Raw genomic sequence first — 72,089 nt, forward strand, 5'->3', positions numbered from 1 at the left:
AAGAAATCATTATTTTAATTGTGATAAGAACGTGGTAGAAATTAAATAACAAATGAATCATGTGTGAGTGCGCGCGCACTAAAAATGTTTAGAAAACTTCTTCGCTTGGAAGATGATTCCACCAGCGGCTGTGCCCTCACATTTGTTAGGGGGAAAAAAATGTTGGTTGAGGATACCTTAGCCCAACTTGTGGAAGTTATAGGGTTGAAATAATTTTCGATTTTTAATATGTTGTCCCGTTTCCGCTGCGAGACATGACTAGGTCTTCTTCTAAGGCTTATAAACCCAAGCCATTGTTAATGGTGAAGGTCTATTCCTTGGATTTTTCTTGTTTAGAGACTCTGATTTTTATAAGACCTAGAGACCTGTCAAGGATCCCATCCCGATCTTGGTATGGGCGGGTTGGGGATCTCACAAGTGGTATCAGAGCGTATGTTAATTAAAGTCTTGGACCTAGAGTAAAGTTTAAGGTATTAGGTTGAAATAAGTGATCTCTGACAAATTCAAATTAAAGACACATTTAATTGAAAAGAGGGAGAGAAAGAAAGAGAGAGAATTATCCCCATCTTTGTAGGAAGATTTCCATCAGGCCTACTACAAATCCATGGATTTTAACACTAGGTTTATGAGAGCTTGACTATCCGGACACTATTCAAGGCGAAAAAGAGTGATGAAATGGTTAGATAAGAGATTTTCTCCTTCCACTTGGAGGATCAACTGGTTAGGATCCGGTGGAATTTTCTTCATCGATGCGGGAGAGTTAGAAGGTTTAGAACTAAATATAAATAGAGTCAAATGGGCCGAAGATCTTCAAGTGATTGAAGTCTTTTTCATTGGAACGGAGAATCCAGAGGAAACCCTTGTGATAGGTGATGTCCAAGTATCACGAAATCAGTGGGTGTTTGATCAAGTGTCTAAAGTAATCTACCCAAGTAGAATTAGACCCATAGGTATAGGCCCTAGTTTTAATGGACCAAAAGATGTTGTATATTTTGATCCTATATCTGATCCACCCAAAGTCCACAAGATTCTAGTATAGGGTTGTCGTCACCCTTGTACATAGTAGGAAGAGCAAGAGGAGCAAGAGCTTATGCAATCATGGGAAAACCAACCTTATGAATGAGGAAGATAAAAGAGCCACCCGCTTGGCCATAGTTAGCAATCCTAGAGCTTTGTAAACCACTAAAAATCAATAATGAAAAACATTGAGTTACTTATATATTATAATGGTATACATGATTTTCTTTTCTAAAATTACTTAAGGGATCTAAAGTTAAGTTAGTATTCAATCAAGAAATTAAGGATTGATCTAGCAAATGAGACAGAAGTTCCCGATAGTATGAAAAGAATTTGAATTTTGAGAATGAGATAGTTATCCAGAAACCCACTCACATTCTTTGTGCACACGATAGCCGTCCTTGGAAAATGACCTAGATATGAAAATATTAAGGTACGAGACTAATAGGAAGCCAAAAAGAACTCTTGGTATGATACTTCTTAAAACCCTTTACATATTGTTGGTCACCCATGTTAGAGCACAGAGGGGGTACCTCTGGTGCAATGGTGGAAGCTTGTGCCGAACGCAGATTGCTCAGAATGACAAGAACACGCCGAGTGCGTTCAGATTGGCAAAGCTGAAATACATGATACTTGTCGAACGCTGATTGCTCTGAATAGTTAGTTAGACTGAGCGCGTTCATGTTGACAAGGTGGATATATGGATCTTCTATGGAATTGATTTAACTTGGTTTTTGAGATGATACAAATGGTTTGTAAAGGTTTTTAAGATGGGCTCAACACAGAGTTTCTTGAGGAAAAATTGACTAGCAGGTAACTCCAACCGGAAACTAGAAAGAACTCTTAGAGTAATTAATAACATTTGGTAAAGTGAAAAGGTTATCCCTCCGAAGATACCACTTGGGAGGATGAATTTCTCTTCTCAAAGATTTTTCCAATTTCGGTTGAGATGAGGACATCTCAAATTCTTATGTTGGGGTTGTTGGGGTATAGGCGCCTGTGCCTTGCCCGGCCGCCCAGAGTCTGGGCGCCCAGTGACTTGTATACCTTATACATAGCATAAGTGTATAGGGGGCTGCTCACTCTTTGAGTCTCCCCACCCATATCTATCTGTCGTGTGTCTCCTTCTCTCTCTCACTCTCCGTCTGTGGTGCTCTCCGATCCCCTTCAATTGGTATCAGAGAGACAAGTTTGAGAGCATAGATGGACGGCTTCGCGATGAACTCGTCGGCTATGGCGGAGAGGTCACAGATCTGAGCAAAGAAATAGAGGAGGCTTGTGGACAGCCATACAGAGGCTTGCAAGAGAGCTCTCAGGAGCTTCCTAGTGCTCACAGATCAGTCCACAGTTCATCTACAGATCCGCCCACTGTGTACATCATTTTCCCTTTTCTCTGCAAGCTTTGCAACGGCTACATCGGCGACAGATTGGAGCTTGGAGCTTTCATAGACATGGAAGCATTGTGAGATTGATACATTCGGCTCACGCATCGAGGTGGGAAATGAGTTTGAGCCTTTCTATGAGCTCAAAGAAGCACAGAAGAAAGTCGTTCAATTTTTGACAGTATGACAGTAGTCTACTGCTTTGCTCATAACTTGGGCTACAAAGCTCAGATTCCAAAACTTTTTTTTTCAAAACGGAGCTGGCTTCAAGGTCTACGACTTTGTAGAAGGAATCATTTTCTGATTCGGAGTGCAGGTGGGTCTGAAATTAAAAACACAGAGACTATTTTTTAGGACAGTTTTGAGCTCTGTTGTTTTCTTTGCTGCAGACAGCTTACCCGTGCACACTGCAGGTAGCATGCACATATAAGGTGTTACAAGATCAGGTTTGACTCCAAGGTACAGGTTGAGTCTAGTACTCCCACATGTGTTGTCAGCTGCAGTTGAGTGGTTCTTCTACAGTGTTGTGGCTTGCATACATGGTCTTTGAGTGGGTAATGCTCTATGTATGCTTATGTGGTGAGCAGTAGATCTTGTGAGCAAGTGCAGAGGTTGGTTGTGGATGACATGTATGGTCACCTGTGGTACTCTTTGTGAGCATTTGTTGGACACAGGTTTGCAAAGCTTATGCATGTATGTTGAGTGTAGTTTGATGCGCATTGATTGCTCATTGTATTGAGCTTGAAGGACAATGGTTATTTTGTGTTGATAGCCATTGTGCGTCGAAACTCTGGCGAAATTTTCCCAACAGTTTTATGCGCATCATTATGCGATCTAGGTAGAGATTGCGGGTTGCACTCAGCATTTGCGTGCGGTGTTCTCTGCAGGTGGGAGATTTGTGCGTGTGTATGCATCGATACCGCACAGTGTGGGCTTGGTGATTAGCTCATGGTTTGACAGGCGTATAGTTATCTTGGCACACTCACAGGAGTGAATATTGTGATGTATGCTTGTGTGGCTACGAGCTAGGTAGCCGGATTCTAGTCATATTGACTTGTGATTTTGTGCAAGGTTTTGCACGGTTATTGGTGCAATTTTGCATCAGGTTTTGAGCCATATTTGCAGACTTTTGTTGATGCGATTCGAGCCAGTTTAGGGCTGATTTGGTTGACATTTGCTACTTATTGTTGGTTGCTCTTTTGCGAGCATTATGGCTGATTTTTCATTTGACTTCTAGCGTTATGGTCTGACACAGTTTGATGGTGTAGATTTTGGTGCTTGGAAGGAGCATATGCTTGTTGCATTGGCGGATTTGGGGCAGGATAAACCCTTGCATGGTTTATCGGCGAAGCCCAAGTCTATGCGTGATGATGATTGGCAAGATCTTGATGAGTTAGCCATGTCTACGATTCATTTGCATCTGGTTGAGTCTGTTTACTGGCAGGTCTCGAGGGAGACTACAACTCATGCTTTATGGCAGAGTTTACATGCTATGTACGCGACATCCATGTCTATAGGGGAGTCTAGTCCCACTTCTATGTCCATGGGAGAGATTGGTCCCACACGCAAGTCTTGACGGCATAGAGACTTGACATGTTGGCATTGTGGACATAGAGGTCACATTAGGCGTTGATGTTTCAGGTGTTTGCGACAAATGCGTGATGCAGATTTGAGCATGACAGATTCTAGTGAGATCAGTGCGGTGGTTACTGAGTATGCTTGTGACGGCGATGTCACTTTTACATCTAGCTTGTCTTCAGACGATCTTATGTCTACGGATTGCATATCCGATTGCACATTGTCTTCACATTGGTTACTAGATTCAGATGCTACTTTCCGTGTCACGTCGCATCGTGAGTGGTTTAGCACGTTTTCTAGTGGGAGACTTGGTTGTGTGCACATGGCTGATGGTGTTGTGTATGACATTGAGGGTGCAGGAGACGTATGTTTTTCCTTGCCCAGTGGTATGAGATTTACCCTGCGTCATGTGCGTCATGTGCCAGATTTGATGATAGTGGATGTCGGTTATCGCTGCTTGAGCAATCTTTTGCGTTGCATTTGGGTTCGCTAGTGATTGCGAGAGGTGCTAAAGGTGACACATGGTACCCATTGCACGTAGTAATGGTGCGAGATGGTCGAGTCTCAATCTTGTTGCAGCCATGCAGAGAGCGAGAGACCCGGACAATTTCTTTTGCTCATGGGTTGCAGGGTGCTTTGCATGGAGTGCAGAGTAGTGAGCTCGTTGTGTACACAGTTGGGGCACGACTTGAGCAGTCACACAGAGAGGTGACAGAGTCAGACATGCATGCTTTGCTAGTGACTGAGCAAAGCAGAGAGTCAGTTGTGCGAGATACTTCTATGCAGGATAAATAGGTAGAGCGGTCTTGCTCTAGTGAGTCACGACAGGAGGACGTTGTGCAAGAGTCTATGCATAAGGAGTTAGAGCATGAGAGCTCTAGTGAGTCACAACACATTAAGTGGTCATGTTTGCAGTGGATGATTGCAGAGGAGGCTGAGATGTCAACGATTATGCAGTCATTCCTTTCTATGATCGAAAGTGAGCATGGGGATATAGTTGTGCAGGATATGTCTTCCAGCAGACACATAGAGCAGCTGGTTTGCTCTGAGGTTGCACGACAACTTGATGCCTCTTTTGCAGACAGTGAGGAGATGCATGTGGCTGACACGCCTTGTCAGTCAGAGATGCCTATTGCCAGGGATATATATGTTGATGCATGCTCCGTAGAGCTAGCAGGGCCCGCTAGCATTGCATCGGCATTCGGTGGTCTCATGTATGAGATGCTGATCTTGAGATCGGATATCACAGCTGCAGTGGGAGCATTTGCAGTTGGGGTTGTCAGTTGTTTGTTGACTGATGATGGCATAGTGCACGAGGGAGATATGCAGGTATTGCGTACATACTTGCAGTATGTGTGCGGTACGTCTGGTGGTAAATGGATTTACACGAGAGCAGGACAGCCGGATGTACACGATCACAACCAGCCAGTGGGCATCGGTTGAGAGCAATTTTCTCTCGCCTTTTGTAGTCTTTAGACTAGGTTCCCTTACTTAAAGGCACAGTCGCCTTTAAGTGGGAGGTTGTTGGGGTATAGGCGCCTGTGCCTTGCCCGGCCGCCCAGAGTCTGGACTCCCACTAACTCGTATACCTTATACATAGCATAAGTGTATAGGGGTCTGCTCACTCTTTGAGTCTCCCCACCCATATCTATGTGTCGTGTGTCTTCTTCTCTCTCTCACTCTCCGTCTTTGGTGCTCTCCGATCCCCTTTAGGGATGATTGTAAGGTTTCCAGTTTCTGAAACTTTAAAGATTGTATATAGCTTAATCAAACTAATATGATTATTGAAAAAGCAATGTAGAATTGTCTGACCGTGGAAAATATTGGTATTTTTGGAATCTTAAGCACAACAAACCTCAGGCTAGAAATTTTCAGAATCAAATTCCGATAAAATCTGAAAAAATTACGGGCCCTGAAAGATTACACTAAGAATTCAATTAGGTAAGTAAAATTGAATGGTTTTAGTAACTATTATTAACAAAGACTTTCTTATCCTAAGGTTCTAGAATTTACTGATATTTCCAATTTTCATCATTAAAAATCAGTGAAAATAGTCAAAATCGATTCTGGAAGTTGAGGGGACAGTGTGGAGCTATGATGAACCTGCCCGGGACAGATTTAGCAGCAAGGGGCACCATCTTGAGCCTGGGGGCTGCTTGAACTGCAAGCAGCTGCCTTTTACAGCCTGTGAGAGCTTGTGAGTGCCAGAAACCTATAAATAGGACCCCTTGCTTCACAATTTCACACAGACTCGGAGCCTTGGCACATTCTCCCTCATCTAGAGAGATCTCTATGCACAAATCACTAGTGATCAAACTCTGGTTGGTTAATTAAACGATAATTAGCGTAATCTTTCTTAATTAGCAAAGCTAAGTTAACCTATTTTCTTAATAAATTGAAGATTAATCCTATGTATACTAAAAAATCCACTCTTAACTAAATATTCTCTATTGATTATTGTAATTAAGCTTAGGGATATTAAGCTAATTTGTAATCATATCATATTAGGACTGAAATTATCCATTTTAATCATAATTTAATGGAAATTATACTAATTAAGTTTAGATTAAGTTGAGATAATTATCAGAGATGTGTTAGACTATCATTACGCTAGGAAAATTATCTTATAAGTTTTTGAGGAATTTTCATAATTAATTAAGCAGAATTACACTAGTTTTGAGAGAAAAATAAAGGAGAAGATGATGAAATTGATTTAAAATGCTTTAAGATAGTTATCAGAGGTTAATCACATCTTGGGGGACCCGTGATAATTATGTTAACCTCAGATAATTAGTTTACCTAATTATCTTAGCAGAATTACTCTGTTTTTAGGACAAATTACAAGGGGGAAAATAGCAAATTGATTCAAAATGCTGTGAGTTATTTATTAGAGGTTAATCACATGTTAGCAAACCCGTGGTAATTATTTTAATCTCAGATATTTAGTTTACCTAATTATCTTAGCAAAATTACTATGTTTTTAGGACAAATTAGAAGGGGGAAAACAGAAAATTGATTCAAAACGCTGTGAGTTATTTATCAGAGGTTAATCACATGTTAGAAAACCCGTGATAATTATGTTAATCTCAAATAATTAGTTTAGTTGATTCTCTTAGCAGAATTACTCTGTTTTTAAGACAAATTAAAAGAGGGAAAATAAAAAATTGATTCAAAATATTATGAGTTATTTATTAGAGAAAAATCACATGTTAGGAAATCCGTGATAATTATGTTAACCTCAGATAATTAGTTTATCTAATTATCTTAGCAGAATTACACTGCCTTTAGGACAAATTAAAAGGGGGAAAGTAGCAAATTGATTCAAAAAGCTTTGAGTGATTTATCAGAGGTTAATCACATTTTAGGAAACCTATGATAATTATGTTAATATCAGATAATTAGTTTACTTAATTATCTTAGCAAAATTACTCTATTTTTAGGACAAATTAAAAGGGGGAAATTAGCAAATTCATTCAAAATGCTTTGAGTTATTTATCAGAGGCTAATCACATTATAGAAAATTCATGATAATTGTTTTCACCACAAATAATTACTTTACTTAATTATCTTTGCAGAATTACACTAGTTTTAGTAGAAATTAAAAGGGAAAAAATAGAAAATTGATTCAAAATGCTTTGAAATAATTATCAAAGGTATATCATACCTTTTGAGACCTGTGATAGTTATCTTACGTTCGGATAATTAGTTTAACTAATTATCTCTAAAACATTACATTAATTTTAGGAGAAAGTAAAAGGGGAAAAATAGTAAATTAATCCAAAAACCTTTGAGATAATTACCAAAGGTAGAATACACTTTGAGGAATCCATGATAAATATCCTAACCTCAGATAAATAGTTTAAATACTTATCTTCATTAAAAGTAACCGATTTTGTGTATAAAATAGAGAAAGAAAATTATTAAATGAATTTATATAATTACCAAACAAATATCTTAGGTCTAAAATCACTATTGAAGGTTGGGAAAATTAACTCATCATAAATGGTTGGTATAACAAATTATTATCAACAAAATTTTGCTTAAATTAGACCAAAAGTATATGAGGAAAAAGTTATAAATAAAATTTATGAAAATTTCTAAAGATAGAACATATCAAATTACATTTAGGATGAGTAATCCATTAGCAGATAGGAATTATAAATTACTAAGGTTAAATAGAAAATATTCATGAAATATAGACTAAAGAGAAACCCAGTTAAATAGCTTCCCTAATTAAATGGTAATTGTGGGAAATTACTAATCGTACAAGGAAGTTAGAGGAGAAATATCTCATCCAATTAACTATCAAGGATACCTACTTATTCTAAAAATCCTTATTTTTGGGCAAAAAGGAAGAAAAGAGATTATTCAATTAAACCTCTAATCGATTAAGTCTTTTTATAACGCTGTCGATATGGCTCCAAAGAGAACCAGAGGAAATCCTCTTACCGAGGAAGAGGATATTAGCAACAAAAGAAATAAAGCCGCTAATGACCATGAGGCTGGGCCTAGTCATAGGCCGACGGAAGAAAGTCTGCAGACTCCAGCGCAGCAGCATATGGACGAGCACTCCTAAGTGGCTTTCCCATTATTCAATTAAGTCTTTAAATAGTTTAAGTTTTAACATTGCATACGTAAGGAGTGAGTAAGAATCAGAAAAGGAATAGTTAGTCAAAAGGTAACTTCCAAGAAACCAACGTGCATTTTTTTATAAAGTAGGAAAAAATTATTTGGGTTAAAACTGGTTGAATTAGGAAAGATATGATTGATCATCCTTAAGATAGCTTGTCTCAAGACACCTCCAACTCCTTGGTATATTCTGATGAATAATGATGGCTTTCCAGCCACGGATATGTCGGTTACCCCCATGAATGTTGAGTTTCTACTCCGTGTCATGTCTTGATGTTTCTACATAAGTTAGGATACCGTTTTTATCCTAGGGGAGCCGCCCAATTGTATGGGCAACTGGTTTGTGTATGGGCGCCCGGAAGCTTGGGTGGGGTTTATCCACTCCGGATTGTGAACAAGGAATGGGTGCCATTTTTCACCCTTAGGTGGTCTTGAGACAAGAAGAGTACTGGTCATGGTTATTATGGATAATGTTTTGATTGATAGTACCCTATCTTAAGTTTAAAGATGTCTGTTTGCAAAAAGAATGTTTTCAATGCTGTTTTCAAGGGCTGTTTTTAATGGAATCTGGTTATGAAAGATAAAAGAAATCATTATTTTAATTGTGATAAGAACGTGGTAGAAATTAAATAACAAATGAATCATGTGTGAGTGCGGGGTGGTAAGTGGGGATTGACTAAGGTTGTCAATCAAGGACGGGTGGACCTGATTAGTCAGGTAACTATCCATCCCCGCGCACTAAAAACGTTTAGAAAACTTCTTCGCTAGGAAGAGGATTCCACCAGCGGCTGTGCCCTCACATTTGTTAGGGGGAAAAAAGCGTTGGTTGAGGATACCTTAGCCCAACTTGTGGAAGTTATAGGGTCGAAATAATTTTGGACTTTTAATATGTTGTCCCGTTTCCGCTGCGAGAGAGAGAGAGAGAGAGAGAGAGAGAGAGAGAGAGAGAGAGAGAGAGAGAGAGAGAGAGAGAGAGAGTTGTGAGCAAACACTTGATATTAAGATTAAACTAGTCAAAAACATTACATTTTGTTGAAGCCATTCCGGCTAGATTACATGGGCACGATTTGAATACGGCCAGAAAGATCTCCACACAGAAAATGCTTCTCCCTTCGTTGCGTTACTCTTCGTTCGCCCAACAAGAAATAAAAGTTTACGGAGTCAATGTCAGCAGCCTCCTCCACTATGTCATGTCGAAGTTGCAAAAGATTGCATTGATGCCTTGTTGTAATTACCGTCATAAAATTTAGGTCTTTGTCCACCACTTCCACGTCTATGATAGCATTGTTTGCCAAACTTGCTGCCTCTTGATCCATACACACATAGCAACCTTCAACAAGGTGAGAACGCTTGTACCAAAAGGAGATTATGAATGTCTGTGTCGCAAGCATATACTTGACAATGAAAGTGTCAAGAGAAATCTCGCAACATATGCCATCTGTTTCTTTCACATACCACCCTCGATCAAGAAGCTTATCACACAAGAGGGAATCAAATGATTTGCAGAGCAGCATAGCTTTAGCAACATGTACATTGCAGGTATGAAATAACTCAACAAAGAGACCAACATGTTAGAAATTTGCAAGTTTCACCATGTGGGTATAGAGTTTCGAAGAGACCTCTGAACATCCCTATAGAGCCTGCTCCTCAATGCCTCATTCATTGTTGTGTCGGGAACGGGCTAATCCATGGAGTTCTAGTTGGTTGGTAGTGAAACCTTCACAAACACTCCTCTCTAATTCCTTTGATTGAGTTGGTAGAAATGGTCATAGAAGAAAATACCCTCGTCTGCAAGGCTTTTGCTAGTTATGTCCGCATGTTGCAAGACCCCAATATGAGCATGGGTCACAGAGATGAGACCTATAATGCACTCTAGTGGCTCCCATTCCTCATATGTGGAAGGATAATCATCTGTGAATGCAAAATAATAGAAATAAATACAAACATCTGTATAACCTAATGAAATATCTGTAATAAGAGAAGAAAAAAACAGATTGATGTAGGATAACATTTATAGAGGAGTGCTAAATAATTAACTCACAGTTGCACCGTGGATTATGCACCATGGAGACATCGTTGCCATTAGCAATCACATCAGAGTGAGTGAAAACATGTTGAACAAAGACCTCTTTCACAGTCTTCTTACCAACCTCGACTTTGAAATCCCGGACTCTTGCTTTCCATGCAGAACGAAACATATTTGTTGCCTTCGAGCTTTTTCTCCTTTTTGACTGCATACGAACCCAAGAACCTTTGCTTATCCTCTGCTCTTGCCACCTATTATGTGTAGTGAGAGAGTTTGAGATTGAGATAGTGCTTATGCTACTACATGGTCTTCTCGGCACACAACCTCTAGAACTTCTTGGGCGGAAAGAAGACGAAGCCATAGCTATAATGGAGGGAGAATGAGTTTTGAAATCCTTTCATAAAGGGAGTGGATATCTTTTAATGAAGGGAGAGAGTTAGCTATCAATCAGTAGTCCGGTCTCAGCAACTTGACGACTACTAGCAGTGGGCCCTACTTTGTGAGACGAGGAAGTTACCTTACAAAAATGGGACAAATCTCAATATTTTCAAATGTTTTCTTTCATTTTTGTGATATTTTCCATGCGTTTCTACGTTACGTAAGGTTGCTGCTCATTGGTTGCGCCTTCTTTTCTCTCTCTTCAATAAGGCCCTCCAAATGACCTCCCAAATTTCCTAATGGGGTCCAACAAGCACTTTAGGTGACTGGCTACAATTCTCAGGTTTGTTAGAGGAGCTTCAAAGCATCCAACTACAGGGCATGAGAGGGGTGCAAAGCATGTTTCAGGACATCACAGAGGTAGTGCCAGCTGAGTGGCTTACATCTCTCGAGTTAGCAACACCCAGATGGATGGGGGCCTTCAGGCGACTGGAGGTCCTCATCGCAGTTTGGGCTTGCTCAGAGACTGTACCCTTCATGTTTTTTGAGCTACATGGAGAGCATCGATTGCATAAAGTCTCAGTAGAGACCCCACAGGTTGCAAAGTGTTGTTTTCAGAGGATCCAAGTTGTGCGCAGTTGTGGGAAGACTTGTGTCATAGATCCTAACCCAGTAGCTCTTGAGACATGCCACTGGAGGCTGTGGGCTTGGGAGAGCTATCCACTGGAACGAGTGCACTAGGATCCTGGAGAGTGGTTTTGGAGGGACCCTTTCTCCTCAGCCAACCATCCACGTGTCCCTTTCTTTCAGTACACTGTTCAATTGGGACGTCACATACTGGCAACACAGAGAGAGGCTCGTCCGGCTGCCGCACCTCATTGGCAAGAGGAGGGTCTCACAACTGAGTTCTTGTCAGTTTTTGGGCGAGGTTGTGGGATGCTAGACAGCCGGTGGCGAGTCACGTTGTTCCAGTGGCTCGTTGCACATAGAGCTACATTAGTGGGAAGCTGGCTTGTGCATAGTGGCCTCTCGACATCATGTGCAACTTGTGATCACCCTTTGGAGAGTCAGCGTCACTATCTTTGGGACTGACCTATGGCACAACAGGTTTGGTTTCGGGTCGTTCGAGTGATGCCAACTCTTTCTATATCGCGACAATACACTTGGGGGACAGCTGCTTGGTCCACTCTCACGGGCCCTGCATTACAGTTTGAGCTATCCTCCACCAGCAGGATGATAGTGATGCAGGGGGGTCGACCTACACTTTAGCCTGCTACAAAGCTTACTCCACAAGAGTGGTGCAATGTGAGAGAGGTGTGTTGGGAGCTCGTTTGTAGCCTGACACTCTGGTTCATCTGGTGGGCCCACTGCTTTTGCATCTTTGAGGCTTGCCTTGTGCCACCAACGAAGACTGTTCGAGATTTTTGGCTAGAGCTGATCCATACTCTCAGGGGATAGTTCGAGAGACTCCAAGGCAGCTTCGATCATATGCGGGAGCGTAGAGAGGCGTTTCTTCGACTTTGGTGCCCTGGGCCTTTCTTCACCATGGTCCAGGGTGTGCTCAGATGGCACTAATGTCCACCTGTATGGCTTTTCCCTTCTCCCAGTTCTTGATTTAGCCTCATTGTACATATGCTGTTTTTTCATTGGGAGAGTCTCCCGTTATGATTGTTGTAGCCCTCTCTAGTAGCGGTGGTTGTAGCCCTATGGGTAGTTTCATTAACTAATAGAAGGATCTCTTTCTCGGAAAAAAAAACGTGTGCTGTTTTTTATTATTTTCCATAAAATTGGCCATAGACCACCCTAGAATGCCTCTAACTGGTTTTTAGGGTGTTGCATAATTAGTCTTTGCCATTCTAAAGGTTTTCTTATGTTTCTCAAGCATGACAAGCATACATATTCAAAGTTATTGCCTAATTATGAAAAATTTGCCATGCACATTTAGGGAGAAATTTTACACTTTCACGATTTTAATTGTTTATGTTTATGCTATACAAAGGTACTTTTGATTGTGCATATAGTTTCAAAGCTATGTAAGGCTTCTTTCACGAGTTTGGGGAACCTAATATCCCAACTTGCTAAAAATACAAAATTCGAAAGAAAATTTTGCTTTACAAAAATCACACTCATTATCTTCAATATTGGTCATTACATTCAATGAACATTGCCAACTTCTAGCTTAGGTCAATATCTAAGCATACAAACCCAATTTGGGTATAAGTAGACATTTTTCAAGGAGGTTAGGATGGCCACAATGTGAAAACCAGATTTTTCATTCTCGCAGTTTTTGTGTTTTGTGGTTGTGTTTAGAATGATCATAATAAGACATGTTTGCATGTCGTTAATAGTTTTAGGGGTGTCAATACGAGGGTGAAGTACCAAGCTATATCAATAGATAGGTTATGGGCGTGGACAAACAAACACGAAGAATAGATCATCAAAATGCAAAAAAGTCACTTTTTTGTCTCTAATCTACAAAAATTTTCATGGCTATAGCAACTATGTACGAAGACTAAGAACCCATTAAAGTTCATGGTAAAAATAGGTTTGTAGCATGAATAATTTTATTTATGGTGTAGCACGGGGGTAACTGTGAAAGTATGCACTACCTTGGCTTTGGAAATTTGTCATGACTAAACTCGAAATTGGAGGAGTACAGCTCTGTTTGTGGACGATTAGCGAGTTCAGTAGGTTTAGGCTGCATGCTGATCTCATGGATGCAGAGGCATACCGCTCTTCGGGGAAAACAAGCTCATAGTCAGCCATGGCAGTACTCCAGGATCATGCTCTCACAACGGCTCTCAAATCTTGCGCCTCTGAAAAGAACCTGTGCAGAGGTCGCAAATTGCATGCTGATATTCTTCAACGGGGTGTACTCGATGAGAACATCTTTATTGGGAATGCCTTGATCAGCATGTACTCCAAATGTGGTGCGCTGGCGAAGGCATGTAATGTTTTCGATCAGCTTACCTGTAGGGACGCTGTCTCTTGGAATGTGCTCATGACAGGTTATATTCAGCATGGGCTTTGTGAGGAGGCATTTCATTGTTTGGAGCAGATGCAAGCTGAGGGCATTCTACCTAATGAGGTGACCTTTCTTTCTGCAGTTAATGTGTGCGGAAACATGGGGGCAGCTGAAAGGGGCCAAGAAATACATGCGGAGATTATCAGGCGGGAACTTGTTGGGATTAATGGTGTGCTTGGGAATGCATTGGTGGACATGTATGCCAAATGTGGCGCACTAGAGAAGGCACAGGAGGTGCTAGAGACACTTCCGCTTCGGGATGTAGTTTCATGGACTGGACTCATTTCCGGATACGAACAATGTGGGTATGTTGAGGAATCATTCATTTGCTTGGAGAGGATGAAATGTGAGGGGTTTCCTCCTGATGGGGTTACCTATGCAAGCATACTTAAAGCGTGTGGTAGCACAAAGGCTGTCGAGAAGGGCAAAAGACTCCATGCAGGAATTGTTGATGGGGAGTTGCTGCACAGCGGTCGAGTGGTTGGCAGTGCTTTGGTTGAAATGTATGTCAAAGGTGGTGCACTTTCTAGGGCCCATGATGTGTTCAACAGGCTTCCAATTCGAGATGTAGTATCTTGGACGGTGCTCATAGGGGGATACTGCCAGAATGGACAAGGTGAGGAAGCGCTTCGAGTATTTGAACTTATGAAAAAAGAAGGTCTTCCTCCTGATATGGTTATGTTCGCCTCAATTCTGAAGGCCTGTGGCAGTATAGGAGCAGCTGGAAAGGGGCAACAAATACATGCGGACGCTCTTAGACAGGGATTGACGGACAAATTCCACATTCTTGGAAGTGCATTGGTGGATATGTATGCCAAATGTGGTGTGTTCACAAAAGCAGGAAGAGTGTTCAATGAGCTTAGTATCCAGGATGTAGTGTCTTGGACCACACTTATTGCAGGATATGCCCAACACGGGCATGGTGATGATGCATTGCATTGTTATGAGTGTATGCAGCATGATGGCCTTTCTCCCAATGCAGTGACTTATGCTTGCATCTTGAAAGCCTGTGGAAACGTTGGAGCGGCTGATAAGGGCAGAGAAGTTCACTCTGAGATTTCCCGTAAAGGACTAATGGCGAAAGTTGCTGAGCTTGGTAATGCCGTGGTGGATATGTATGCCAAATGTGGTGCAGTTGCAAAGGCCCAAGAAGTGTTTGACAGACTTGTAGTTCGGAACATTGTTTCGTGGAATGCACTCATCACAGGTTATTGCCAAAATGGGTATGGCAGAAAAGCCCTAAATTGTTTCAAGCTAATGAAACTTGATGGTCTAATACCTGATGTAGTAACCTTCACCTGTATTCTTAAATCATGTGGTAGTATAGGGGCAGCTGGAAAGGGCCAAACACACTATGAGACAATGAGTACAAGGTATGGCATAATTCCAACTTTAAAGCATCACACATGCTTGGTGGACCTTTTCTGCCGTGGTGGACACTTTGACAAGGCAATGACAATGCTTGTTAAGGTACCCTTTGCCGACCATTCCCCCTTGTGGTTTACCTTATTGGGTGCTTGTCGAAAAAGGGGAAACATTAAACTTGGAAGGTTGGCGTTTGATCATGTGGTATGATTGGGTTCTCTCTCTCTCTCTCTCTCTCTCTAAACATGATTGTTGAAATCATATCTTAAATCTGGGTGTGCAGCATGCCGAAACATAGCTGCATTGCAGAACTAGTCCTACGACCAATTGCGTAAGCATATAGCTGATTCCATCTTAGCAAAATCCATACAAATCTGTACATTGGATACAATTGAAAATGCCTAGGCCAAAGGTCTACTCAGTGGGAACAACATGCCAGGGGAAAAGCCCTTTCTTAAAGGGAGTAAAGATGGCCTGGACAATATGAAAACCAAATAGGGAGAGAACTCTGGATAGTTTTGGATGGACAGAAGGGACGCAGGCACCACTGGCTGCAAACAAGAGCATAACCTTGTCATATCATGGATGACCACGGGTTTGAACCATGAAGAGGGTCTGTCGTTGTTCATTCCACGAGAGAGAGAGGGCACAAAAAGGGCAGTCCACTCGTTCAAGATGACTCTTCCAAAGACTGCAAGATGAGAAGAGGCTGGCGAGGCAGGGAAAGATTTTCAGAGACAGGATGGTAGACATGGGGGGGAGCCAAAACAAAAGTAAAGCAAAACAACTTGTCCCTAAAATGGTCAGATGAAGCAGCAGGAAGATGGGTGAAGGAGTTTGCAAGTCTTGAGATCAAGACTTGTAGGATATATCTAAGGTTCTCTTCCTCCTCTCTTTTCTCATAGGGGTGTGTATGTGTGCCGGTGCGCACACATACACACCCCCAATAAGAAGAGGAAACTGCACGGGCACACACACACACCCAATAAGGAAACTGAAATAACTTTTGTATCACCCAAGTGTGGTATATCGGTCATCCCATATCAACATTGAATAACAGGTCTTGAATTCAGGACTCGTTGGATAAGTCTTCGAGGTCTCTTGGGATTGTTCCTCCGGCGCACACATACACACACCCAATAAGAAGAGGAAACTGAAATAACTTTTGTAAAACCCAAGTGTGGTAGATTGGTCATCCCATATCAACATTGAATAACAGGTCTTGAATTCAGGACTGGCTGGATAAGTCTTTGAGGTCTTCTGGGATTGTTCCTGCTGATGGTTCGCCCCCCCCCCTTCTTCTCTCTCTCTCTCTCTCTCTCCTCCCCCCCCCCTCCCCTTAAGAGTATCGCATTGTTCCTTTGTTCCTACGAAGTTTTCGTCTTCTTTTCTCTCCCCATTGGAAGTTCTCTTCTTCCTCTCTCACTTTATCTCACACTTTAAAAGTGAGAGAGGAAGAAGAAGTTGAAAGTGAGACAAGAAGAAAAAAATCAGGGAGAAGTCCCCTTCTTCTCTCTTCCTATGAACTTTTAAGTTCTCTTCTTCCTCTCTCACGTTTGAAAGTGAGAGAAGAAGAAGAAGTTAACAGAGTGAAGAGAACTGTTTGGTCAATTGTGAAGGCATCTCTAAACAAGCAACCTGAGTTAGATCCTGCATTTTCGTTCATTGTTGCCACCTAATTGTTTGCAAAGATGAGCTAGCTTTAAGCATAATTATCGCAGGATTGCATGCCAATTATGTTCACTTTGTGTATGAGTGACTGAAATCTTCTCGAGTTAATCTAAAATTCAATATTTTTTTTGGGTTGAAAAGCAGAGCCCACCTATGCTGTGCACTAGTGAAGTTAGTGACATTATGTCATTATGGTGGGGTCACAATCACTAAATTCTATTTTGATATATCCTAGACAACACGTTCTTAAGTTTTACCCCACCCTAGAAGTGATTATTCACTTCTTGTTTTGCATGACTAACCAATAATTTGGAATGCTCTAGTTTGAAAGAGAGAATTGAGGAAAAGTGAAAGAGAACTAATTTTTAAAGAAACAAGAGAAAGTTTTTGCGTGGTAGGAACAATCCCAAGAGACCTCAAAGATCTATCCGCCCGACAATTGCCGAACTCAAGACCTATTATTCAAGAGATAACATATCTACCACACTTGGGTGATAGAAAGGTTATCCCAATTTCCTCTTCTTATTCTCTCTCTCTCTCTCTCACTCACACACACACACACACACACACACACACACACACACGTCACTGGCATCTGTAGCTTAATAATGACATACTCTTTACTTGGGAAACCCCAATACTAAGTAGGACTTGACGTGATCCAATAATGAGCACTCCACTTGATACATTTAATCTATTGCTCTCCTAGTAGACCGAACCCCTTCTCGCACTAAACTTGCTTAATAATAATCTTTGGTTAAAAAAAAGAAACTTTCCCCTCCTAGTTTTTTTGGGCACCCTGAGGTGCTTTCCCTCTCATATCCCCGTTAAAAAAGCCCCTTGATGGGATCTTATGACTCTGTATGTATATCTTGACGAGGTCTCAAGTGATTGCTTACTTCGAGTTTATACCTTGTATATTCCTCAATTGAATGCTCTCAAATCTAGAGCTGTGATATCACTATGGTTTTGGGTTATTTGTATGTTTAGTAGGCCCTCACACTAACCACGGACCTTGGGATGGGAAACTAGCCTGGGCTATGGGGACACTACCCTGATACTTGTTCTAGTAAAAGCCGTGGGAACTTACCTTATATTGACTAGTAATTTGGGGTGGGGCTCTTGGAGTGGGAACCTATAATACCACCAACAACTTTAAATAGGATGTACTAATGGTAATTACCTTCTTTAGTCCCTTTTGTGCTGCATCAGGGCTGAAAATGTTTGCGTTTCTTTATTGCTCTCCATCTTTACCGCCTAAAACTGTGGTGTGTGGGTTATCTCACCTTTGCCGATGCTTAATATTCGCTATTCTTATCACCCTCCTCACGTCTCTCCCGCTCGCTTTGCTCCCATGTACCAACACTAGGCTGTGTCCGAGTGACGCATACTCTCTCTCTTTCTCTCGCATACTCTCTCTCTCTCTCTAGATTTATCCCAGCCTGCCACTCGACAGATACACTTGTACTCCCTCCTGCTAGCAAGGACTAGTGCCATGCTGGGCTCGATGCTGCGGACACGCTCTCCAATAGACGAAGGTTTGCCTATTTAAACAAAGGTGAGGATTTTATACCCTCACTTAGCCTTGATACAAGATGTGTGTGCTTGGAAAATGGAGGGTTTTGCATGATAGTTTTTTAACAATTTAAGTTGGAAGTCTTTGGGGGCTTAACTTGGTAGTAGCTTTTGTTGTATAAAATCCTGGTGTGGTAAATGATTGTTTATCTCATTTATTTTACTGCAACATTTTATTTATTGCATGACCTACTCTTTATTGTAAGTTTACATTGTATTGTTTGGCATATGTAGAATGCAGTAGGGATGGCATGGGCTGGTTCTGCATGGCTTAAACTAAGATCTCCGCTATGCCGAACTGTTAATAATAGGCATTGCTTCTGGTTTTTTCATGTTTGTTGCCTAGACTGATTGATGCCGAAATTAGTTGGTACTGATGACTTTTTAATTGTGGTTGCTATGATTTGATATGGTATATTGTTAACATTGAAATTTGTTTAAAGATCTCCCCCAATAAATCAATATTTAATGTGTACCCATATTGGTTCTAGGCGGGACTATTGGCTCTTTTAAATTTTGATAGTTTTAAAACCCTTCCTAGTTCTGCATATGAGGCTTTCTGCCTTGACTGGTAGGTAACAACAGATGTGGCCGATCTAGTTTACTTTTTCATTAGCATTTTGATCAGCATGGCGCACATCTATTATTTTTCTGAATAGGGACGTGCTGGTTATTATTTTTCTACAAGTGCTTGAGTCCCTAGATCTATCTACGGGTCTTTTTCAAAAAACTAAAGGTAGGAAGTCTAATACGGCCTATAAAGGTAGATTACATGTGATAATCCACCCTGGCTTTGAAACTCTTGTTTTGAAGGATAGCCTTTGCGTACCTATCCATTTTGGAATTAGGGTTGCAGAGAGACACACGTAGCTTGGAGAAGACAAAGGAAGCTCAAGACACACAATAGAGAGTGTGTTACTTCGTATGCAATGGAAAGATAGATAGCCCTAGAGTGATGGGCGTATATACAATGCTCGGGGGAAAACACCTCCTAAACAGGGAAAAAATGCCATGGCGGTCCTAGTGTGTTCACACACATCACTACCACATGTTTATGGTAACAATTCCCCCCTGGAGTGATGCGGTGAACGAGAGCTAGCACATGAGTAAAGGGAAGTGCCATGCCCTGAGGACATGATCAGTCCACAAAGGGGAGTAAGCCCAAAGCTTTGTGGAAAGCTTCAAGCTTCTCACGAGACAATGTCTCTGTGAAAAGATCTGCAAGGTTGTCCTGTGTTGGCACATAAGCTAAGCTGATCTCTCCTGCTGAGAGCCTCTCCCTGACATAGTGGTAATGCACCTCAATGTGCTTTGTGCGAGTATGAAAAGCTGGGTTTCTCGCAACTGCCAATGCGCTCTGACTGTCAGTGTAGATAGTGTTGGTAGTGTCCTGTCCAACACCCAAATCAGCCATAAGGCATCTGAGCCATACACACTCAACCGTAGCTGTGAAGACTGCCCTGTACTCAGCCTCACAACTCGAAGTGGCCACAGTAGGTTGTTTCTTGCTCAACCCTGATATACATGAACTACCAAGCATGAAACAAAAACCACTTGTGGACACTTGCGTGTCAAAAAAACCAGCCCAATCTGAGTCTGAAAAAGCATGTCTGTCTGGTGGCAATGATCTCCCCTTGGGATAAAACAAGCCAAGATGTAAAGTTCCACTAAGGTAGTGGAAAATACTCTTGGTTTCCTGCCAATGCTTAGACCCTGGGCTATGCATAAATCTGTTGACCTGTGAGACTGCAAACTGAATATCTGGCCTCGTGTTGCATACATAAATGAGGCAGCCAACAACAGTTTGGTAAAGAGTGACATCAGCAGGATCGCCAACATCATGTAGACTCAACTTCAAACCTGTTTCCATGGGAGTGGCAATAGGTTTGCAATCCTCAAGTCCAAACTTACATAGCAATGTCTCTATGTAACTTTTCTGACATAAGGCAATACCACCATCACACTGCTTAAACTGTATACCCAAGTAATGATGCAACAGCCCCAAATCTTTCATCTTGAAAGTAGCATTCAAGTCAGCCTTAAATTCAGCAATATGTCTCTCGTTTGGTCCAGTGATCAGCAAATCATCGACATAAAGAACCACAATGAGAAGTACATCATCCTCACGCTTTACATAGAATGTGCTTTCTGTTGGACTGTTACGAAAGACTCGTTTAACCAAATGTGTGTCAGCTTTCTCATACCAAGCACGAGGAGATTGCTTCAACCCATACAAAGCGTTCTTACATCTGCACACTTTGTCCTCTTGTCCTTTTATGACAAAACCGTGAGGTTGCGTTACATAAACTTCCTCAAATATGTCACCATTCAAGAAAGCAGTAACAATGTCTGATTGATGTACATCCCAACCAAAATGAGCTGCCAATGCACATAGAAAACGCACAGTAGTCATACGACAAGTGGGAGCAAAAGTCTCTTCATAATCAATGCCTTTTTGCTGTGCATAACCCTTTGCAACAAGTCGAGCCTTATGGCGATCGATCTCACCATCCGGCTTGCGTTTTAACTTGTAAACCCACTTCGTACCAATGGCCTTTTTGCCAGGAGGCAAATCACATAAAGTCCATGTGTCATTTTCTATAAGTGCATCATATTCTGATTGCATGGTAGCCATCCAGTTTTTGAATTCTGTGCTTCATCAAAAGACAGAGGCTCCTCAACATCATGTAAGCTAGACACAGCCAAAGCATAACAATCTGATGCATAAGATGCATGGCGAGAGCCTGAACGAGTACGACTAGACAAAGGTGCATCCAACTTACTGTCACGCAAAGTGTGCACCAGCCATTTTGGCATACCTCTAGCCTGCTCATTTTCAGCCCTTTCCTCATCAAGACATCATGTACATCAGCATCAGTAATTGGCTGATCTAAAACATTTTCAGAAACCCCCATAGGCTACACATTTTCCTCATTGGAACTTACATTCGTATTTCCACCACCAAAAAGAGGCAACAAAGTGTCATAAATGTCCTGTGAGCTTACATTACTATCTCTAGTACATGACAGCAAGGGCTGAACAGAATCTTCCACAAACACTACATCCCGTGAAACTAGAGTACGTTTTGTTTGCGGATGATACAACCTGTAACCTTTGCTTTCAGCACTATAACTAACCAAAATACATTTGACAGCTTTATCATCCAATTTTCTGCGCTGTGTTTGTGACACCAAAGCATATGCCGAACAGCCAAAAACACGCATGTGCTCAATAGAAGGCTTTCTATCATGCCATGCTTCATATGGAGTAATAGACTGCAAAGCTTTCGTAGGACACCTGTTTAGTACATAAGTGGAACACATGATGGCCTCAAGCCAAAAAGAATGCGGCAAAGCTTGACTTTTGACCATACATCGTGCCATTTCCGTCAGTGACCTGTTTTTCCTCTCAGCAACACCATTTTGCTGAGGTGGATAAGGCACTGTACATTGGTGTTTTATCCCACGACTAGCCAGAAATGCGTTAAATTTATGAGACATATACTCCCTCCCTCGATCGGAACAGAGGGTGTCCATAGTACATTTCGAGACATTTTCAACCATAGCCAGAAATTGTTTGAAGCACATAAAAACTTCGGACTTCGCTTTAAGCGGAAATACCCATGCATGCGTGGAGTAATCATCAATGAAAGTCACGAAGTACAAGTAATTGCCCAAGGATGGAGTTTGCATGGGCCCACAAACATCACTATGCACAAGCTGCAACCTGCATGTGGCCCGAACTGAACCATCCTTTGGAAACTTAGAACGCTGCATCTTACCCAAAATACAGCCTTCACAAACATGTTTGACAGGTGCTTCAAGAGGCGGCAAAGAAGCAACCATATCAAATTTCTGCAAACGCAGCAAACTGACAAAATTAAGATGACCAAAACGTGCATGCCAGAGTTTTGCATCTGAAATAGCCCTTGAATCTGCAACAGCATTTGCAAAATTTTGTCCACACTTGTCATACAAAGTGAGCTTATACAGCCCACGACACAAAAGGCCAGATGCAACAATTTCATCACCAAAAATTGAGATCATGAACTGTATATCTGTCATCCACAAATTTGACTACAAGTCCAAGTCTAGCAAGTGCGGATACAGACAAGAGATTCTTCTTGATCCCAGGTACATAAAGTGCATCAACAAGTGTGAAGGAACTGCCATTTGCAGCAGTAAGCACAATCTTTCCACTCCCTGAACCGGATAAGAGGAATTGTTGGCACAAGTGACTGAATTCCCATGAGAGACATACTCAAGAGAGGTAAACAATTCACGATGTGAGGTAATGTGCTTTGTAGCACCACTGTCGAAATACCACACATGTGAATCTGCAGCAACTGACAAGCATGCATCATGGAAAGCAAGATTGTAAGTGCACTGTGTGCTAAAAGCCCATTCTGCATCAACATCAGCAACACAGTCTCCTTTCACAGTAGACTCAACAATGGTTGCATTTGTAGTGGAACCAGCATTTGCAGTGGAACCACCCTCTTTCTTCTTAGCCTCTTTGGACTTCAACTTAGGACACGACTTGATCAAGTGCTCATTAGCTTTACAATAATGGCAACACATCTTCTTTTTGCCCTTATCACCAGAATTTCCACAAGAAGTGTTGCCAGCAGAAGCATTGGGAACAAAAGTTTTGCCACTCGTAGCAGAACCATAAGAAGTGGTTGCATTGCTGTTACCACCCTTTCTTTGAGAAGCAATAAAAGCCTGTTCAACTACGCTGTCTAGTCTTGTTTTTTTTGGAAAGTGACTCTTGCAACAGCAATGTGCATAATGCATCAAACTTGACAACTTCTGGATTTCCTTGGGTCATAAGTCTCCAAGTACTAACAAAAGTCTGGTAAGAATCTGGTAAGGCATCAAGAACAGTCTGCACAAGGGAACTGTCTGAAATGACTTCACCTGTAGAAATAAGTTGCTCATTGATATCCTTGACACTAGCAAGAAAAGTTTCCATATCATCCTCCTCATGCATAATCTTCGACTCCAGCCCTTTACTCACCAAAGAAATTTTAGCCTCATTGCGGCTTGCATAAAGACCTGCTATAATATCCCAAGCCTGTTTTGCAGATTTTGCTGAACGGATGTGAGGAACAATGGTGCACTTCACAGAAAACGCAATCAATGCATGAGCCTGCACATCCTTAACATCCCAATGAGCTTGTTCTGTCGTAGGCAAAACAACTCTAATAGCTGCAATCCTTGCAGCAAGATCTGCAACATCCTCAACATCGCCTACATCCTAAGAACCAGGACGTACATCAATGCCCTACACAATATTTCAGACGCCCTTTGACACAAGAACGTGTTGCATCATATAAGCCCACATAGGGTAATTGTCCCCATCCAACCTGTCCTCAACAGACAACAAACATCTTGAACACATCTGTGTTGTTGTTGTTAGCCATGGTAAATGCTGCACCTGATGTGAAAATTAAAAATAGGAGAAATGGAGCGAGAACAATACGTGCTATATAGCACAAACTGTAGAAGACTATAAGGCACCTGTATGTAGAAAACGGCACTGACAGAAATTCTGCACAAAATGATGAAGTAGCCTGTGCAGCACTGCCTATAGTGGAAACGGAGGCCGAAATGAGCCCGAATCAGAAATCTAAGCAGACCGAGCTGTACGAGCTCTCCCAAAAATTTATCGACCTGCGAACGCTCGCCAAAGCTCACTGAAATCAGAGAAAGCGAACAGGCATGTGTTGGAGCAGCTGGCGACTAAGCCTGGGAGGACACAACCTGCTCTGATACCAATTGTTGGAATTAGGGTTGCAGAGAGACACACACAGCTTGGAGAAGACGAAGGAAGCTCAAGGCACACAATAGAGAGTGTGTTACTTAGTATGCAATGGAAAAATAGATAGCCCTAGAGTGATGGGCGTATATACAATACTCGGGGGAAAAAACCTCCTAAAGAGGGAAAAAATGTCCCGACGGTCCTAGTGTGTTCACACACATCACTACCACATGTATATGGTAACAAATACTATCAGGTTCGCTTCTCTTTATGATTATGATTCTCAGAACACATTGTCATGAGTTTAAAATACCTTTTCACTATAGATTGCGTTTAAAGAAAACATACTCTTGGATACTCAAAGAAAAAATAACCATCCTCCCAAATCACATAAATATGTAGATATTCCTATGCAACCTAGGTGTCTAGAGCATGCTCACAAACATGTCCATCAGTGTTATTGATGACCCCTCACAACGAGGGTGAGTGAATCTCAAGAAACCCCAAGTATAATGTTCATTCAAGTACTCAAGTACATGTTTGCATGCATCGGTATGATTGGCTTGTATGCCTCTAAGGTAGGATCCAATTAAAAAAGTAGGAACCAAAAAAATATTCTATGTGAAATAAGTATAAGCTGCAAGATAGTGCACATTGTACCTCGAACAAAGAGGCTTTCAATTAAGCAACTTTAAAAATTCACTACAACTAAATCTTAATGCAAAAAATATTTCTTGATCACATAAATGAACCAATGTCATGATTACATTATGGGGGCTTATATACCAGGACAAAAATTGGCTATTGTTATCAATGCCCAATAGTGGGTGTAGAACTAAGCATTAATATATCCTTCCACACACAAACCCCCCACACATACTTTCACCCTACATAGAGTGTTTGGAAATGCTAGCAAACATGCCCCGATAAGCGGCCTTCATGACTCTTTTCTTTGGAGTGCTATGAAATCATGCTGTAGTTTATGAACACTTCATCAATCCTTGCCACATGAAGCAACCCACCTTGTGCATACTGCATCTTCTTCTTCTTGCATAAAAGGAGCCCTACTTTTATCATTAGAAAACCGCACGCAAAAGATCCATTTCACCCATGTTGAAGCTATGGTGCCACCCACATCCTGTTCAAACTAGATCTTCTCCACCCCTTAGGCAAGCAACACTGTGAAGAGAAAACCACCAAATGTGCGTCACATGATAAGTTGCTTCATGAGTTGTTTCCTTCAACCATGGGAAGTGAGATGTAGATTAGGTGCAATTGTGAAATGAATAGATGATTGCACACGCATCAACAAATATGCCATACTTTCCACAATAGGCAAGAGCAAGGACGTCTCTACAGTTAATGAACATGCCAAAATATCTTAAAGCAGTCAAATAGGCCTTGCTTTTCATAGTAGGGGAGTGCAAGGAGGTTGCTAGAGTTGACGAGTATTACAGAGTCAGCAACAAAGCATAGATAGAGTTTGTAGCAGAGTGTAAGGTGTTTTCCACAATCTATAACATAGAGTCTGTAGCAGAGTGCAAGGAGTTTTCCACGGTCTGCAAAGCGTAGATTAATTATGGCCCATGAAAAAACAAAAGTTATTTTGAGACCTACAAATCTTGAAAAATGTAAATATTTTAACTTTATCAGAAACCTCTTATCCTTTTGACTTACAAGTTTTGAAAAAAACTTTTCTTTTTCAAGCCACATCAAATTTGGGAAAAACATATTTTCCAAACATACACAAATCTCTTTAAGACATTTTTTAATCATGAATTTGGGAAATTAACTATATATTTTAGGAAACTAGCTACATATTTTACGTATATGCACAATTTCCCTCTTGTTTGCAAGTGAAAATTTTCCTTTTGCCTATGCTCTTATTGTACTATTATGAATTTCTATCTGACTGAAGGATGAATTGAGACACACTTTTCTTGAGCACTAGCCTTGGTTCACGTTAGTTAGACATTGATTCTTATGACTCAATGGCATTCAAAACAAGGGTTCATAGTAGACAGAGGCATTAGCTAATCATTGCAATATTGGATTATAAAAAATAAAATTTCCATCTCAAATGGAGCCAATTAATCCAACCACAATGATACATAAATCTAAAAAAAAAAAAAAGGATTACTTGTATAGTTTGGTCTAGTAGCACTTGTTGAGATTTCCCTATCATAGCTCATGATGTTAGTGTGCTACAAACCATCAACATAGAGCAACCTTTTAACATGTAAGCAAACCACTGCTCATGTTTTACAAAGTCTATAGTCCACAATCATTAACTTACACTAGTAAGTTTGCTCACCTACTTGCATCTAAAGTGAAAAGCACATCATACATAGATTTCTTTGCATCTCTTAAATTTATGTGAAACTCTTGTGATTAAAGTTGAGAGCCTTGTTATTAGATTCACTTTCACATGCAGCACTTATGTGAAAGAGAGGAGCCGGGAGCATAGCAGAAGAGGAAGAGGAATCGCACAGACACCACCATAGCCTCACACACAGGTTGGAGGGGGAGAGCCAACGCACATTGTGTGCCCCCTTTCTTTCTTCTCTATCTTATGCAGTAAGGCACAATACACATTGTACTTAGTGTTAGTGACTCACACAAGTGTATAGATGTACACTTAGGGTTAGTAGCAATTAGTGATGGGCGATCGGCTACATGGCCATTAAACCTAACATTCTCTCACTTGATGGTCAATGTGAGAGACCACAAGAATGGAAGAGAACCACTCTTCACACAATTTCCATCAACTCACGACAGTGCTGAAACTGATGGTTGGAGAGACTTTTAGTGAGTGCATCCGTTGTGTTCTCTAATGTAGGAATCTTCACTAAATCAAGGCTCTTGTTTGCCAGGCATTCACAACTAAGGTGATAACGCACATCGATGTGTTTTGTTCTGAAATTAAGCACTGGATTGTTAGCCAAGGAAATAGCACTATCACAATGAAGAACTGGTGTACACTGCTCCAATCCAAGATCTTTCACTAGGCAAGCAAGCCAAATAGCTTCTTTGCATGCCTTACTCGATGCAACATACTCTGCCTCTGTGGTAGAAATGGATGTACAGTTTTGAAGAACAGACCTCTAAGAAATAGCAGAACCAACAAATGTGTAAATCCACCCTGTTGTTGATTTACGACTGTCAATAAAGCCTGCATAATCACTATCTACAAATCCCTGAATGGATGACTCTCCATGACCATAGCATAATTGTCTATCTGAAGTGCCACTCAAGTATCTGAGAATTGACTTGACAGCATCTCAATGCTTTTTACAAGGGTACTTAGACATAAATCTGCTGACAACTCCCACTGCATGTGCAATGTGAGGTCTTGTAGCCACCATGGCATACATGAGACTACCACAAGCTGAAGCATAAGGAACCCATTAGGAAAAATTTGGACTCAAAAAAGGACTTTTTGGCGTTAGAGAGAGAATGCTGTTCGACCAATAGAGTTTGAGTCACCACAACGGTAGCTCCAATTTCTTTGATTTTTATCTCAAATTTTTGCGTTTTCAAAAAAGAGTTTTTTCTGTTAAAAAGATCTGAATAAGAAGATACAACGCGATTTGTGAAAATTATTCCCTTACCATGGGCGACGAACGCCGAATGTGCCATAACTCACATTCAATGAGGCACACCTTTTGATGAACACTTTTCAAGCTACTACTTCTTGTGTAAACTAGTGCGCCTATTTTCTTTTATCGTTTTTGCGTAGTGTCACTTCGCAGCTAATAGAAGAAGAGATGGAAGGAAGACGACTACGACCACCATCCGCCTCTGTTAAATCTGTGTAACTATTCAACAGCTTTGACTTAGACCATGGTCGCTGGATGTCTACCACAGTCACCATTGGTAGTTGGGTTTGCTTCAAACAAGAAGAAGAAAACGGATGTCAAATGAATTCATCAACAGCTACAAAGGACGTGTGAAAGATTTTCGCTTGTCTCAAATGGGAAAGACAGTGAAAGAGTTACTCATTGAGCATGCATATATGCACTCCAAACTACGACTACAATAGTCACCTTTGGGGTTTCCTGCTCATAGACCAAATTGTGTGACTACTATATTGCTAAAAAGTCTTTAAAGATCCTTCAAGTTATTTTGTTGACTATTTCTTGTGACCATTCTCTTATCTTTTGTTTTTGCAGATATTTATCCTTCTAACAAAGAAGACTGAAAACCAGTTGAGTGCATAATTGGTATTTTTGATGCTTTTCATGCTTCAGTGGGAGAACTTATGTACAGAACTAGTGCAAGAAGAGCTCTTGCAGAGAGGGGAGTTTTATTTTACGACTACTTTTACAACGTCCCTTGCTCTGTCCATGGATTTGGTACTTTGAAACCTTTCCCTCTTCCCCAACAAGATTCCCTAAAGTGGCCAGTTCCAACTTCAGAAACCTCTGAGTGTTTTAACTCAAGCTTCATCAGGAAATTTTGAAGTGTTTGCGACCAAACATTGCAAGCAGGCAAGTACGAGTCAATCTATTTATGCCATTACATGTCTTTATAGCTTTCTTCCACGATGAGGAGGTTAGAAAAACAGAAACCATGTTCATTTGCAAATCCCAAACTTGCCTTGAATTTTTGGATGATAATTGGGATGTTAGTGATTCTGAAGGCATTTTTTGCAAAGTTGAAAAGCGCTCGGTTGTGTGCAAGTGTGTGATAGCATCACAGAATTTTATAGTTTCTTTCTACTACATGAGGTGGCATCGAGTGAATGGTCAATTGGTAGCTATGGATCACGATTTAAGTGACAATGCTTTTAATCCCTTGATGCCCATCGAGATATGGTTTTCAAATTATTTGCTTATAGTTGTTGTGGTCAGATCAAATGTCACTTTAAGATAGGTTCGAGAGGATCTGTTAAGTGATTCCGATCTTAATTTGCCTTCAAAATTTATTTTCAAGTGTAACATGCGAAAGGTACTAAGCTACATGTATTACTTTTATACGTTGATGTTTCTATTGTGCTCATGTATCCCAATGTCTTATCGCGTACGTTGCATTGCAGGTACCTCACAGACAAGAAAATACGACTCTTTGTACACAGATTACCAGCGGACAGACTTGAAATAGTAAACTAACTGTACACAATGATTCAAATACTATTCTCAAAGATTACTCGACAAAGGCAGCTCTCTACATTACCAAACACCATTGGATCCTCACTCTCCCATTTTTTTGAAAATCTGTACACAACATTTTGTAAACTTTGAACCATAATCAAAACAAAAGTCAAATTTCGATCCACTACTTGTAATCAATTTGTCAAAAGTACATTTCATAATCTTTTTCTAATCTTGTGCGTGCGGTGATGTGGGGGCTGTTGGTTGAGGTTGAGGAGAGGTGGTGGCTTGGGGGCTCTGGAGCTGATTCATGAGTAGGAGAGGTGCTGGGTGGGGGTTTTGGGGGCTCTGGAGCTGCTTCATGAGCAGGAGAGGTGCTGGGTGGGGGGTTTGAGGGTTCTGGACTTGTTTCTTGAGGACGAGAGCTGGTGGGAGCTTGGGTTGGGGAGGCATCTGGGGAGATATTGATATGTGCTTGTGTTGGTGTGGCAAACACGGGGTATCTTGTCGACGGAGACCTAGGCGTGGGCCTTGGTGCTGGCAGGATAAAAGTATCATGTGCTCCGTCTGGATGCATGGTCGCGTAATTGATCATGTTTTCAATCATTCTGTTTCTAAACGAAGAAACATCAGCCTTTGAATAATCTACCAAATTTCTTACCTGCATTAAGAACATCATGTTTATTAACATAGCTACTAACTTATTAAGATACAAATTTGTAAACGAGTGTCAAATGCTTACACATCTACGACTTCCATCAAGCATGACCCCTAACAAATTTTTTGAATTGATTAAGACCCTCCATCCACAAGAGTAGGCATCGTCTTGCTTAGGGACTTTGCAACTAATAATCGTAAGATTCTCATATATCTGCTCTTGCGTTGAAGCTTCAAGAGCAGACACAAGCTTTCGAACAGATCTGCGCAAAATACAATTAAATTTCATAAGCGACTTTTAACAAAATTCTATGCGATGTCGAACAAAATAGAAAAGGAAAAGAAATCCTTTCTATCAAAACAAAAACAAAACTTTTTCTTTTTCTTTTCATTGTCTAGATTATTTTTACCCATATTATTTAGAGGTCGAGCATGATAAACTCAATGTTGTGGTATTTTCTGAACCTCACCATAATTATCTGAAACATCCCTATAGGGATGAAATAAATAAACACTGTCTTCTTTAATTCCTGAGAGGTTGGGTCTTCCCCGACCCAATGCGAAACAAAATCTACAGCTGTACCAATAGGGTTATGTCCAAGCACTCGAAGCTAAGCTCCGCGGCCAGGTAGCCGAGTCTACAAAAGAGTCTGCATTCGCCGAGTGAACCAATGATTCATGGAAAAGATTATGATTTTGATAGTGAACTTGAAACAACATTTTCATGAAAGGCAAAGGTAGAGGAAGAGAATAAATGCTTTCAAATCACGTTCTCTTTTAAGCATCATTTTAATCCTAAGCGGCGCTGTAACTTTTACTTCGGAGATTGAAGTGACTCCTTTTAGGTTAGGAGGGGGCGCCTTTAGGTGGTATTTTCTGAACCTCACCATAATTATCTGAAACATCCCTATAGGGATGAAATAAATAAACACTGTCTTCTTTAATTTCTGAGAGGTTGGGTCTTCCCCGACCCAATGCGAAACAAAATCTACAGCTGTACCAATAGGGTTATGTCCAAGCACTCGAAGCTAAGCTCCACGGCCAGGTAGCCGAGTCTACAAAAGAGTCTGCATTCGCCGAGTGAACCAATGATTCATGGAAAAGATTATGATTTTGATAGTGAACTTGAAACAACATTTTCATGAAAGGCAAAGGTAGAGGAAGAGAATAAATGCTTTCAAATCACGTTCTCTTTTAAGCATCATTTTAATCCTAAGCGGCGCTGTAACTTTTACTTCGGAGATTGAAGTGACTCCTTTTAGGTTAGGAGGGGGCGCCTTTAGTTTAGTTTGGTAGAACGTGGGTCTCCAAAACCCGATGTCATAGGTTCGAATCCTACAGGGCGTGTTTTTTCTTACCTACCCAAGGATTGCTTAAGCGGTACACATTAAAATTGAAATAGGAATAGAATTAATTTTCGTCGTCACAAAACCTCTTATCTACGTACTTCACCATGAAATCCATGGGATGAATTAGCAAGGTAGCACCAGTTTCGTTCAAGGTGTAAGAGAAAAAGACTCCAATGAGATCTGTTACAAATAAACATAAGAAAAACATATGTCATCACAACAAATTAGAGTTCAAGATAAAATAATTTCACTATTGAAAACGTTGCGTACCCTTCATGATAAGCCAAAACAAAATTTTTTGCCGTCTCCATGTTCACTGACTGGAACCAGTCAACTACTTCCACTAAAGATGTATCCTCGGCCGTCAAAACGACCGAGAGGTTTGAGTCAAGGATGGGGACATCATCTTGCATATTCCAAGGCAAATTTGAAACTACAAAACTGTAAAGAAATTCGTGTCATACAAAATTGAATATATTAAAAGAATTTATTGTGAAAGAAAGAATAGCACGCACCAAAGTAAGCAATTGATGATTGAGTCTGTGAGTTCCCTCGTCCCGTTCTGTAAAATTGCAATCTCGTGGGGGTGATAGGGAAAATATAGAATGCGTCCCCACACAGGAAGGCCAACATGGAAATAGGAAAACAACAATGACAAATCATCAGCGTTGGCGTCGCTGATGGCATCTGCCATTTGTTCCTCCATCACCTCAAGGCGTCTGCTCCAATCTTTCACTATCGTCTTTTGTTGTGTTCCGCTCGGTGTTGAGATGGGTACTGTATCGTCGATGCATTTGTGTAGACACTTCATGAACTTTGACCTTGTCAATAGGTGGTATTCTAAGAATATTGTCCATCTTTCGGTCTGAAATACCGGCAGGCGGTATTGTTTTGTCACACCTGAACTTGAGAAGGCGAAGTGTGTTGATGTATCGCGGCATCAATGTTGTCCTATGGGCATGGGCCGAGAGAATGTAGCTGTCCTGGAAAAGCTCTATAAAAAAATCCTCGACGGCCTCGTGCAAGCACCCCATTGCACTTCGAGACCACCGGAAATTCAGGTTGTGTTGCTCGCAAATCTCGTGAACAACTCTTTGGAATGGCAGTTTAGGTATTGCCAATGAAATGTGCTTTTGGAGCTTACGAAGTTCGAGTAGAACACTCCTATTTTGCTCGTATCTTCTTCTTCGCATTGTTGCTCGTAACTGCGGCATGGTCTTGCTCGGAATCACCTGCGATGTTGACGGTTGCACTGTAGACGAGCTAGCCTGGCCGTGCGGACCAGACTGGCCACGATAAACCTTCCTTGCTGTTTGCTTTGTGCGGGCCATGACCTGAACGAGGAGAATGCGAGGAAATATGGAAATCTGGATGTGGATAAAAACGCAGAGTGACTAGAGACACTTCAGAAAAAATGATGAGCAAAAAAAAGGGGGGGGGGTATTTATACTAGCGGAATAAGTATAATGAGAAGAGGCGACTGCATTAATCATGACATTACAAGGTATGACGGCTTTTGTGGAGCGGCGGCACCAGTTTCGCGTTGTGGCGCGACCGTTCCACAACGACTGACACGTGGCGTAATCATCATGGCGACTGCATGATGCACGGTGGCGCAACAAAAAGGCATTGCGGCACAACGCGAGGAGGCGGACCTGAGTACTCTGGACTAGCCATATCGCGTTATGATGCGACAACAAGTTGTCACGCCAAACGCGATAGCGGTGCATTTCTGGTGTGGCGGCACCAGTTTCACGTTGTGGTGCGATCGTTCCACGGTGGTTGACACATGGCGTAATCATCACGGCGACTGCATGATGCACGGTGGCCCCATGATGCACGTCAATCGATGTCATCAATGTCCTCGGGAGTCCTATAAATATGACTTGCTCCCCCATTTGCCCTTTGTTTGGATGTTGTGCTCTCTCGTCTATCTTCGCTTTTGAATTTCCGTTATGGACCTCTTCAATGTTGAAGCAGAGGAGGAAGTGCCTTGCTCTGAGGATGCCCCCCAAGACAAACTATCTCATTTTCTATACCGCATTTTCTATCTTACTTGATTGCTTTAACCCTCTTCTTCAAACCCCCAGAACCAACCTTCAGCTGTTCAATGTCTCGTAAGCGTCGTTCTCTTAACCGAGGACCCAAGACATTATTTTTTTCCGTGAGATCCTACATGAGCTGCGTGATGCTTTCGTCCTTCCCTTTCAGTTTTGCTGAGCGCACTCTGTCACAGTTTGCTTCAAGCAAAAGTTTTCTTTGTGTGCAAGGTCTCTCTCAAGCTTAAGAATATCACTTCTGGCCGCCAAATGCTTGGTGTAGCCATATAAACCAGAATAACCTTCTCCTACATAGTTCAACAATGACGTTATGTTTCTGAACGGCGGAGTTGAGTTGGTGATAGGATGCTCAGGATATATCCTGCCATCCACCCAAAGATCGACGCTTTTTTTACCTTGAAATATGAAGTTCTCTTTTGAAGCTTCGGAAAGGATGCCTCGCTTATTCTTCTTGTGGAGGGGCTCGTATTCTCTAGATAGTTCGATATGCATATGATACACATCGTTTTGACTCCTCATCCGAGTTCTGTGTGAAGATGATCATGACATTGAGACGACTTGGTGAATGAGAAAGCTCAAAGCAGAGGAGAGCGCAAGAGTGGAGCAAATGGAAGAGAGCTCAAGGGAAGAGACTGTGCGCAGGCCGTGTGAGCGGGATGGAAACACACAGAACGCCTCTATAACGACCCGACACACACTCTTGGGATGATATACACACACACTATGGGGCACCACTCGGCTTGCACAATCCACCTGGCCGAGACAGGAAACACACCTATGGAGTGAGAGGAGAGAGACTACCCATTTACCCACTCCACAGAGAGAGAGAGAGAGAGAGAGAGAGAGACACACACACACACACACACACACCCAAAAAAATCAGCTCAAAAGAGGGGAATTTATGATGTTTAGATACAAATGAGCTTGGGCCAACACCAATGGGGCAAATAGCTCACACAATATGGGTAAAATATGCCAGATACAATCACAAACTGGAGAAGAAGATTCGCTCATAGGAGAAACTTACACAGCCAAAACAGAAAAACAAAAGTGAGAAATTTGGCAAAATGGATAGCTCCATCGCGTCCGGAATGTCCCAAAACCCCAGTCTACAATGTCAAAGTGCTCCAATCCGGCCTCGGATGAGCAGTTTACGACCAAAACAGGCTCCAAAAACCCCAAGAACACACCTGCGGCTGTTCCTCCTCTTCTCTCCAATCTTTTTCTGGTCTTCTCTCTGTTTTTTCAGTTCCCACACTTAGATTTATTACTTGTGCACCCTTGGCCTTTTAGATGACCTCAAACGGACCCCGAACATGCCAAAAACCCGGCAGTGCATAGTTGTCACCCTACTGCATCCATACGCACACTCGACACTCGACTTTTTTCAATAATGCATCCCGCCACCACGTGAAGTGGCCCCAAAATATGGTCCTCATGATGACCTTTTTGCATAATTATCATAAGAAAACATCCACGTTGTGCCCGTACTTCTCCACGTGCAAGTATTGACCCCATTCGACCTCCTGACGCCACTAGATGCCATCTGACGCATCTGCTTACCTCATGTCGTCGGCCCGTGGATAGCTTCTTTGAGAAGTTTTGCGTGATACCAACTCCTCATTATTGTATAAAAAACACACTGGTACTGGTGATAGTGAAAATCTATGCACTATATACACCCTGTCCTACCTGTACACATGTGGGCCCCACGTAACCACCTGGCTTTGGAAAATGGGCAATCCCTTATTCGATGCACCATGCATGGGTATGTACATATGCGCTATCCCTTGCTCCAAAAAAATCCTGAAATAATTTGCCCATCCCCTAGCCTGCTAGATCATTCATGATCAGCAGCAGCGACACTAGTAGATGCTCATTCCACCAGGATCCCACACAAAAACACTTGGCATTCCTTGCATCAAAAGCTTAATCAAGGTTCCACCTCGTTCCCAAGGAAAACCTATAGAGATTCCATATATCAACCATGCATCAAGAAAACCATCAATTACTTTGGCATAGACCTGCATGTGCAAATATATCTTCTTCTCCATAGTCGAGAGATCTCCACTGATCATTTGTGTCATCAATTCCTGCTTCTTTGACAATTCAACCTTGGTTTGCATCAGCCCTTCAATCACTTCATAAGGCCCTTCACTTTCATCTTCAACCTCATTTGCAAATGCGACTAAACCAGACTCCTGGATTTCTTTGTCCATCAAAAGAAATGCAACATCAACATCCTCATCACTGCTGGTAGTACTATCACTGTCCTCGTCAGACACTGTGGAATAGTCTTCATCACTAGACTCATCCTCATCTTCATAAAGCTCCTCCAATCATTTCCTTGTGTCCATATTATATAGCTTCTTGGCACCTGTCTTTCCATAGAGGCTAATCGTACCACGTCTCCAATCTTGAACAGCTCCTACTGCACGTAACCATGGTCTGCCCAGTATAATAGGATATGCTCCCAACCCCGCTCGCATCACATGAAAATCAACCACTGCCTTTGCATCATATGCCACCACTTCTAAGCTCTTTACAACACCCAAACATTTTACTTTTTGATGGTTGGCCAATCTAATCCGAAAGCGTGACACCCCAGGCACTGTAAGACCCATCTTCTCAACGCATGAGTGTGTAATGATACATATTTGGGCTCCACCATCCACATAACCTTGTCCCATATTTTTTCTTTTGTGCCACACATCTACTATTGGACAAATGTCTTGTAGCTCATCCATTGCCAAAACCTCTACTGAACCTCTCTCTGGCTCTTTCTTCATTGGGTTAACCATCCTCTTCCACTGTCGCTTTAGCTTAGGCACCATCTCTATAAGCTGCCCAAAAGTAACATCTACCTTCCTGCTTGTCAGATCCTCCTTCAAGTCATAGCTTAATTGCCCATCCCCTAATGGAAAGTCTGAAACATGAAACTTGCGTTGAGCCCTTCGTTTCCTCTTGGCCTTGACATCCTCGCCTTCATGGCTCTTTCCCTTCTTCTTACTAGGACCTGGGGCACTTCTTCCTTCCTTGTCCTCTGTGGTCCTCTTCCCAATAGGCATCACTAATGTATCCTCTAGCTTTGATGTCTTCTCCAAGGTGACTACACTTAGCACTTTTGTATTTCCCTTTTCCTCCTGGTTTAATCCATTGGTTTCTTCATCTCCCTTAATTTTGATGCCATAATCATTTGACCTAGTTAGCACCTCTATTGGCAATGGATACATGTCTCCACCCATCCTTGGTGGCTTATCACATTGCGGGCTGATGTGGCTCAACTCTCCGCAATTATAACATGTGGGCGTTTGCCTCCAGAACCTGCCATTGCTTTGTCCAACGCCATTCCTAGGCCTTTCTTCACCTCCTGTCTGATTTGCAAACCTCCCTCGACCTCGATTATTTTCCAATTGACCTAGCATGTTTAGGCTAAGATTCTTCATTAAATCTACCACTTGCCTCATGTCTTGCCTTAAACCCATCATCTTGCACTGCTGCAGTGACCACTGATGGCATAACCTGAGGAGTAACAGAAACCACTGGTTCATGATGAACCCCTGGCATGCGACCTGGCAAAGAATCCATAGGCTGAAATTCAGACCTCATGGGCAAAGACTCTACCCCTAACTCGCTCATTTTCCTCAGCTTCCACTCTTTGTTCCTTGCTACCCTGTAGTGCATCTTCATATGTCCTAGGCTTCTTTAGCTCCACTCTCCAACGTATATTCTCCCAAAGACTAGCCAAGAATCTGTCCTTCTTCATCATGTCAGTCGGGGGTACTTGTGGTGCTAAGGCTTTGCACATCCTCTCCCATGCCAATGAAAACTTACGTATGTATGCATCTACTGGCTCATCTTCCTTTTGCACTAAAGCCTGTACTTCTTGCCCCATTTTATCAAGATCTTCTATCTTCACAAAATCCACTTCCAATCCATGTCTTAGATTGTCCCAACTCAACCTTCTGGGTGGATCAACCCCACGCAACTCCTCTTCAAATGCTCTGGACCAAACTTGTGCATCACTCTTCAAACAAATTTGGAGAAGACATAACCTTTGCGCCGGGTCGTGAATATGATTGCTAATACAGGCAACCTCCATCTTTTCCAAAAAGACTTCTACATCTTCATCACTTCTGTGCGCTCCTTGCCGCACTGTCGAAGCAAGGGCCTTGCCTAACACTGTGTGCGAGCCATAGACGGCTCCAAGCACACAACTAGCTTAACTAGTAAGCTCAAAGAAAGCGATGGTGTGTCACTCACCGCTCTACGCTTGCTTCGTGGAGGATTCCTCACCGCGAAGAAGAAGGAGCCGCCGCTTCGCTGCGCTCAACTGCTTCGCCGCCGCCGTGCCATCGTCGCAATGCTCAATCGCACACACACTCTCTCTCTCTCTCTCTCACATACACACACACACAAAGAGGTGAAGAAGAAGAAGATGGAGATGGAGATGGAGCAAGAGCACTCTTCTATTGCACAAATGAGAGAATGAGTGAATTTTAGGTTTAGTTGGCTTTTATATGAGCTCACCCCATTCACACTTGGGCGCCCATGCTTAGCCAACTAATCCCTTGAATGTCCCAGTTAGAGTGCGCCTCTCATCGGCGATCACTCTTACCCTTTTCCTATTGGACCGACAAGCCCGGTACCCGACTCTACCAAATAAATAATACAATGTCCACCGTAGGTTACAACGTCCGTCTCGTAGGTGATAGGGTGTCCGTGAGCCGTGAGGGTTAACATGCCCCCCTTCCTGATGTAGATTCCATCCTCGGAAGCTATTGAGTTGAAGCTCATTGGTCGAGGTGGAAGAGCATTTGAGATGAATGTCCTTAGCCTTCATTAGTCACTGCAAAATCAAACAACATTGCACAGTAATTGCATTTTCATAAGCGATTAAAAAGCATATGCAATTTTAGGCAGACAATTGATTGGTAACAGAATTTTAAACAATTTGTCAGCAATAAGCATTAAATTGCAATGTAATCAAATGCATAAACAGATGTAAAGGTAAAAAATTAAACAAGTCTGGGGTCGCTAATTTAACGGTCGAAAGGCACTAGAGATCGACTATTAATACCATGGGTAAGCTTCTTAATTTTCTCTGGTCAATTAAGTTGTTTAATCGCGAGAGCCAAGTATTTCATGTTCGAGGGCTGACTAGAGGCTATACCTAGAGGACCTTGTAGTTAAGCTACGATAAAAGGAATTTCTCATGAAATCATCGCCTGAGTGATTACCTTTTCTTTGACCCCCCAAAGTGTTTTCACAGTGATTCAATTTGATGTGTGTGCTTATTTTGTATGCCTTGGGTTTTTTGCTTTTCAAGGAAAAGCGCCCACACTGGGAACCTCTAGGGCTCTAGTACCATAGGCAATACATGTGAGTGAAGTACCAAATCAAGCTGAGATTTCTCTTCCAGCTTTAGATTTTACAGTGTGGCTCTTTGATTTTTTGTTTGTTCATTTTCAGCATTTTAATTTTGTAACTTTGGGGGGTCATATAACACTGATACACCTCCCCAGGCTCATCACACTAGTAAACTCCCTTTATAATACTTAAGCGAAAGGTCAATAGGGTCAAGCCCACTAGAAAGCCCTAGTACATTTCACACAATGCTGCCTAAATCGGATTAAGAACCTAAGTAACCATTGATTATTAGGAAGGCATTCCCCATGGTATTAAGAGAAGATCTCTAACACCTAACTTGGTCAAACTAGCTTAGTCGGACTGCTTGATTTTTAAACCTAAACAAGTGATTATGACAAAAAATTACATTGAATTAAATGTTTGATACTAAGCAAATGCGGTGAATATTAGGCTACCAATCACAATTAAAGCAGACAATCATAGATGCAAAAAAGATAAGGGGCAATGCTAATGGACAAGAAACACCTGTTTGTGTCGATGGTCGCGCTTGATTTGAAGAGTGAGTCAAGATAAAGATTCCATGAAGGTCCAAATCCTATCAATAGCAACACGCTCCTGTACACACTAGGAAACAAAAGGAATACCTCCAGGAGGCACATTAGTGGGAAAAGGTACCAACACTTATTGAACACAACAAAAAACATAAGGAACCCTAACCTAATTATTTGCACTCCCCCTAGAGAGTCAAAGGAATAGGATATTGTAGAGGTTGGGGGGAAACCCTAAGGCTAAACCCCTATCCTCATCGTCGAGATAAACAAAGTCATCATCCATGAGACCATATGTGCCATTCGTGTAGTCCTGTAAATTTTCTTCTTCATCATAGGTGCCCATGCTTACTAAGAAGGTCACTAGACGCCTATAGTCATCTTGGTCAAAAGGGTAGGCTTGTGCAATGGGAGAAACGCTCTCTACTAAGTATGGATCAGACGTGGTCAAGAGACGTATCAGCCATTCTAACTCCTCAAAATTCCTCTCACATGCTAGCGTACCTATCAAATCCCATTCACATGCAAGCACTGGAAAGACCATGTGAAATATTTGTGAAAAGTAACGAGGGTACCTCTCACCCAAGGCAGGAGTGGATGACTCTAGCGTACTAGCCATATCTGTACACGCAAATAGATGATGGTTAGAGTACAAATATTACAAGGGTCGTGTTCTTGTGCATAATTTTTTTTTATGATTTGTGTTATGGCTCTTGCTCTTTTACTTTTTTATCTTGTTTTTTATATATACATTCCCTAAGATTGGAGATTAAGAGGTCAGGGAGAAAGGTTGAGAGGGAAGCAAGTGAATAATGGATATCCACAAACACTCCCCCCTTCCTTGGGTAGATCATATCGTTTGAAATGATATCGGCACCCTTTGAAACCAGTTGTTCCAAGTTGTTATAGGTGAAGATTTTTGCCAGTAGTTTTCTATTACCTTAGGTGCCTCGTTGAGCTGCAAGGGTGGTAAGGTACTCTCCCAGGATCAAACTTGAAGTGGTTCATTAGGTGATTCTTGAACACTGGAAGGTGTGGATTCCTTTGTAGCTTCATGGAGGTCCACTATTGTAGGTGGAGGCTGTGTAGAAGCTTTTACCTCTATGGATGTATTACATGAGGAGCTAGAAGCTTCATGGAACTCCCCCCTTCTTGAGCTAGGTGGAATAAATTGGTTTTTTCTTGGAGCCCAAACTAGCTCTGGACTAGGTGTGAAGCATTCTGTGATCTTTCCCTTCCCACGGTCTGCCATTGGCTTTAGCGTTACACTGTTTCACTCATATGGGTTTGTTGTCGATAGGGAAGGACACATTTTATGTTTAGGTACCCAGATTTGCTCATTTCCATCATAGTAGCCTTGGGCTTCTAATAGTCGTTTTGGAATCCATCGTGATTTGGTCTTGACTCTCCTAGGGCGCGCTCTTGGTTTTCCAGGGAAATTTTTTCTTGGAATGGATGGGAGGGTTGAGGTAGTTGGAAGTAAGGCCTTGGGGACCCATTGATATGTACTCTTAGGTCGTGCAAGTTGAGTACTTGCAATATTACTTCTTGCTGCAACTACAAGTGTTGAAGTGCTAGGTTCATGGGTAGCCGGCAAAGACGAGTTAACCACCTTGGCTTGTGAATGTTGGCTATCCTTCAACTTTGCTAGAGTTTGCAACGTAGGCGACTTTGCTTGAATGATAGGGGTAAGAGTCGGTGGTCGCGTCGTGACACTAGCAGTATCCCAATCAATAGTGCATTTGGTTGCCAACATCCACGTGCATCCCAGGTTTACGTTGCCTTCCATAGCTCCCGCGGGCATGACTAGAAACCTCTGCACTATTCTTCCATTGTCATAGACAACAGGGGTCTGAAGGACTCCAAGAATAGCAGTTTTCTTTTTATTAATGCCCTTGACTTGCATCGTACTCGGGGATAGGGTCGGTTTACCTAATTGACACAAAACTCCATAGGATAACAAATTGTGTTTAGCTCCCGTATCTATGCTTGCGTGATTCCCAGATTAGCCTCTCGTTGGCGTCTAAGATGTTGTTGTCGTTCTAGAGCCTCAACTCTTGCTTGGATTTTTTTAAGCTCTGCTTGTTCCTTGGCAGCTTTCTTTTGATGGATGGCTTGAAACTCTTCCTGGCTTAGAGGATCATAATATCTTTTGAATTTACTCCCATTAAGGAATCCAATGGTTTCAACTCCATCTAGAGTCTCCACACGAATAGTACCTTGCGGGGTAATTTCACACACTCGATATGGTCCCTTACCAGCGTATTTCAATTTCTTCTTTTCATTACGTACCTCGTACATAAGAACTTTATCACCAACCTTGATGTCTTTATCCTTTAAATGGCTATCAAACCACTTCATTCTCCTATCCTTCTCCACTAGAGCATTTCGCACAGCTAATTGCCTCTCTTCATCTAGCCTTTCCAGGATATATAATCGCTCCACTAAGGGGTTACCATCCCAACCTTCTTGAGAAGCTACTCGAAGACTAGGAATGACAAACTCCCATGGCATAACTGCTTCTTGGCCATACACTATCTTAAATGGTGTGCAATTAATAGCAAATTTATACGCAGTACGATAAGACCATAAAGCTGATGTAAGCCTTAGGTCCCAATCAGTGCGATGAGCCTCAACTGTCTTTGTCAAAATGGAGATGAGAGTTTTGTTGGTACTCTGAGCTTGGCCATTTGCTTGGGGATAATAGGGTGTAGACTTGTGGTGAGATATCATGAAGTTTGATGTGAGTTCTTTTATTACTTCATTTATAAAATGAGTTCCATTGTCACTCACAAGTTCAAAGGGGCATCCAAAACGTGTGATAATGTTCTCAAAGAGGATCTTAGCTGTTGTTTTTGCATCCGCCTTTCGTGTTGCTTTTGCTTCAGCCCATTTGGTTACATAGTCGGTAGCCACAATGATATATCGTGATTGCGTGTTACGTGCAGCCGGACTAATCGGTCCTACAAAGTCTAAGCCCCACTTTTCAAATGGTTGGGTTACCTTGATGGGATGTAGAGGCATCCTATCACTTCTTTGTGGCTTCTTGAAGCGTTGGCATTCATCACATCCCTTTGCAAAAAGTGATGCATCCTTAAACAGAGTGGGCCACCAATAGCCTGATTGTAAGATCTTTCGGGAGTCAACTTTCCTGAAAAGTGACCACTAGCTACGCCCATGTGTGCCTCTTGTAGAATATATAAATACTCATCCTCGCGGGTACATCGTCTAAGAACATCATCTTTTCCTCTCTTATAGAGAGTTCCAGCCAGTAAGCAATAGGGTTCGCATTCCTTGATTAATTTTCGAGCTATATCTTTTCGCAGTTCTTTGGGTGGAAAACCATTAACTAAGAAGTTAACAATCTTTTCACTCCATTCAGGCATTGTCTCAACAATGAACAAAGGAGTATCAGGCAATTCATCATCAACCCCCGTAGGAGCTTCGCCATTAGGGATACGAGATAAATGATCCGCCATGACATGTTTCCTCCCAGGCCTCACAACAACGGTGAAGTCAAACTCAAGAAGAATTAACAACCATCGTGTAATTCGACTTGTGGAACACGGCTTGTTTACCAAATATAGCAATGCTTGATGATGAACATAAAACACAAACTTAGTAGCAAGAAGGTAATAGCGAAATTTCTTTACTGCGTAAATCATAGCTAGACCTTCGCGCTCTGTAGTAGTGTAGTTCATCTCGGCATCATTTTGGCGACTTGCAAAGCTAATAGGGTAGTCCAATTTATGTTCTCTTGGTTGAGTTAGAACACACCCAATAGCAAAATTTGATGCATCAATATGCACATGAAAAGGTACATTCCAATCAGGTGTTCGCAGGATTGGAGCACTTGTTAGGGCCTTCTTTAATAACTCATAAGATTGATGACATTCTTCCATCCAGTGAAACTCGATAAGAAGCTTGTACAATGGACGCGCTATCTCGTCAAAGTTTAAAATAAACCTTCGATAATAACCAACATGGCCCATAAATCTTTGAACTCCTTTATAGTTAGTAGGTGGTGGCAAATTGGCAATGGCTTTAATCTTACTCTCATCTGTGGATATCCCGTTCTTGGACACTATATGCCCTAGAATGACTCCATGCTTAACCCAAAATTGGCATTTGAAAGGGTTCAATGAGATGCGATAAAATCTGCACATTTCAAATATTTTTCGTAGATATAACAAATGCTTCTCCCAAGAAGAATAAACACAAAGGTCGTCTAGGAAAGCTTCACAAAACTCCCTTAGAAATTCTTTAAACGTAGTGTTTATTAATCGTTGGAATGTAGCAGGGGCATTTGTTAAGCCAAAAGCCATAACACGAAATGCAAACACTCCAAACTCTGTGATAAAAGCAGTTTTAGCCCTGTCCTCTAATGCAATTGTGATTTGATTGTAACCAGAGTACCCATCTAAAAAGCTATAAGCTTCCTTGCCCGCAACTCTTTCAAGCACATGTTTTGAATATGGCAAGGGATAATGATCTCTCCTAGGAGCTGCATTAACTTTCTTGAGGTCCACACACACTCTTAGTTTCCCATTCTTTTTTGGCACAATGACTATTGGAGAAATCCATTCTGAGTGCTCAATAGGGTATATGAATCCACATTGGATAAGTTTTTCAATCTCCTCTTGTACAATTTTGGCGTACTTAGGATTCATTGGATATGGTCGTTGTTGGACGGGTTTAGCAGTGTTGATCATGGGAATTGTACGTTGCACCACAGAAGGTGGAACACCCTTCATGTCATGATATGTCCAAGCAAAGATATCCTTGTTCCTTGAGGAGCTCCTTCAGTACAGCCTCTTCAGTTTCGGTAAGGTCTTGAGCAATAAAGACTGGTTTAGACTCCTCACCTGGTTCTGCTAATTCTATCTCTTTAACTACCGCTGGACCATCATAGACTCCACTGCTTCCATTGGTAGGTATTCGTTGGGCTTTGGCATACACAACCTTTAGCTCCCCTGTGCTATAAGATTTAGAATGTTCAGGAGCTGTATGTAAGTCAACAGGCTCTTGTCCTGACGGAGACCTTTCTTTTAGTTCTGCCTCCTTTTGTTGTTGTGCTAACTCTCGGTTTTGACGTCTTCTTATAGTTCGACTCAATTTCGGCTCTGTAACCTCCCGGATTGAGCGAGGTCAATGGGTCGCGGGCTGCACCACATGACACTCTGAAGATGTTCACCCCAATTGTCTACTAGCTTTCGATGAGCATCACATGCCCCTAGATAGCTAAGCCATTCTGCAGTAGATCTTTCCTTGTTTATCCTAGCTCTCACATTTGCTCGATATCGTTGTCTCTTATATGACCTTTGTTTCTTGTTAAGGTTTTGATTTTGGTAAATGTTTGAACTCGACTCGCTTGATAGGTCTTCGCTTGTATCTTCTTCACTCTCATATAAATTACCATAGATGGTCGTACTAGGCCTTGAGTGTTCAGTTTCTATACTTGGTTCACTTGATGTTTCTTTAGGTTCTGAATCCATTTCTCCCTGAGATTTCGTTTCTGATGTGTATTGGCCTGGAACCTTTGAGGAATCATCGATTTCACTCTCAGGTAGGTGTGCCTCTTTCTTATCATCGGATGTTACATGCGCTACACCTAACATGTTTACTGGTGCAATGTGTGGTATCTCTTCCCCATCTGGTGTTACCCAGGTTGTTCCTCTAGCTCCCCATGTATCTATAGTTGCCGCTAGGTGCACCCAATCGACATTGTCTGACTCAGCCATTCCGGGTAGGATATCCATATAAGGAGAGTTCTCCCCAATATCCGTGGCTTCGTTACACGTGTAACAATAGTGTAATGGAGCTGAGTGAATTGTTGTGTCTGATCGATTATCAATGATGAATTTATTTCCTAGAGGATGCGTTCGACCACTTAAAAGATCAACTCGAATGATAGAGTCTTGGAATTGTAAGTAGACGTGGTTTTTGGACCAGTCATGCACCATTATTTCTTCCCTCATGAATGGACGCCCTAAGATCATCTCAAATGACATAGGATGCTTGGAAAAATCCATAACAATGAAGGTCTGCCTTACCTTGTGTCCCAAGACCTTGATTCTGAGATCCTTTAGCATTCCAATAGGCGTAACAATAGATCCATTAGCCATTTTTACCACTACGCTTGTGGCTTCAAGGTGAGGTCGCCCCATAGACTCCCAAAAACTCTTTGTCACCATGCTGACTCCCGCACCACCGTCAAGGGCCCCCTTTATAGTTAATCCTTTAGTAGTGATTGGTAGAGTAGCATTAGATTCATCACCTTCAAAGTATTGCCCCAACTTGTTAACGGGTACTTCAATTACAGATTCATGTTCCTCTAGGTCAGATGGTGGTGCTAAATGTTCCTCATCATTCATTACCGAGTCAGGTTTGTTCATATGTGCAAACTATGGTAATCCGGCCTGTAATTCTCCATTGAGGAAGGCTCGAAGAGCTGAGACTAACTCGGGGTCTTTACATAGTTTGGACATGATGGTGGTTCTAACTTCTGAAGACATGAAATCCATCAATTTGGCAACATTTAATGGCATCTTGTGGGATGTAGGACCCTGACAAGAGAATGGTGAAGATGGAATTTCCACTTCCTCAAGGGGGTCGAGCATTCCCTCATTGAACATTCTCTCTAGTAGGAAAGGTGTGTGTCCACTTTCAGATGTCCTACCCTCACTCTCTTCCCGAATGATACTGGGTATAGCTAACGGCCTGTAGTTCTTGTGAGGTTGAACTTGTGTGGGAAACACTGTGTCCGACATCTGGATATGTTTGGGTTCAGTTTCCAATCCTCATTTTTTGTCGCTCGTGGCTTATCTTGGGGGTTCGCAACTGGGTGGTTTAACTTTGAATACTCTTTTGGTGTTCGTCGTAATTCCCTCTCGTGATCCTCCTCACTCGTTGTTTCCTTTGTAGTAACACTTTTGGTCTCCGTGGTCTCTATCGAATCTGAGTCATCCTCAGGGTCATTCATATACACGGGATCCTCTCCTGTCCCTATGTTAGTCTTTGAACTAGATTTTGAGCTAGAAGCATTAAGGGATTTCTTTCTTCGTGTTTTCTTCTTTCTCGCTCGGCCAATGGATGCAGCATCTCTCTCTTCGAGGATGTAATTTTGCTTTTGGAGCATCGATCGTGTGAGTGCATTCACTGGTGCTATGTTTATAGTTGGTGGTGTCCCATCAACAATCTCTATTATGTTCAATGGTGCGATTTTCGGCGCGTTTGGATTGTTAGGACACTGTGCGATCAAATGATCTATGCCACAACGATTACAAATGAGTATTGGCATTGCCAATGCACTCCCTTGACTTGTTTGCATTAGTGTAGCATTCTTTTGCATTCTAATGGGGCACTCAGCTACTCGATTTGGTCCACCACATTCGTAGCACTGAAGAGGTGGTCTCCTGACAAAACTATTAATGTTTTGGCCTCTTGCTGCTAGCGCAGTAGCTTGATATACTGGTTTGATTTGTCCCCAATGGTCTTCCATATAGTACATGGGACACTCCTCAAGCATGTCGACTCCATAGGTGATACTAGAGTCTATGTCCTCTTCGCAATCTACATAAGTACTAGATGACTCGCAACCTATATGGTTCATAGGTGTAACTCTTGGATGAGGGGGTTGCGGTCCTAGCACTGGAGGTGGCAACGGTGTGGTTTGGACCACATTTTGGGTTCTAGGGACCATGTGCTGTAATGGCAACTGTTGCTCCATGGGTGGGGTAGGCATCAATGCAGGAACTCGAGGTGAGTCTGCCCAAGCTATAGGCGGTCTATTTTCCATGATGCGTTAAAGCATTAGGCAATCCTTCGCTTGATGGCCATACCTACCACACGCATTACAAGTCCCGTTAAACTTTACTCTGAAAATAGGGCATTCACTCGTTTGGATTGCATCGAAAATTCAAATTCTTTAGGTGACTAATGAAGTCTCTCACGGATTCACCTTCTTCTCGTTGGGCTTTCTGGACCTGAGAGGCTACACCCCAAAGTACTCCTTCTCGTATGTATTCTTTTAAGAACAGTCTCCTAAGAGTAGAGTAGATCGTTTTCTCTTCTACTCTTAAGGTTCTATACCAATCTCCAGCCTTTCCGCTTAGGGTCAAACTCAAAGCCTTACACTTATGTAGCTCATTGTGATCTTCCAAGGAATCGCACACATGTTCAAAGACTTCCATATGATTTCTAGCATCTCTGTCTCCACTGAATTTCTGTGTGAGCTTAGCTACTTGAACTGCCTTGCTCCTAGGCTCTCTATCAGGTGCACTACGCATGTTTTCCGCTATAGAGCGACCGATAGTTTGAGCAAATGCTGCCAAATCTCCTATTTGAGTAGGTATAATGGGTGTATGTGCTCTTGGAACCACATGTGAGATGGGAGTTGGCCTTGGCCTTGGCATACGCGCGGCTCTTGGGTCCCATATTTCGTATGGTGGTGTACCAGACGGTGGTCCAAAGTTTAAAGGCGTGGCCCTAGGCATAGGGGGTGCCTGATATGGCATGTTATTATTAAATGGCATGGATCTACTTGTATAAGAGCTTGGATAATGACATTGTGGATTGTAAGCACTTGGAATAATCGGAGGTGTAGGAGCTACATGAGGCTGAGGTACAACAGGTGCACATGATTGATACATACATGTAGGTATAGTTGGGGGCACTGTGCTACTAGGCATCGGCGTAGTATTAACAAATGAACTCCATGGTGTACTTCTTGTCATGCTCACCACTGGGATATGCATGGTAGCCGTAGTGCCATTAAGATAAAGATGAGCTAGATCTGGGAAGGTAAAGCTGCCACTTGTGGGCTCAGATTGTACCGAGGCTCCTGGTGAAACAACATATGGAGGATCAATGGGGCTCACCGAGGGAGTCTCCATTTGTGATAGGGTTGGTTGGTTGGCCTTTCCCGTATCCAAGAATCTCATTAGGCCTGTTGAAGGCATGTTGATCCCTGTGTTCCGTCTTTCTAACTTGACAATCCTATGGAGGACATCACAGACTTTCTGTTGTTGCTCATCTATGCTAGTAGCACCCGATGTGGATTGTAGAACATCTAACCAACCCACATGATAGGTGTGTCCTGTGTACCGATCAGTTAAAGCTTCTGCTTGTAGGTCATACTCCCAATTTTCGTTTAGGAATATCCCATCTAGGCCTGGCGTGCTGGAGGTTTCCCTCGAAGTGGAAGCATTATTGCTCCCCATCGCTTGCCCCTCGGTGACTGCTACCTTGGGAGCACTCGGTTGCTGGGCTGGCATGATTGTTGTCATAGGAGCCTTTGCTTTCAGGGCTCGACTTTGTTCTAGCCTTCGTAGGTTCTCAATTTCCCTCTCCCTTGTTGCTTGCATATAGCGTTCGATCTCTTGTACTTCGGCAAGACTCCTACCATCGGGTAGTAAAACCTCAAAGGGAGATAGTCCTAAAGGATCAGGAGGTGCAGTGGATGGAACATTCACATGCACACTCTTAAGAAGCATAGGGTCTATTTTAGGAATGAATGACAAATTTACCTCCCCACTCCCTTCATTTATTTCATTAACCGCATGTTCGGAGCGAGTAGCTCTACTAAGGGTCTCTTTTAAGCGGCTAAACACGTTGGACCCGGGCTGTGGGCCCATGGCATGCATGTCTTGACTTGAACTATCAGGGTTTGGTGTAGGATACCCCTCCATGACTTCGTAGTCAGAGGAAGAATCACTAGACGCGATATGAGGATCTTGGGTCGCGCTACCTTGAGTCCTGGCCGAAGGTCCAGAACCTAGGGTGGAGGAATAATGGGTGCCCGCGTAAATGGAGGCACTACCAATATGCTCGTGCTCTAACACTCGTCCAGAGCGTAGGTTCATATGACTTGGATCCCCTAGAAGTGTCAGTGAGTGCCCGTGAAGGCTGCTCACCTAGTATTTTTGGGTGTTTTGCAACCCAAGTCTTTTTTTTTTGTTGATTTTTTGGTCCTTTTTTTCGGACCCAGCTATAGAATAGAATGTATGATAGCTGAAAACGAGCGTCTCAGACAGAGGGAAGTGCCGTGCTTTACAACCCTCCGTTTGGTCACTTTATGCCCTCAGAATCCCTAAAACCGTCAATTTCTAGTAGGGAACTAGGCCCAAATTAGAAAGTCTAAGGGTGCAAGTGGGAAGAGAAGGGAGGAGAGTGGAGGACTTGTCCCACATGCTCTCATTCCCTCTTGAGGGGGTAGGGTATATATATAAGAGTGAATCTAGTATATCTCATAAGACTGAGTACTGAGGCCTTGGGCCTAGGCTTGGGCTTGGGCTTGGGCTTGGGGAAATGATCCCGATCCCGATCAGAATTTTCGTGTAGCCCCCCAGTCACTCACGCTTAAATATTTTCGGTTTTTTTTTAAACATTTTTTTTAAAATTTCTTTTGTTTGGAAAGTTGCCGCGGCACACGCGCATGCACACACACTTAACCTGCACCTAACTTATCTACTTACAGCTAATAGAGATACTGCCACACACACTCTAACGTTGTTTACACAGTACTACAGTAGCTAACAGATCTACAAAACTAACCTTACAGAACTAACATTGAACCTTACAAAACTAACATTCCATATCTAATACCTTAATTCTAACAGTACATTGCAAAAAAATTGTAACTCCTTCTTTACAGAAAACAAAAAAGACAGTACAGTGTAACAAAAATCTTCTCCACACAACCACACCTTCCTTCTTCACAAATCCTTCAATTGAAATTGCATCACAAGAAAGCGTAAAGTGCTTAACTGAGCTTAGTGTAGGGCATTTCCCTGGCAACGGCGCCAAAAATGTGCACTCCTTGCCGCACTATCAAAGCAAGGGCCTTGCCTAACACTGTGTGCGAGCCATAGACGGCTCCAAGCACACAACTAGCTTAACTAGTAAGCTCAAAGAAAGCGATGGTGTGTCACTCACCGCTCTACGCTTGCTTCGTGGAGGATTCCTCGCCGCGAAGAAGAAGGAGCCGCCGCTTCGCCGCGCTCAACCGCTTCGCCGCCGCCGTGCCGTCGTCGCAATGCTCAATTGCACACACACACACACTCTCTCTCTCTCTCACATACACACACACACACAAGGAGGTGAAGAAGAAGAAGATGGAGATGGAGATGGAGCAAGAGCACTCTTCTGTTGCACAAATGAGAGAATGAGTGAATTTTAGGTCTAGTTGGCTTTTATATGAGCTCACCCCATTCACACTTGGGCGCCCATGCTTAGCCAACTTATCCCTTGAATGTCCCAGTTAGAGTGTGCTTCTCATTGGCGATCACTCTTACCCTTTTCCTATTGGATAGACAAGCCCGGTACCTGACTCTACCAAATAAATAATACAATGTCCACCGTAGGTTACAACATCCGTCTCGTAGGTGATAGGGTATCCGTGAGCCGTGAGGGTTAACAACTTCTTCCATGAAACTCCGGATAAGAGAAAGCCATGGCTACCTAAGTTACGATTCCTTTAGAACCCCTTCGAACACACGTGTAAGAACCCAAACTTTTTACTGACCCCAATCCCCAAAAACTTCAATGGAGCTCAGATTTAGATAAGGACAAACACATGCACATCAAATGAGTTTTCATAGTTAATCATTGGAATTATAACAGGCAAAGAACATTCCAAGATCTCTCTTAATCTTCTTGGCCCGAACATAAAGACTATGCGTTGTTGGACAAAAATCTTCTTGGACACATGAACATTTATATGGATTCTCTGAGTTAAATGAAAAAGAGTGAATTGAGGGCCATTTTGATCATCCATTAAAGTCAACCATGCAGCTCCCAAGAAAGCACACCTGTCTTATCCTCTGATTTTGCCAAAATTTCAGCAGCATAATAGCATAAATGGCTCAAAAGACCAAAAAACCAACCATCACAACTTGGAAAAATTTTGGCAGAGTTTCCCCAGAAGTAGAGCAGTAAGAACCCAAATTACAGACTATATATGTATGCATAAACTGCCAACAATAGAACTCGAGCATCAAATAGGAATCACTAGTACATAGCCTATGGCGAGGTCACGAAAAGGGTGCTCCAGCTACTTGTATCACCGAAAGGATCTCCACATTTGAGAATCCCCCATCTCAATAAAACTTCATGCTATCGACCCTCTCACAAAGGCCAATGAAAATCGTGTATAGTCAAGTCTCAGAAATGACTATCTTCTAGACCAAGTCTCAGAAATGGCTCAGACTGCCAAATAAAACCAAGTATGGCTCCAGAAAGGCATACAATGGCAGTTTCCACAAGTAACGTACAATCCACTAGACAATGCGCTCAAACAGGCGCCAAATGATGCATACCCACAACAACTGCAAGTGACACCACTGCTAGTATATCAATGTACTCCAGCTACCTGTACCTGTGTGAATCACCTGTACCTATACTTGTCCTTGTAACCTGTAACCTATAACCTGTAATCCCGAAGCTCGAAGCTCAAAGCTCGAAGCTCAAAGCTCGAAGCAGAAGGTACTCGAAGAAGATCCTCCGTGGGGGTGCCAAAGGAATGTGAGCGGGATGGAAACACACAGAACGCCTCTATAACGACCCGACACACACTCTTGGGATGATATACACACACACTATGGTGCACCACTCGGCTTACACAATCCACTTGGCCAAGACAGGAAACACACCTATGGAGTGAGAGGAGAGAGACTACCCATTTAGCCAACACCAATGGGGACAATAGCTCACACAATATGGGTAAAATATGCCAGATACAATCACAAACTGGAGCAGAAGATTCGCTCAAGGAGAAACTTACACAGCCAAAACAGCAGAAAAACAGTGAGAAATTTGGCAAAATGGACAGCGCCATCGTGTCTGAAACGGCCCAAAACCCTAGTCTACAATGTCAAAGTGCTCCAATCCGACCTCGGATGAGCAGCTTACGGCCAAAACAGGCTCCAAAAACCCCAAAAACACACCTGCGGCTGTTCCTCCTCTTCTCTCCACTGTTTTTTTGGTATTCTCTCTGTTTTTTCAGTTCTCACACTTAGCTTTATTACTTGGGCACCCTTGGCCTTTTAGATGACCTCAAATGGACCCCGAACAGGCCAAAAACTGACCTCGGAGTGCATAGTTGTCACCCTGCTGCATCCATACGCACACCTGGCACTCGAATTTTTTCAATGATGCATCCCGTCACCACGTGAAGTGGCCCCAAAATATGGTCCTCATGATGACCTTTCTGCATAATTATCACAAGAAAACATCCACGTTGTGCCCGTACTTCTCCACATGCAAGTATTGACCCCATTCGACCTCCAGACGCCACTAGATGCCATCTGACGCATCTGCTTACCTCATGTCTTCGGCCCATGGATAGCTTCTTTGAGAAGTTTTGCGTGCTACCAACTCCTCATTATTATAGAAAAAACACACTGGTACTAGTGATAGTAAAAATCGATGCACTATGTACACCCTGTCCTACCTGTACACATGTGGGCCCCACGTAACCACCTGGCTTTGGAAAATGGGCAATCCCTTATTCGATACACCATGCATGGGTATGTATATATGCGCTATCCCCACTGGTACTGGTGATAGTAAAAATCGATGCACTATGTACACCCTATCCTACCTGTACACATGTGGGCCCCACGTAACCACCTGGCTTTGGAAAATGGGCAATCCCTTATTCGATACACCATGCATGGGTATGTACATATGCGCTATCGCTTGATCCAAAAAAATCCTGACAGCGGAAAGCAAGAGAGATGCGAAACTAAGGAGAAGAATAACATTCAATGCACCTCGTTGAGCGCCAAATCTTAGTTTTGAAAAATCCAAAAGATTGAGATAATCGGCGTTCAATTCAGAGCCGTCGTATGTTATCATTGTCTGAACACTTTTTGAGAGTTTTAATAAACGTACCCCCCAAATCTGATATCCGAGTTTTTTTGAAAGTGAATATCAAAAATGAAATTATGGACTTTTTATTATCTCTCTCTAAGCTGACTTGTCATTTCTTACAAGGCCCATTTTTGAGTCCAAAATTTTCCTAATGTTAGCCATCGTAGCTTATTCCTTAGCAGATTTGAGATTAGGGGGATTCACTCTATATACAAAATGAAACGCCACCTGCAAGCGGACAACATTGGTAAAACCCCTATATACGACTCAAATTAGGGAATATGACCCCCCTTTCTACGCTTATACGACAATCAATGAAGAAAACTATCATACCCCTATTGAGGATATTAAATATAGGAGCTTTTCATTTAGAGCTTTCTTTACAAAGTTAGAGCTTTTTGTGGGTAGCAAAAGTAGATGAAACCTTTTGCGCATACTAAGGTATATAGCTTTTGAACTAGGATAAAGTACATAGTAAAAAAATTATGTTCTACATCTTTGTAACTCAATTAAGGGCCATAGTAACACAACATGGATTTGATAAAAAAACTAACCATATCAATATCAACATATTGATACTGCAATATCATATATATAGTATTTATAAGAAAGATCATCACAAAGTCTGTGTTTACAATCTTGCAAGAATATTAGTACAAAGTAAATTTTTTGAATTTTTGGTATGAGGTAAGTTGAAGTCTACTCTAACAACGAGTCTTTATCTTGTTCACATTATAAGCCAATTAGAGATAATATGAGAGAGAGAGAGAGAGAGAGAGAGAGAGAGAGAGAGAGAGAGAGAGAGAGAGTGCGAGTGCAAAGTGAGATATTTGGATTTTTTGTATGGGATAAGTTGAAGTCCACCTTGGCAAAAATTCTTTATCTTGTTTGCTCTACAAGCAATTAGAGAGAATATGTGTGTGTGTATGTGTGTGTGTGTGTGTGTGTGTGTGTGTGAGAGAGAGAGAGAGAGAGAGAGAGAGAGAGAGAGAGAGAGAGTGTACAAATTACAATATTTGAAATTTTAGTGTGTCTAGTAACGAGTCTTTACCTTTTTCATTCTATAAGCAATTAGTGAGAATATGAGAGAGAGAGAGAGAGAGAGAGAGAGAGAGAGAGAGAGAGATGCAAATCTAGAGCATTAAGAGACCCCACCCCATATACATAGAGACACACACACACACACACATACATGATGATTATTGAGTAGGCATTTGCTTGCATTACCCTAAATCCCAATAACAACAACAATAACAAGATAATGACATGACAAAACACAACATTTTACCCATAATTGAACAACATATAGATTGATCCTCGATTTGAGATATGAAACATCATCCCAAATCAATGTATCATGATTGTGGGTGAAAAAACCCTTGTGGGGACAAGGGAAAAACCCACAGTCTCCATATGTTGCTTGTTGTTGCATTGAAAAAGTACTATCTCAAACAATACATAGAGTCAAGTCACAAAAATAATTGTCCACCTATGGAAGTAACTTATCTACTAGCTTTTCTCCTCAGGAGGAGGACCACAAACGTTCTTCTCTAAACACTCAAAGAAGACAAAGAAATCACCCTCTAGCATTAGACAGTGAAGGATCTCCTTTGTGCAAGCAAGCCCCAAGCCACCACACCCAACAAAAATGTCCATTGGTCGTCCTCATATGTGAATGTTTCTAGCAACCAACTGCATCAAACATAATAATCAAAATTTAACATCAAGAGCTTGCATCTAACTATCAAGATGAGTGTACTGATTCACAAAGGTTCATGGCTAGAAAGTTACCTGTAAAAAGTCTCAGTACGCTCTGCTCCCCCTCAGATCAAATCTCTAGCTCATTGTTAGATGAACGAGGTGGAGACTCTGTAAGTAGCTTCTTGAGGCCGAAAAGCACTCAAGAGGAACATCCTCCCTAGCCTTTCTATCATAATGAGGTGTAATGCTTTGAGCATTCTTACGATAAAACAAGCCAAGAGTGAGATCCATCACCTATGTAAGGAGAGAATAAATCACTTAAAGAGAAGAACTCTAAATTTCATGCGCAAGCTTCACATAGAGAAGGCAACCTCACGTGCTCACTAGTCTCTGGATGCAAGTATCCCCCATCACACATCAAAGTCCACGAGCGATGGAGGTGCAAACTAACTCTATTAGCTTGCATGGCAAGATCCCCCAAATGTTGTGTAAGAGACAAAGTCAGCAACCTCGCGTGCTCACCAGTCTCTGGATGCAAGTATCCCCCATCACACATCAAAGTCCACGAGCAATGGAGGTGCAAACTAACTCTATTAGCTTGCATGGCAAGATCCCCCAAATGTTGTGTAAGAGACAAAGTCACCAAGAAACCCTCGTCTGCCAAGTGAACATCGGCAATTTCCATGACATCGCCAGAACATGAGTATAATGCAATGAAACATGTGTCTTCCTAGATGCCTTAAAAAAGACCTCAAATGTTTTTGGCAACCAAGGCCCCTACACCTCAAACTTAGCAATAATAATTGCTGCTTCGCCAAACATTCCTTGCCAATAGGTCTCTTGCCTCATGTAGGCTCTAAGTTTCTTATAGTCTGCAAAATGACCTCCCTTAGAGTCCTTAACTTTGGTCAAAATCATCATATGAAGAAGTTCTTTGCGTCTATTGAACAAATTTATAATCTTCAATCCAAAAGTTAATGTACTGATTACAATGCACATTAAAATGACAAATCAAAGTTTAAGATGAAATGAAACAAACCTCTCTATTGTGATCTTTGCGGCGCACAAGATGTATAGTTTATCCCGAGTGATTCCTACCATTGTTTTGTCATGCCAATCCTTGTCAAATAGCATAGTGAAAAACTCTTCACCATGTGCAGGATTTGCAATAGAAAGGTACTTATATTCGCTACCTCTCATTTTTTCGTCTTCCTTCTTTAAAGCTTCTTCATCTTCTTTTTGAAATCCTCCCCAAGAAGACCTAAAGTTCTAAGCCTTCTCTTTTCATCAGCGAAAAAGGATTCCCATGTCCCCTTCAAAGCAACACAATTATTTAACAATGTTTCTATGAGTCATTAGTAACACAACACAAACAAATCCATGACTACATAGGCTTCCCACACGGGAACCTAAAGTCCATCCATAACTTGCCACCTCTACAAGGCTTTCCACATGGGAATTTAGGGCATTATACAAACCGTTACCCAATCCATTACTTGACAACTTTGAATAGACTTCCCACATAAAAATTGAAGGCATATTTGAAAACATGGACTCATGTGTATCTTGTAACCTTCAACTAAGGCTCCCTCAAGATAGTTGAAGACATACTCATTCTCAAAGTAGCTACAATTTAATTTTTTTAACGTAATTGTTATATTTGTTATCCCAAACAAATTGAGCATGACATACCTTCCAAACAAGTTGAGCAATCAAAATGCACAGCATTGAGTACCATGGCACAATCCCTTGGTTACGTCTAACCTCCAATTTAAGCTCAACCTCCATCCAAGATTTTTACTGAGAAGCTAGATATTCCATTATGCTCAATTTGCTAGCAATACCAAACTTCTGAAACATAAATACTTCATGTGCCAAGTTGGGTGGAGCTGTAGCCTGCGAGATTCTAGAAGAAAATGTTGACGGGTAAGCAAATGAAAAAACATATTACAACCAGAGAATTGAGCAATAATTAACCAACTAATTCTTACTCGTTTGTTGTATCAAGACTCAAAATCAACTCTGCTTCCTTCTTTTTATCTATCTCAATAAATTCACCAACAAACTTGCACATGATATTTTTCATCCTCAGAGTGCTCTACAAAAGAAACATAATCCAAATTGAATTTTCAATTGTAGTAATGTATATCTAAACTCAAACACAATAAGAAAAGAAGCACTTGCCTTCTTCTATTTATCACATCCAAGTTTTCAACCTGTGGTTACCATCCCAAACAAAAAAAAGTTTGCCTCGAAGATCTACCCAATCACCCACAAGATTCTTTTCAAATTCTGCATTAAGTCTTTGCCATATTGGATCCCACTTCTCAATCGTATCTTCTGCCAGATGTTTTATTTCTCCATGTCGTCCTTTAAGTGAAAAAAGAAAAGAACCCATTGAAGAGACATAGCCAACCCTATCAAACGTGGATGTCAACCAAGGTGCATCCGAAATTGCACATCGAACAACATCTGTAGCTATTAATCTACATAAGGGAACAAAAGGGGGCTCTGACTTTCTTTTGATATGAAATTGACTTATGGCTTCATTCATCAACCCAAGAAACACATTCTCCCCAAAAACCCTGTTATGCTTTGAAAAGTTGTCTTCTTTGTCTTGGTTATTGGTGTCTGTGTGGGTATTTTGTGGGGTGGAAGCAAAAGATGGACCAATAGTATTTGGAGTGATAGCATTGCTATTAGAAGCCCCATCTATAGACATGTCCAAGGACCACGCTTCATCATCAACATACACACATGATTTCTTCTCTTCATAGACTTCTTTGGCGGACTCATTGGTAGAATCCTTGAGGAACCGTCCTCAAGTATAACTTGCCTTCCTTGAATAGCCCTAGGCCGTAGAGTCATCCCCCCTGAACAATTTGCTTCTCGTGTTTTCATGGAGCGTTTGGGAGCCATGAGAAAAATCTTAAACCTCTATTAAAGAAAAATCAATAGAATAATCAAAACTCTGTCTAGAACTATCAAATCTTTCATAAAATAGTATAAGTGCAAAAAAGACATAACAGTTATAATGTATAAATGATATGATTTGAGAGAGAGAGAGAGAGAGAGAGAGAGAGAGAGAGAGAGAGTTAACACTTAGGAGTTAGATAGCTAGATACTCTCTTAGGTTTAACACTTAGACCTTCTGTTAAAAACTAAACATAGGGCAAATACCTTAGATTTTCACATAAATCAAGGTGGTTTCAATGCCATAGGGTAAACCTGTCAAAACTAGTCAAAACTTATATACAGATGACTCAAGACTTACTTTGTGGCCAGTACCACACCTGACAGAAAGTGACTAGTGTGACTAATGACTCAATAACAGCCCATCCTACATATATATGGCTGCAACTGTCAGCTACCATCCCTCAGGTCAACAACCTTTGGTACATTGGTCCGCATGGCTCTACCTTTGGTACACTGGTCCCACAACTCAAGGAGATTAAGCAATAGAAATACACCTACTTTGATGCCATAGAAATCGCGTCTTAGCTCTATCGCATGGAAGGATCCTCCAAGAGCTTCACCACTCAAGCAAGGTCTGACTTCATGTAGTCTTCAGAAACTTGGGCATCCATCAGAACAACACCAAGTTCAATGTATCCTTATTTCATGGTTACCTAGATAAGCAAGTCAGCAAAGGGCTTCTATGTGAAGACGAAAACCTGCATATCACTTGTCATTATTGCAAAAAAGTTGTTTTCTGTGAGTGTACTTGTTCTTGCAAAGTGTACTACATTTTACCCTCAGATCCGAAGCTTACACGAATGATGATTCACGTAGGTCATCATTTACATGAAGTTTAAGCAGGTACATCAAGAGCCACAATAGAGAAAATGCGGAAGATGGTTGCAAGTGTCTTGAAGGTGGATAGAAGCAGTGGACCAAGAAGAGTTTAGATGATTGTTGCCAGACAATTATTGGTTTATGCTATTGTTGGTTCAGATGAGCTAAAAATGGGGGATTGAGAGCTCTCAAATGTATTGGAAGAAATGATTCCTTTCGTTCAAAATCAAAGGTAAAATGTTTAACATTTTGATTTTTCAGTACTATAAGGTTATTTTGATTTATGGCTTTTTTTTTGACAGATTTAAGATAATGGTAGCTACTGAGAAAAGACAACAACACTTGATTGTTGGGGATGGGTTTGACCACATTATGCTTTTGAAGAAAAAATGTCACTTTCCTTACTTTCATGGAAGTCGTTTCCCTGGGTAAGATGGGCCAAATGATAAGTGCTACATCTTTAAGATGTCAACAAAAGGTCCAGGGTCTGGTATAGACCTTGTCAATCGCATGCGTCGGAGATTTGAGTGCTTCTTGGGTACATTTTGATCACACACACAGAATAGATGGATGGGAAACTATGTCATGCTCTATCTATGATCCGAGGTAGTCTTTTGGTGTGTTGTAGCATTTTGTTATTGCACATTTGCAAACTTTTTGTAGCTAAGATTTGTCATTTTTTTAGTTTGAAGGGATTGATGGCTATAGCGGTTTGTGACACCAAAGAGGAGGATATACACACACAAGTCCTATTTTGGAGATCTCTTAATAATGTGTTGGCTCAAGAAGGTTATCCATCAGCAGACTTTGCAGGATTTATGGCCGATGAGGCTGGAGCAAATTGGGTTGCCGTGCGTACAATTTTCAATGAAGGGCCAAATAACTTCATGATTGGAAGGGAAAGGTCCCGTCTCTTCCATTGGGAGCAAAGTCTACATAAACATACTAGAAAATATATAGACAAAGAAAAGTTTGGTGTCCACAAAGACATGTGTGAGACTTGGCGCAATTCAAGGACAATGGGTTTGGCAATGAAGCAAGCAAAAGCAATTAGAAGATGATGGGAAGATAATGTTGCAAGTGAGAATATCAAGTCATTGGAGAAATGGTTCAAGTTATGGGAGACAAGGATATCTCACTGGGGTAGCTTACACAATGAAGTATGATACAATCATGAGCCTCACCACGACCTTCTCTATTTTTTTTGTTTCAGTAATTCAAAGTTTTTTTTGGGTGGAATGCAGATATCTATGAGTCCTTGGGGAAAAGCTCAAATTCCTAGTACCAATTTGTCAGAGACCATTCATGCATTTTGGCTTGCTGGAGAAGGCGGTAGCAAAAAAATTTCTTTGTATGATGCATGCGTCACTGATGTCATCAATGCTTACATTCAATGCACAAAGCAACATGGCTATCTAATACGTAGATACATAGGGCTTGGTCCAGATATGAAAACATATCTAGAGAGATCAAAAAATAAAGAAAAAACTCTTAGCCCACTTGTGTTGGCACGTGCTCTCCAAGGGGCAGTGGTGGCAGGCACACCATTTTATGGGCAACCTTATTTGCATGGAGACAGGGAAACTGTGCAAAGAAAGAAGGCTAGAGGATTTGCAGAAACAACTTCTCATAAGCCTGGCTATGTGATGGAGTCTAGACAATGAAAAGAGCGCGGACGACCATGAAAGATTTTGTTTGATATGGACATGAAGCAAGAGGGACAAACATTTGATGTGAATGCAGATTCCACAGATGAGGAGATTCATGCAAATAATGACATAATAGATGACACCATACCTTCTATTAGTGAATACGTCATTGGTGATTTTGAGATTGCTGTGCCAAGGGGTCATTGGGCAATAAGAAGAATGCCTCAAAATGTCTCTCATAAGTGCTTTGGTGTGCTTGAAGGGAGAAGATGTGAGAATGTCATGCAAAGTAGGTCTCGAGCACTTGTGGCCCCATGCTTTTGGGGATAGAGACTTACAAAGACCAAAGGCAACACCAATGGATGTGGTTTTGTGGCCATGATGTGCATCACACTGAAGTTGTGGCCAAACAAGTATTGTCAGCATCGGAAAGGCTGACAACTTGGCTAGTAGAGAGTGGAACATGTGTATCAAAGGAGGAGTATGTTGGTTTGCTAGGGGCAGGTTTTGTGATTAGAGCTCCTTCTCCAAAGGCTGTCGAGGAAAAGGAGACAGTGGGAACCTTTGGCAAGAGCAGCAAAAAATGGAGGTCTGGTGTCTCTAAGGAGGCAAGTAAACACATCGAAATAGGAGCACGTATGGAAGCTTGTTTTGTGCAAGAGATAATTTTGGTGCCTGCTTGTCATGCTGTGTTCAAGATATTAACGCAAGATGTATATGATGTGCATGTGGCTATGGAGCCCTACTGTACATGCCCTGATTTTCAAGGCCGGGAGAAAGCAACAAAATCTTACTTGGCTTGTAAGCACCTATACTTTGTCTACACACAAATCCTTGGGTTGGATGGTAAGCAGCATATGATTATACATGAGCCAGCACTACGTGAAAGAGATCTTACTTTCATCTTGAATCAACCCCGACGGTTTACGCCTTCAAAGAAGCAGAGAAAAAATAAATGCCTAGTAGTTTGCTCAATTTGTTTTGACATTTTGGTGGGTGATTCGTACACTTTGTGAGGCTTTATTTTGGCATTTCCCAGTAAAACAATCTCTTCGATGGCATGCTTTTTTCCTTGTACTATTTTGGACCATAAAGATTAATGCTTTTGAGGAATTTTTATTTGAATTGATGGTAGTGCTTGTAGCATGTGAAAAATTGTTTTGGGTATTTAACTTTGACATGTGCAAAAATAGTAGTTTTTTTTGTTGAAGCCTTGTAGGTTTCTCTACAAGAATGACATACATAGAAGTTTGGGTTGGGTTGGAGGTTTTTTTAATACACTAGTGTTGTTGTTGTCAAGGGATTGGAGTACATGCATTAAACTTGCAAAAATAGATAAAAATTAGAAACATCTAAGTGAACACTCTTGTGATTGCATGCAACTTAGAAAGACCTAAACTATGTGAGAAAGCTCCAAATGAAAAGCTTTCAAAAAATTGACACTCACCCCTATATTATTTTTTAAATGTAGGTCTCACATGATCTAACTAAGTAAAACTAGTCAAAGAGTGTGTAGCATAGTGTTTGGCAATGTACTAAGGAACCACTTCTGTTGATAACTAGATGTACCCTCAATGTGTCTTAGTTTGACTTTCAAACTATGTGCTCGATGAGCCTGCACTTTGGCTACTTGTCCAATTTTGACCCATCTAAATTACTCAAAAAACATGCTTATAATGTTGTGCTAGGTTCTCCGTGTAAATTTGCATCTATACAAAATCTTTATAGTTTTCATCCTTCAACAAATGAACTATAATCATAGAAAGAAGCAATTGATACAAAATAGTGTTAGTTCTTGCATGTATCTTTGTAGATATTGACTCACAAGCTCGAGGGCAGACTCTTTTGGGAAGAAAAGATTTTGAAACACAAATCCTTCCTCGCATTTTTTGCTTTTCTCACTTCCTCCCGTCCCCCCCCCCCCCCCCCTCCCCAAACATGATAACCCTCTCCCTTATTTATAAGATTGGGAAATAAATTATTGGGGGCCTGCCCCTAACTTATACGCTTATGTGACTTGTAAAAATACCCCCCTCCCCTGCAATTACGTGGTGCGGTAAGTTTTCCATGGTGAATCCCCCGGGATTTGAGACAGTCGTTCTTGCTAAGTTTCAAATATGCAAGCAATGGAGTACTCAAAGCCTTCCGCTTATGCATGTTGAAATGATCAAGAACCTTGTGCACATACTCCTTTTGAGAAAGGTACAACAACCTCTTCTTACGGTCACAAGTAATGCGCTGTCAAGAAGTAGGCGGTCTTGCCAAGAAGGCACCGGGCCTCTTGCTGTGAGAGTTTGTGAGGAAGCTCAAGGGTTATGAGAAAGAGCTAAGATGTAGATAACATAGCTTCTAGAGGTAAAGAAGAAATGTAGCCAAAGAAGCCGCTCACTTTTCCTTACAAACACACACGTGATGGAGAGAACTCATGAAAGATAGTCAGAACAAAACAAAAATGAAAACATCGAGATTACGATCATATCGTATCATGGGTAGAATAAAAGGGTTAATGGATGAGTTAATGATATTTAATCTTTGTAGTCCAAATAAGCTACGGATTGCTCTTTGGAACTGTAGCTTTGTGCTTACTATAATGTATATGTTTTGTCTAGCGATTGGGATTAGTTGTGAGTACAAATCCTCTTGATTCATAATAAAATAACAACATTCACATCAAAAGAGAAGTCATAGTCAATAATAGGTAGTATGATGGGATCTGGTGAGAGAAGTATTTCGTTGAGACTTTCAGGACCAAATAGAAACACTATGCGTTGCTGAAAGTGAATCTTTGGACTAATCCAAATGTTGACCCTAATAGATTGCACTGAATGGAATTGAAAGAAATTACCTCTATGTGGATTATGGTTATTCATCAATGATATACTTAGTATGTTCAAAGATAAAGGTGTGAAAGAAGTGAAAGGAGGAGAAGAAGAGAGTTTCTCTCCCAAGCCCTATTGTTGCCCTTAGGCAATAAGGATACTGCGGGGAGAGAAGTACCTGTAGCAAGTAGATTCTAGAGTTTGTGGAAGAGAATGAGAACCTTAAGAGAGAGAGATGCTTGTGGAAGATGAAGATATGGTTACTAACCTTGTGCACATAATTGTTTCCCGCAAGAAGGTTGTACCCATTACATTGACAATGTTGCTTCTTGAATACCTTCCAATGAAACAATTAGGACACAACAAGAGAGATCAGAGGAGGAGTAAGATAGAATTAGAGATAGATCTAAGTGTGGTGGTGGTATTAAAGATAGATAGAGATAGAGTTAGAGACAAGTATTGGACTAGATATGCAAATGAAAGTAAAACTAGCAACATATATCTTACATGAGAGCAATCGCCACCACCTTAATGGAGAGAGAAGATGAGGCAAGACTTCAGCCTTTCTTCAAGAGAAAGTGTGGCACTAAGATGAGTGTGTCACTATGGAATTGAGCTATTCTCACTCACTCATAACTTGCACCAACAAAGAAAAGGTTGCCCTTTGTATAGGTGAGGGAGCCATGTTTTACATAATCACTTGATTAAGCTAAAGAGTTAGCCCAAATCAAATCTTCTTTGGATATTTATTAAAATGGGAAATATTAGGACTCAAAATATCATGAAATTCAGCATTTTTGGTGGTTGAGGCTCCATGTGGGTGCATGATGTATGTGTGTCCCACCTAGGCATCTTCTGTGTGGCTCCAGCAGGGGGTTCAAGGCATCTTTGACATGTCACATTCACATGCTTATGTATTTTATCCTCCAAATATCTTATTTTATGGAAAAAGACCAAGATTACCTATTTTCACTTGATTCACCTGTTTACCATCTCTTATTGCAGTGTAGTTGTGAGAGGGTTTTTCACTGGTTTCCCTGTAACTTTTGACCTGTAACTCGGATTGACATGCTTTAAAAGGAAAAATTGGCCTACTAGAAGAGCTTGACTTGGTTTTGGCATTTTCTCCACGCCTTTAGGTTGGAATTTTCAAATTGGGATGGTCCAAGAAGCTCTGGATCTTCCTTTTCATAAAGTCTTCTAGTAGGCCCTTCGCTCTTGTATGTATCCAAGAAGGTATGCATTATTAAAGGATTATATTATTAGATAAATATGAATCATTCCAAGAAGTGGTAGACAATCTGTTTCTACAACCACACATGCACCAATGAGGTACTCATTCCCATTTTTCAAAGCTGTAACCATACCCCATAGCTCTCTCTTTATTTGTGGATAGTTTCTTTGGCGAGCACTTAGTACCTTTGCTCCAAATCTTACCACATACCTGCGTCCTTCTTCGTCATCTTGCCCTATTGCCCATCCAATCCCTGTAGGACTGGTGTCTACGGTCACAATTACTGGCCTTTGACACTCATAGTCTACCTTTCTCAAAGTTGGTGCTGACTGGAGCAACTCCTTTAGCTTTTTCATGGATTTTACATGTGCTTCTGTCCATTTAAACTTTTGATTCTTTCTAAGCAACTGATAAATAGGATCAGCTACATGTGCATAATGTGGAATCCAAATAACATAGAAGACACATCCCAGAAACCTTCTAACCTCAGTGATGCTAGTGCATGTTTCTTTCATTCTTTGGATGGCATCTACCTTTGATGGACAAGGTTTCCTACCATATGGCCCACACATGTGCCCCACAATGAGCATTTCTTTGACACCAAACATAGACTTTTTCCCTGACAATGTAAGATTCACTTCTTCCAACCTAGACAAAATTTAATCATTTATGTGATTTACCACAAACCTGCGACATCCCTTGAGATCCAAAGCATCATCTTTGTCACTTTCTTCACATCCTTTGATAGGCAAATCATCAATGAAAGGCATTGTGATTTGAGGAATAAAGTCACGTAAGACCTTATTCATCCCATTCATCATATGTGCAACCGAGTTGGTTGCTCCCTGTGGCAAGTACACATCTTTACCAAACCCAAAGGTGTCCTCATGGTTGTCAAGTCTCTGCTTTCGATTGCAAGATGAAATTGATCATACCCTTAGAAGAGATCCCCCATTGAGTAGATTGCCCTCCCTGCAAACGCCTCTGCAAACTCATCCACAAATGGACGTGTACCTACATTTCTAATTGTCACCTTGTTCACTGGTTGCATATCTTGGATGAAGCGTAGAGAACCATTCTTATTTGGAATTGTGAACCACCTGTTTGAGTATGGAGCACAAGAAGGCTCCAAGATTCCCATTTTGATTTTCTCATTCAGTAGCTCTACTAACTTTTGCAAATGAGCCTTTGGAATCGGAATAGGCCGTAGATTCCAAGGCACATGAGGTATTGTGAAAATTACCATAGGAGCTACAATAGAAGGATCAACACACCCTATCTCATGTGGCTCAATGCAAAAGCCTTACCATGCTTTGAAAGCATTTCTTTGAAGCACTTTGTCTCCTCCTGTGTTTGAAACTCCTCACGACCAATCTTCAACTCTTGGAAAGACTCCTTTGTGAAGGTACGCCCAATCTTCTTAGGATTCCTCAAACTTGGTTGTAAAGAAGCCTGCTCAATCTTTTCCCTATTGTTGGGTGGTAAGGGTGAAGCTACTGGTTTCACCTTCTTTGCTACACTCTTGTATTTAGTTTCAACATGGACTTCTTGTCCAACTGTTTGATTTTCTTTCAAGGTTTCTATTACTTGATACATTTCCATAGCGCAAACTTCCACAACTTCATTTTCAAGATGTAAACTAGACCCCATTATAGCATCAAGCTTACCCATAGTATCTACAAAAGAAACTTGTTCACACAAACCCAAAAAATTTTCAGTAGGATCTAACAATCCAATCTTTTTCATGCCTATTTGTACATTATGCACGGATTGTAGTTTATAAGTTGGGCCTTTCGTCTTACCTTTTACTGGCTCTTTCTTCTTTCCTATTGTAGACTCCTCCATGAGTACTTCAGGTGAACATGCTCCTTTGTGGGTGTTTGAGAAGGCATTGAGTCGCTTATTCCCCCACTTCGAGAAGCTCTTTTTGATGGACCTTCAACAACATTCTCACGCCTACGTTTCTCTTCTACAATCGCCTCATTTTGTTGGCATTTTGTAATGTAGGCATGCATTGACAATGAGTCCACTGGATCATTCCATCCTGTTTCTAGACGTATGCAATCACCTGCTTCATGTAGAATCTCTTTTGTAAGCTTTCCCTTTTTAGCTAATTGCATGACATTTGGCCAAATTTGACCATGATGGTCACTCACCTCTTCATCAGTAAGATGCTCAATTTTTACTCCATAAGTAGCTGCCTCAACTGAAGAGGTGGCATGGTTAGTTGCCATATCTTCAACTAAGGTTTGCATTTCCCCCTTCCCAATGTTAGTTCTCAAGGGTAGACCTGTCTCTCTTAGGTGGATTTTACCATCCTAAAAAAAGACAACGTCTTTTGACAAAGCATCACGAAAATCATCACAATCCCTTCTTACATGGTCTGTACTATCACACCAAATACATCTATTAACAAACCCTTCCTTGGACTCTTTTCTTTGATTAAGAAGTGACCCTGATGGGGTACCTTTTTCTTCAAGCTTTGCAAGGTCCACCTTCAAGTCTCGCATTCCCTTCACAAGTTCATGTAGCATAGACTCATCAAACTTACGAGCTATATAAGTAGGCTTTACCATTTTGTTAGAATTTGAGGTTGAAGGACCTGTAGTGTTTTCTACCATCTTGTCCCTTCTTCGTTGTTGTTTGGCAAGCAACGAGACAGCACCTTCGACTTCATTCCGGTCGGTCTTTAGTCCTTGTTCAACATCTTTATCTTCAAGGAGAAGCTCCAAATTTTGTTGAAACTCTTTACCTGGGGATCGTAGGAAAAGATCTGTCTTCTCTGCATCTAGTGTGGCCCTTTCTGTCTTGGTGAGTTGTGCATAGCGCCGCTCAAATTCCCTAAGTAGCTCTATTATTGATAGTCCTTGCTTTGGCTTGACTACCCATTCTAAGAATGTCCTTTTGGTCACTCTCTTCGAGTCCTCCATGAAAGATTCCTCCTTTAAAGCTACTTTGAGCTCTTTCCAATTTCTCCCATGCCCATCTTTAATTTCCCTAACATGCTCTCTAATTTCTGGAGCAACAACTAGCAAAGCTTTGAATCATCTCACCTTCTGACACGCGATGCAGCTCCATCTCTTTCACATACTTGCTTAAGTACTTGGTTACATCTTTGCCATTGAACTGAATTATTCTGTTGACGACCGCTTGTATGGCCTTCGTTGCTGAAAACTCCCTTCTTTCAGAAGCATGTTGTTGTTGCATGAACATTGCAAATGCTTGAAACATTTGCATTGTTGCTGGGTCAAGATGCATACCCTGTTTCTCAACATGATCACCCATGGTTACACACAAACTGTCACCCTGGAAGTTTCGCGTCGGGTTCACCAAAAATATGTGAAGAAGTAGGCGGTCTTGCCAGGAAGGCACTGGGCCTCTTGCTGTGAGAGTTTGTGAGGAAGCTCAAGGGTTATGAGAAAGAGCTAAGATGTAGATAACATAGCTTCTAGAGATAAAGAAGAAATGTAGCCGAAAAAGCCGCTCACTTTTCCTTACAAACACACACGTGATGGAGAGAATTCATGAAAGATAGTCAGAACAAAACAAAAATGAAAACATCGACATTACGATCATATCGTATCATGGGTAGGATAAAAGGGTTAATGGATGAGTTAATGATTTTTAATTTTTGTTGTCCAAATAAGCTACGGATTTCTCTTTGGAACTGTAGCTTTGTGCTTACTATAATGTATATGTTTTGTTTAGCGATTGGGATTAGTTGTGAGTACAAATCCTCTTGATTCATAATAAAATAACCACATTCACATCAAAAGAGAAGTCATAGTCAATAATAGGTAGTATGATGGGATCTGGTGAGAGAAGTATTTCGTTGAGACTTTCAGGACCAAATAGAAACACTATGCGTTGCTGAAAGTGAATCTTTCGACTAATCCAAATGTTGACCCTAATAGATTGCACTGAATGGAATTGAAAGAAATTACCTCTATGTGGATTATGGTTATTCATCAATGATATACTTAGTATGTTCAAAGATAAAGGTGTGAAACAAGTGAAAGGAGAAGAAGAAGAGAGTTTCTCTCCCAAGCCCTATTGTTGCCCTTAGGCATTAAGGATACTTCGGGAAGAGAAGTATCTATAGCAAGGAGATTCTAGAGTTTGTGGAAGAGAATGAGAACCTTAAGAGAGAGAGATGCTTGTGGAAGATGAAGATATGGTTACTAACCTTGTGCACATAATTGTTTCCCGCAAGAAGGTTGTACCCATTACATTGACAATGTTGCTTCTTGAATACCTTCCAATGAAACAATTAGGACACAACAAGAGAGATCAGAGGAGGAGTAAGATAGAATTAGAGATAGATCTAAGTGTGGTGGTGGTATTAAAGATAGATAGAGATAGAGTTAGAGACAAGTATTGGACTAGATATGCAAATGAAAGTAAAACTAGCAACATATATCTTACATGAGAGCAATCGCCACCACCTTAATGGAGAGAGAAGATGAGGCAAGACTTCAGCCTTTCTTCAAGAGAAAGTGTGGCACTAAGATGAGTGTGTCACTATGGAATTGAGCTATTCTCACTCACTCATAACTTGCCCCAACGAAGAGAAGGTTGCCCTTTGTATAGGTGAGGGAGCCATGTTTTACATAATCACTTGATTAGGCTAAAGAATTAGCCCAAATCAAATCTTCTTTGGATATTTCTTAAAATGGGAAATATTAGGACTCAAAATATCAGGAAATTCAGCATTTTTGGCGGCTGAGGCTCCATGTGGGTGCATGACGTATGTGTGTCCCACCTAGGCATCTTCTGTGTGGCTCCAGCAGGTGGTTGAAGGCATCTTTGATGTGTCACATTCACATGCTTATGTATTTTATCCTCCAAATATCATAAATATGGAAAAAGACCAAGATTACCTATTTTCACTTGATTCACCTGTTTACCATCTCTTCTTGCAGTGTAGTTGTGAGATGGTTTTTCACTGTTTTCCCTGTAACTTTTGACCTGTAACTCGGATTGACATGTTAGGACATAAGACGTAGCTAAATAGATAATTGAGTAGATTACTTAATGGAGAGAGACAGATTTATATACACGAGATTATAGAGTAGAGAGAGAGAGAGAGAGAGAGAGAGAGAGAGAGAGAGAGAGAGAGAGAGAGAGAGAGAGAGAGAGAGAGAGAGAGAGAGAGAGAGAGAGAGAGAGTACACACGATATACGTGGTTCACCCAATGTGGGCTACGTCCACGGGAAAGCAGCCACTCAATGGCTTTAGTACTTCAAAACAAGAAGTAGTTTACAAAAGGATTATACCCTTAATGGAGCTCCCGCCTTGCTTCACTCTCACCACCTCACACTCACCTTGTTGCATCAACTTCACACTATGAAATGTGTGTAGAAATGGCCTCCTTTTATAGGCCAAAAGGGCTGCCCTCTCTTATGAGAGACAGCCATGTGTAGCCGCCCTTGTGCGAATAAGTCCAAATCGGACCCTCCAATCCGCCCATGTGTGGCCGCCCTTGAGAAGAGAAGTGCGCTTTTGAATTTGGCCACCGGCCACCTGCCATTGACTTTCGACCACCGGCCATCGGCCATTGACTACCGGGCACCGGCCAACCGACCGGTTGTTTTCTGACAACTTTCCGGCCGCCGTCCGGCCATAATATTCCGGCGAAAAAAAAAGTCTCGGGGGCCTCCGTCCCCGAGGCCTTTAAAGTTGCCCCTCATTCTTGTCCGTGAAAATTTGGTTTTCGGTGAGTGATTTTCCTTCACGCACGATGGCTTCTCCTCATAATGGGGGCCTTACAAATGTGCGCTTTTACCACAGAAAATTACAAGGGTAGATCGGGCTCCATACTTAACAATCTCCCACTTGGAGACTGATCTCCAAACCAAACGTGTGATTGCTTTCCATTCTGGCTTCTTATCCTTGAATGCCGATTGAAGATGAGCAAAAGCTCAACTTCTCCTTGTTGACCACCTTTGTAAACATGTCTGCAGGATTTTCACTTGTATGCACCTTTCCTAGCTTTAGTTGTCCCTCTTCCAAAAGAGTGCGTATGAAGTGATATCTCACCTCAATGTGCTTTGCCCTTGAATGAAAGGCTGAGTTCTTCGCAAGATGGATAGCGCTTTGGCTGTCACTGTACAAGACACAATTGTCTTGTTTGAATCCAAGCTCTTCTAAGAATCTGTGAAGGCACATAATTTCTTTGCTTGCCTCCGTCATTGCTATATACTCTGCTTCCGTGGTAGAAAGTGAAACCACTTTCTGCAGCTTTGAAGCCCAGCTTACTGCTGTGCCTCCAACCGTGAACACATAGCCAGTAGTGCTCCTTCAAGTATCTTTGTCACCTGCCATATCTGCATCAGCATACCCTTCTAGAAAAATATCAGTTCCTCCAAAACACAAAGCATTTGTTGTTGTCCCTTTTAGATACCTAAGTTCCACTTCACAGCTTGCCAATGCTCTTTACCTGGGTTGTCCATGAACCTACTCACAACTCCCATTGCATGTGCAATGTCTGGCCTTGTCCAGACCATAGAATACATTAGAGAACCTACCGATGCAGCATATGGAACTTTTGACATATAGGCTATTTCCTCTTGTGTCTTTGGACACATATCCTTCGTTAGTTTAAAATGACCAGCGAAAGGTGTAGAAACTGGTTTTGCATTTTGCAATGCAAACCTTTCTAGTACCTTCTTGATGTAATCTTCTTGAGATAGCTTTATTGTCTTCTTCGTCCTGTCCCTTGATATTTTCATACCAAGTATCCTCTTTGCAGAACCTAAATCTTTCATTGAAAAAGATTTGGACAGCTCCTCTTTTAGGTCTTTGATGTCCTGCCCAAGGTTCATCATCTCCCAAGTATACATACCCAAAATTACCTTTGGTGTAGTCTTGGAAATGTTGTTTGTGTGGTGTCGCATGGAATGAAGCCCCGGAATCTACTATCCAGGAATTAGACACATTGTCTAATGAGAGAATTAGAGCATCTTGCTCTACTTTACCTGCCACATTGGCCTCCGATGTTGGCTTGTTGTCTTGAGACTCTGTCTCCTTCTTCTTCTTGGACCAACAATCCTTCTTGACGTGGCCCTTCTTGTCGCAGTTCCAACATTCAAGAACTGACTTTGTGCGTGACTTGCTCCGCCTGGAGCGATCACGACCCTTTTGGTTTTTGAACCTCTCCTTAAGCCTTCCTCTTGTTTCCACTGATAGTGCAGCGCTTGATGATTCTCCTGTGCTTCTCCTTCGCATTTCCTCGCTTAGGAGAACACCCACAACATCATCAAACTTAAGAGTATTTGTGCCAAAGATAGAATTACTTACAGCCATCACAAGGCTGTCCCAACTATTCGGTAGAGATGATAGTATAAGGAGAGATCGCACTTCGTCATCGAAATTGATTTTCACTGATCGAAGTTGACTTATGTTTGTGTTAAAGTCATTTAGGTGTTCTGCAACTGAACCATTCTCTGCCATCTTAGCGCTTCATAAGAAATACCTTATTGGATGCCGATGGTTTCTCGTAGAAGTCGTCAAGTGACTTCATCAAGTCCTCC

General features: G+C 41.6%; 1 protein-coding gene and 1 long non-coding RNA gene across 2 annotated transcripts; both read left to right on the top strand.

Annotated features, from left to right (window-relative positions):
• The first annotated feature begins 13,585 nt into the window (after positions 1-13,585).
• LOC147443085 (pentatricopeptide repeat-containing protein At3g09040, mitochondrial-like) lies at positions 13,586-16,487 on the top strand. Its single transcript, XM_086529016.1, has one exon. The coding sequence runs from the start codon at positions 13,775-13,777 to the stop codon at positions 15,608-15,610; it is 1,836 nt and encodes a 611-aa protein (XP_086385142.1). The 5' UTR covers positions 13,586-13,774; the 3' UTR covers positions 15,611-16,487.
• A 1,819-nt stretch (positions 16,488-18,306) lies between these two features.
• On the top strand, positions 18,307-29,680 carry LOC147443086 (uncharacterized). The gene is made up of 3 exons (XR_015190307.1): positions 18,307-18,629; positions 28,582-28,899; positions 29,448-29,680. It is a non-coding gene; the product is annotated as an uncharacterized LOC147443086 (long non-coding RNA).
• Positions 29,681-72,089: the final 42,409 nt, after the last annotated feature.

Source organism: Adiantum capillus-veneris, chromosome 14 (genome assembly GCF_014529385.1).
Source record: "Adiantum capillus-veneris isolate H3 chromosome 14, ASM1452938v2, whole genome shotgun sequence".
In the NCBI taxonomy this organism is placed as follows: domain Eukaryota; kingdom Viridiplantae; phylum Streptophyta; class Polypodiopsida; order Polypodiales; family Pteridaceae; genus Adiantum; species Adiantum capillus-veneris.

Bases quoted from the DNA above. Each gene is read 5' to 3' on its own strand.
- LOC147443085 (XM_086529016.1), top strand. From the start codon at position 13,775: ATGGCAGTACTCCAGGATCATGCTCTCACAACGGCTCTCAAATCTTGC.